The sequence below is a fragment of the Lycium ferocissimum genome, chromosome 9 (assembly GCF_029784015.1).
Source record: "Lycium ferocissimum isolate CSIRO_LF1 chromosome 9, AGI_CSIRO_Lferr_CH_V1, whole genome shotgun sequence".
NCBI lineage: Eukaryota > Viridiplantae > Streptophyta > Magnoliopsida > Solanales > Solanaceae > Lycium > Lycium ferocissimum.
This window is the reverse complement of record NC_081350.1, coordinates 38503675-38575763: the sequence shown is the minus strand read 5'-3', so window position 1 is coordinate 38575763 and position 72089 is coordinate 38503675. Positions and strand designations below refer to the sequence as shown.

The 72089-nt window shown below is 33.8% G+C and overlaps 5 protein-coding genes, 1 long non-coding RNA gene and 1 other non-coding gene across 11 annotated transcripts; 2 read left to right on the top strand and 5 right to left on the bottom strand.

Moving 5' to 3' along the window:
* Positions 1-1466: 1466 nt before the first annotated feature.
* On the bottom strand, positions 1467-6738 carry LOC132030647 (UDP-glucose 4-epimerase GEPI48-like). Of its 2 annotated transcripts, XM_059420360.1 has the most exons (9): positions 6349-6606; positions 4270-4319; positions 3917-4052; positions 3724-3825; positions 3094-3321; positions 2858-2936; positions 2577-2659; positions 2237-2328; positions 1467-1973 (listed from the first exon to the last, which is right to left on the bottom strand). In XM_059420360.1, exons 1-9 carry the CDS (start codon positions 6529-6531, stop codon positions 1871-1873), a joined length of 1056 nt encoding a protein of 351 aa, XP_059276343.1. In that variant the 5' UTR covers positions 6532-6606; the 3' UTR covers positions 1467-1870. The 2 variants fall into 2 exon arrangements, with proteins under 2 accessions (XP_059276343.1, XP_059276344.1); XM_059420361.1 differs by lacking the exon at positions 3724-3825 and having other exon boundaries at positions 6349-6738.
* Positions 6739-14637: 7899 nt separating this feature from the next.
* On the bottom strand, positions 14638-14710 carry TRNAA-CGC (transfer RNA alanine (anticodon CGC)). Its single transcript has one exon. It is a non-coding gene; the product is annotated as a tRNA-Ala (tRNA).
* An 8637-nt stretch (positions 14711-23347) lies between these two features.
* LOC132030646 (nucleoside diphosphate kinase III, chloroplastic/mitochondrial) lies at positions 23348-33293 on the bottom strand. The gene is made up of 14 exons (XM_059420359.1): positions 33201-33293; positions 32997-33079; positions 31763-31826; positions 31547-31667; positions 31053-31207; positions 29726-29793; positions 28833-28835; positions 26859-26917; positions 25130-25264; positions 24291-24328; positions 24135-24185; positions 23802-23969; positions 23606-23718; positions 23348-23489 (listed from the first exon to the last, which is right to left on the bottom strand). Exons 1-14 carry the CDS (start codon positions 33261-33263, stop codon positions 23366-23368), a joined length of 1245 nt encoding a protein of 414 aa, XP_059276342.1. The 5' UTR covers positions 33264-33293; the 3' UTR covers positions 23348-23365.
* Positions 33294-40314: 7021 nt separating this feature from the next.
* On the bottom strand, positions 40315-48485 carry LOC132030645 (uncharacterized). Of its 2 annotated transcripts, XM_059420356.1 has the most exons (6): positions 48154-48484; positions 47049-48050; positions 44823-45942; positions 41766-43152; positions 41600-41683; positions 40315-41046 (listed from the first exon to the last, which is right to left on the bottom strand). In XM_059420356.1, the coding sequence occupies exons 2-6, from the start codon at positions 47683-47685 to the stop codon at positions 40420-40422; spliced, it is 3855 nt and encodes a 1284-aa protein (XP_059276339.1). In that variant the 5' UTR covers positions 47686-48050; positions 48154-48484; the 3' UTR covers positions 40315-40419. The 2 variants fall into 2 exon arrangements, with proteins under 2 accessions (XP_059276339.1, XP_059276340.1); XM_059420357.1 differs by having other exon boundaries at positions 47064-48485.
* A 3247-nt stretch (positions 48486-51732) lies between these two features.
* LOC132030641 (NAD(P)H-quinone oxidoreductase subunit S, chloroplastic) lies at positions 51733-52734 on the top strand. Its single transcript, XM_059420352.1, has one exon. The coding sequence runs from the start codon at positions 51880-51882 to the stop codon at positions 52603-52605; it is 726 nt and encodes a 241-aa protein (XP_059276335.1). The 5' UTR covers positions 51733-51879; the 3' UTR covers positions 52606-52734.
* A 651-nt stretch (positions 52735-53385) lies between these two features.
* LOC132030642 (uncharacterized) lies at positions 53386-62402 on the bottom strand. Of its 3 annotated transcripts, none has more exons than XM_059420355.1 (4): positions 62384-62402; positions 57249-57291; positions 55018-55178; positions 53386-53615 (listed from the first exon to the last, which is right to left on the bottom strand). In XM_059420355.1, the coding sequence occupies exons 1-4, from the start codon at positions 62393-62395 to the stop codon at positions 53598-53600; spliced, it is 234 nt and encodes a 77-aa protein (XP_059276338.1). In that variant the 5' UTR covers positions 62396-62402; the 3' UTR covers positions 53386-53597. The 3 variants fall into 3 exon arrangements, with proteins under 3 accessions (XP_059276338.1, XP_059276336.1, XP_059276337.1); XM_059420353.1 differs by lacking the exon at positions 62384-62402 and adding an exon at positions 58498-58618 and having other exon boundaries at positions 57249-57386; XM_059420354.1 differs by lacking the exon at positions 62384-62402 and adding an exon at positions 58093-58247 and having other exon boundaries at positions 57249-57357.
* On the top strand, positions 53604-54054 carry LOC132030644 (uncharacterized). The gene is made up of 2 exons (XR_009408071.1): positions 53604-53738; positions 53900-54054. It is a non-coding gene; the product is annotated as an uncharacterized LOC132030644 (long non-coding RNA).
* Positions 62403-72089: the final 9687 nt, after the last annotated feature.

The window sequence follows — 72089 nt, the reverse complement described above, 5'->3', positions numbered from 1 at the left end:
TACCCAAGATTGGTTAGAAATTGACCCATATGGTCCCCAGAAAAAATAGAACTTTCATGTTATCCCTTTGGCCCAATATTAATGGACGGTCCAAAACTAGATAGTGACATTTAACTAACTGTTTTGCAGAAGAAAAAATTATCACTTGGCATCACACTATTTGATTTTGATATTTAATGATAGTGCAAATATCATTTCAACGATTAATGAAGTTGGTCAACTCATACAGATAATTTATTTGTCTTTTTCATTTGCAAATGCTAGCTACAAACAATTACATATAACTTTTAAAGAATCTTATCGTGCAAACAATGTTTAACACTATTAAAAAGAAGTAATCATAAATTTAGTGGGTAAACCATTTTTTTGAGTCAGTTTCGTCAACAGGTAGCTAGTGAAGAAAATCTCTCTACGAAACATCTATAAATAACTTGTCAATTCCAAAAATGTTTCGGTACAAAATAAATGTGTTAACTATGCAACCGTCTATATAGTGACGAAGAAAGTGTAGTCAGCAAATTGGCAGGATATATAGTTAACAACTGGAATTTATGGGACAGTTTTAGCTAAATTTAGACAAGTGTTGTAATTAGCCATGAAGAATTTAGTCATCCTAAATTGACTTATGTACCACTTTTTCTTTCTTTTTAGTCATCCTAAATTGACTTATGTACCACTTTTTCTTTCTTTTGTTTGTTTTAGTCTCTTTTTGGTTTTAACACCGTCCATCATTCTTGTGTAGTTAACGTGTGCCAAAAGATGATGCAAATATAATTATACGTTTTGAGCAATAGACGGCATTATCCTTTTAGTTCTGTCTTTATCTTAGCCATCTGATTTCGGAGATATACCGCCCCACAAATTTAGATTCACACTGAATTCGGAACTTACGTTAAAAATAAAATTCGGAACTTCTGGTTAAAAATAAAAAATCTCATCCCCTGATAAAACGCCAAACAAACCACACAGTCACAAACAGAGGCGGATCCAAAGTTTTACGTAACGATTCCCATACACTTGTTAGTTTATATATATTAAAAATCTATTAAATACGTTTTCATTGTGAATGTCATTATCATTATAAATTAATTTGAAATTCCTATACATAGATCAGTCTTCAGTCTGGTCACGGATAGAATCATTCTGGGAATATTCAAATGGCTTATGTCGATTGTACTGCCGACAGATAAAACAACATCCTACATGTGAGTTACAACATATTATTGTACTGGGAACAATTAAGAGATCTTTGAATCAATTAATTTTACTTGGCTGAACAATTAATAGAAAGTTGGCGAGTTAATGTTTCCAACAAAAATTGAAATGAGAAATCAAAAAAAAAAAAAAAAAATGAATCGACCTTCCCCTGATTTCTATTTAACAAACATTATTGTGAATATGACATATTTCATGCTCTCGGAGAGTGCTTTGCCGTGCAGGTTAATTGTTCAACCATAATAAAAGCATGTAATAAAGAATGATTCTATTATATCTATCAATCAACCATGTGTCAATCCCAAATTAATCAGGGTCAGCTATGGCGTGCTAAAACAAGAACCAAATGCTAATAGTTATTATACAAGAAAGAATAGGAATGAAAGAACAAATGAAATACTACTATATGCTTAAATTGAACAGGTTATTATTCATAAACTTTCTAAATTTCCTTTTTTTCTCACTACTGACTCATAGAAACTCCCAATTACACTCTGAAACTTATAAGTTAGACAATATAAACATTAGCATCCCCTCTATAACCCCTAGAACTATACGCTGAATCATCCCTTTAAAGACTGATGGCCACTGGTTGGTAAAATAACTGTATGGATACATAACGGCTATGACCATATTATGCAGTTGGAAGTATAATTCAGTGACAATTATTAGATTCCGGAGTTCCATCATAGCCATAGGGATTCTTCTTAGCCCAGTTCCACTGATCCCTACACATCTCTTCAATGCCATATTTCGCCCTGCAAGCAACATAAGCCAGAGTGTTTTTAGAGTTGAATTCAAGATTTGAAGGTAGTAATATGGTTCTATATTCTGAAACCGGAATACAGGGTACGCATATGTGTCTATATTCTGAAACCAGAATATAGGGTATGTGCGCGCTCCCTGCTTATATGTCGGAAAAGCCTATGCTATCGGTGTTTTAAAACCTCAAAAAGCAGTGTAAACAATTTACTTAGTTAACTAAATTTTGCATGAGCATATATTTCCAAATATTACTTACTTCCACTTCAATTCACGTTCTGCTTTCTCGGTAGCAGCATATACAATTTCAGCATCTCCAGGGCGTCGACCAGACATCACCAGTGGAATTTTCTGAAGAAAAGCGCAAAGAGAGGTAATTAGTGCACCATAAACACTCATAAGGGTCTTCTTTAAAACAACTAGGAAGTTCCAGAATTAGCATTAGTCTTTCTCTACAAGGAAGTATGAAACAGAAAACAAATGTCACTTGGCGAAGAGATGGGAGAGAGTTAGCACTTGTCTTAGCCTTGGTAGACAGATTTACCAAGTAACTATATTGGTAACGAGACACGAAGGAAGAATGCATTTAAAAGAACTACCTTTCCCGATGCCTTCTCAAATGCAGCTACCATTTCAAAGACTGAAGTTCCTTTTCCAGTTCCCAAGTTGTACACTTCACAGCCTAAAAACATCGATCAAAATCATCAGAAATAGCAAAACGATTCTAAAATGAACCAATGGAGAATAATGAATAATAGTATAAACAATCACGATAAAAAGGACACTGCTTTTTCCAAACTATTACTTCTATGGCCGCTTTGTGCACTCTGCCATGTTTATACCGTCGAGAACACAAAAGAAGAAAGAACCATTTACACACCTATGGAAGGATCAGATAGCTTCTGCAAGGCAGCTATGTGTCCATCTGCTAAATCCACAACATGAATGTAATCGCGAACCTGAAAAAAGTATCAACTACATAATCATTCTCCAAGGAAAAGCTCATAAAACGGACAGATTATGATAATTGTCATGTAAAACAAGACGCCGGAGTAAATTGGAAGTTAAAACGCTTCCAACACATCTAAGGATTTTCCATTGAAAATAGAGTCATACCCCTGTACCATCCTTCGTCTTATAATCAGTTCCATAAACTGTCAGCTCTTTTCTTCTGCCAACAGCAACTTGTTGAACAAATGGCATAAGGTTGTTGGGAATTCCTCGTGGATCTTCACCAATTTTGCCACTTGGATGAGCACCAACAGGATTAAAGTACCGCAACAATATGATTTTCCATTCAGAGTCGGCGTTTTGTACATCACGGCATATTTCTTCGATGAAGAGCTGATAATTGAGAGACGTGTTAGATTATGAACCGACAGAATAAACAGAAACAATTGTTATCCCCTGTCGAAATCATCACCCCCAAACAATAAGAACCAAAAAGTAAAGGGATTCACTGTTAACTTTTCATAGTCGTATGCATAGATTATACACGGTTATACACATATTATACACAAATTATACATCTGCTGGCTATTGTTAGTTTAAGCGGTTGGATGAACGGCTATTTGAGTTAATTCTTCAAAAGTAAAACTAAAAGAAGAAAGAAAAAGGGAAGGAATTTTCCAGATTTGGGTCATATGAGCAAGCTAGACAGAAAAGCAGCCAAATGAGGCTACATGTCAATTTTGGGACTTCAACAAGTTGAGCGCTAAAAATGCGAGATGAAACAATTGAAAGTACCTTTGTCCGTCCATAAGGATTTGCAGCACTCAGGGGGAATTCCTCAGTACAAGGAACCTCTTTTGGCCAACCATAAACAGTAGCCGATGACGAAAACACAAGCTGAAGAGGCGGAGAAGGAAACCAGTCAAAACGATGACTTATAAGAAAAAAAGATGCATCATAATACTTCACCAAGTACAAGGAATATTACCCTTTTGCATCCATGCGCTGCCATAACTTTCAAGAGGGTAATTGTTCCAATAAGGTTGTTGTCATAGTACATCAGAGGTTTCTCAACACTTTCACCAACAGCTTTTAGTCCAGCAAAATGGATAACAGCATCAAATCTGCATCAAATACGTAATTGGTGGCAAACCAATGTATCAAAAGGTAACAAAATTTGAGCAAAGGAGTCGATATGCTGATTCAGACGTTCAACAACTATTCTTCAAAGCTTAGTTTGATGTGAAATAGGACATAAGTCAAGAACAAGTGGTAAATAAACCATCAGAGTGTACAATATAACTAAGACAGATTCTTTTTGTGAGGGATGGTAGAACTTACTTGTTAGACCGGAAAATCTCCTCAATTGCAGGCTTATCACGAAGATCCACCTGTGGTATAAGACAAAACAATAGATTCAGCCACCAACTTAAAGAAATTAAAAAAAGGTAGTAGTAATCAGAAATCAGCTTAATCCTTGTAAAGGTACTGTTATACAGGAAAACTATTATTACATGATAAATAGAGCCATCAAAAGCAAAGTTGTCCATAGAAGAAAATTTGACAGAAAATTTGACAGTGGGCTACAAACTTATCACCTCCAAACAAAAATACCAAATTCAATGCACTTGTACTAATTTCCATCCAAATTTCTGGATTGTTAGCAGTTTGTCTACCATATGGAAAATGTCTGTTAAATGGGCGAAAGAAGCACATGATATACCAGAAATAATTATTCTACCTATTCTCATGGCATACAATTCAAAAACAAACCCCCCCCCCCTCCCTCCCCCCTCTCCTTTTAAAAAAAAAAAAAAAAGAAAGAGAGAGAGAGAGAGAGACCCATGAAAAGGAAACTGTTATATGAGAGAACTTTCAGTACATGATAAATAGAGCCATTAAAGCATTAAAAGCAACGGCGTCCATAGAAGAAAATTTGACTGTGGCCTACAAAATTATTACCACCAAACAAAAACCACCAATTTCTGGATTGCTAACTGTTTTCCATCCAAGTTTCTGGACTGTTAACAGTTTGTCTACATATATGGAACTGAGAAAAACAGTCTGCCAGTTTGTCTATACAACTAGTCAAGGGTATAAATCACCAAAATATTTGTTAAGATGGAGTAAGAAGCACATGATAGACCAGAAAGGGCATACAATTCAAAAAGAAACAAGAACACAAATATTGACCACATAGCAACAGTGTAATGATCCAGAAAATTGGGAAACTCCATAAAGATCCAATCTTTCCTTTAAAAAAGAACACCCAAAACTCAAATTCATACAGTTCCACCTTATCCACCAAAATTCTCAAAAATATGAAAGAAAAAAAAAAAGAAAGAGAAAGATCCCAGAAAAGTAAAAAGAGAAAAAAGGAATATACCCGAAATGACTATTCTACCTATGCTCATGGCATACAACTAAAAAAGAAACAAGAAATCCAATCTTTACCACATAGCAACAACAACCCAATAAAAATCCAATCTTTACATTAAAAAAAATAAAACCCAAAACTCAAATTCATACAATTCCAAACTTTCCCGCAAGACCCAAAACAATCCCCCCCCCCCCAAAACCCCACCTCCACCCCACAAAAAAAAAAAAAAAAAAAGAATACCCATGAAAAGGGAACTGTTATACAGGAGAACTATTATTACATGATAAATGGAGCCATTAAAAGCAAAAGTGTCCATAGAAGAAATTTGACTGTGGCCTATAAAATCATTACCACCAAATTCAATAGACCACCGATATTAATTTCCATCAAAATTTCTACATATGGAAACAAAAACAGTTTTGATGGGTTTGCCTATACAACTAGACAAGTTGTATGCTTCAACAATTTTTTTGTTAAATGCAGAAAGAAGCACATGATATACCAGGAAAAAACTCTTTACCTATGCTCATGGCATACAATTCAAAAAAGAAACAAGAACACAGAGACTGACCACATAGCAACACCAACACAAATAAAAATCCAATCTTTACAATAACAAAAAAAAAAAAACATAACTCAAAATCATACAATTCATTCTAAAAAGAAAGAAAAACACAGAGATTAACCACATAGCAACAGTATACTGATTTAAAAAACTGGTAAACTCCATAAAAATCCAATCTTTACATTAAAAAAAAAGAATACCCAAAACTCAGTTTCCTACAATTCCATTAACAATCATTCCCAAAAGAAACAAGAACACATAGATTGACCACATAGCAACAGTATACTAATTCAAAAAAACTCCATAAAAATCCAATCTTTACATTAAAAAAGAACACCCAAAGCTCAAATTCACACAATTCCACCTTTTCTCACAAACCCCACAACAATTCTCCCCACACACACACAAAAAAAAAAAAAAAAAACATGAAAAGTAAAAACAGAAAAAAAAAAAAAAAAAGAAAAAAAAAACATACCTTATGAAAGGAGAGATTATGGCCATATTCACCAGCAATTTCTTTAACCCTTTTAATAGCAATTTCAGAAGAATTATCCAAATTATCAATCACAACAGTTTTATATCCACCAAGCAACAATTGCAACACTGTATGACTCCCAATATACCCTGCACCCCCTGTCACAAGTATACTCTTCGACATACTACTAAATTAAATTAAATAAAATAAAATAAACTAACCCTCAATTATATAACAAGAACAAAAAACAAGATTTGGGTTTTGGTGAAAAGAATTCCAAAAACAAGAAAATCTAATCTTTTTTGGTTTATTGACAAGAGTATGACTTGAAAAATAAAAGACTCCTAAGTCCAACCTTTTATAGGGTGTATGAAGTGCAGAAAAAAACACGGTTATGGCAAAAAAGAAATTAAATAAAGATAAAATATATGAACTTAAAGAAATTTCAAGAATTTAAGGGAGACGCCAAAAAGAAGAAGAAGAAAAGAAGGGACACGTGTAGTGTAGGGTCTAATTGTGTCTAGATTTGCGAGGACTCTCTAGATTCCAGATTCTACAAATCTTCTTCTATTACCGTAAACTCATCATTAACCCCATATATCCGAAAAAAGTTTTAATTTAACTATTTTTTTGATGTATATTTTATTCACTTGTGTCAGTTTCCTAATGTAAAACTAATTCTGAATTTTTTAAAAAAATGTAAATAAATAAACATTTAATTTAAAATAATCTTAAACATAATAGAAGTTAGTAAGTTGTTTGGTTGGAAACAAGTTATTCCAGAATAACTTATCCGGGGATTAATTATTTCACCCTCCTACAGGAATAAAATAACACTACAATTTCGGAATTAGTTATGTCATCATTTTATCCCAATCAAATGTTAGATAAATTCATCTTAAATATAATTTCGGGATTATTTATCCTTATCCCTTGTATCAAATGAGCCCTAAAAGATTTATGTAATCCACTTCAACTTGTTTTTGTTTTTTCTATTAATTTAAAATAATCTTAAACATAATAGTTAGAAGTTAGGTATATAAAATATTTATGTAATCCACTTCAACTTGTTTTTGATTTTTCATTCGAGGTACGATATTTTTATTGGGTCCTGATTAATTTGAAGTCACGTCACGTAAGGCCCGATTAAATGAAAAAACTCTCCCAAACATTTTATATATATATATATATTTAGAGTTCGAACTCAAAATCTTTTATTAAAGGTATAGTTATTTTATCCATGCCATCAAAACCTTGGTGGTTACCTCAACTTATTGAAATTGGTAAGTACAGTTGATTGATTAAAAGTATTTTTTTAATATTTAAATCCACTTATGTTAATTCTTTAATGCATAATAAATTTTGAATCTGAATAAAAAGAAGGATCACATTAGATAAATATTTAGTTTAAAACTAACCTGATATTCTAAATGTTAGAAAATAACGTAATAATATAGATGTGATGGGATGGATAAGACTGCTTTATGCACAATCAGAAATTCTGGGTTTGAGGTTATGGCAACAGAGAAATTCTTATTGTGAGGTAAGTTTCATTAAATAATTTTACTTAACACGTATCTGAATTAATCTGATTAAATAATTCTAGATACTTAATTAATTACTAAGCTTAAAAAAAGAAGATTCATGCAATTGATCTGAGCTGGCCGAAATTGGTAAATAACTGTTTTTTAATGTCCAAAGTAGGTAATTAATTGATTAAAATATCATTTAATATTTGTTTTTCTTGTTCTTGGATTTCCACTTATGTTTTATTTCACCTCAGGATTCGAAATATTATAAATTTTATATATTCTTGCAGTCCCAGAATCTTTATTTTCTGTTAGCAGTTCTTTTGGACCATATTCTATTACGAAAAACCAACATTGGAAGTTGTGGGGAAGTAATAAATAAAATTTAATTCTATGTGGTAGATTTTCCAGGGGTATGTTCCCTTTTGTTCTTGCTTCTAGATTTATCTTTTTGACATTCTTGTTTCTTTTAATTATTTAATTCTAGATTTGACATTGTTTTTTTCTATTTGTTTTTGGTGGTGAATGGGATTAAAGTGAGTCATCCGGTCATTTTATGTTTTGCTTTTGCAAATCCTTATCCAATAAAACGCGTAATCTGTTGAAATTAATGTTTCTATTATGCAAATCTTATCAATAAAAATTATAATCTGCCGAAAGTAGCAACTATATGCATTTATTATTATTCTTTAACAAATTTTCCTTGCGTATGACATTAATTTGGCATAATAAAGTATGACTTTTTTTTTTTTTTGGTGTTTTCAAATTGATTATAACACATTGTATAACCTTAAATTCATAGTTATCCTTGATATTACTATGTCTCATATTATCGACAAAGGCAAAATTTTCACTAAAGAGTTTCATCATCTACTGTAATGTGTATATATATGTGTGTATATATATAGAGAGAGGATTGGATATAGATGAGCTCCCTTCCACCCCTCTAACTCCGTCTCAATTCCCAATTAATTGGAGTCAAGTATATTAATCATTCGTGTCCGTTTAGAGGATTGAATAATCAAATGAAAGTGTTATGCTCTATGTTACCCCTATTGAATCCTCCTCTTTTATCTGTTTCACAGTAGACTATAATTTGCATAGTTATAGCTAAATAGTAAAAAGTTATTCACACTCAATCTGATAAAATAGTACAATTTATAAGTATCGGGTGCAAGTAAGTTTTTATTTTTACAGACATAACATCCTTAATATTGAAATGATGCTAAATTTTCGCATGCAAGCTAACATGGAAAAATATCAAATAACCTTGTACAGCTTTTTGAATAAGAATTTAGGAATATTCGAAGAATTGTTTGTAAAAGTTGGAGCCAAATTTCATGTTAGCATATTTGTTCATGAAATGCGGTTAGTGTTACATCCTTTTTTTTTCCAGTTAACGCATGACTTACAAAAGTTTGACTCACACTTAGTGTGTGTCTAATGTTAACATGAGTTTTCCTAATAAACGCAAGTTATATGTGATATAAAGATATAATATGCACTCTCATCATCCTTGTCAATATTAAGGCTACGTTTAATCTCATTTGTGATTAAAACTTCTGTGTTACTATCTTCGATCACAAATATTAGTTGTTTTCGCAAATTGATTTTGTTTTGACGTTTTAAAAAGATCAAATCTAAGGGCCTGTTTGGAAAGCCATCCAGGTAATTGGAATTGGGTATAATCAAGTGTAATTACACAGTTTGGCCTGTTTGTTTGACCAAGTAATTATACAGTTAGGTGGGAATTGAGTGTGATTGAGAGAGTGTAATTACTAGGGGTGTCAATGGTACAGTTCGGGCGGTTATTTTATAAAATTTATACCGTACCAATTTTTCGATTATTTCATTTTGTAGAACTCTTCCTTTCTAGTATTTTTCTTTTTCTTTTCATTTTAGGTTTGGCAGGGTAGGGGTGTTATCTTGTTTAGCTGTACACATTGTGGTCCTATTTGTTAAACAATTTGAGGGTACCACACCTTTTACATGAATAACAAACAAAGATAAGGTTAAAAGAAGGAACTTTTATCTTTTTTTCTACAACTTCAAACATGACAATCCCACATTAGCTTTATTCTAAAATAAAGTACAAGAATTGCCTTGTTACAAACCAAAAGAGTTTACTAATTGCACAAGGCCAAAAGATTGTGTTGCTGCACTCTACACTAAAAGGGGCAGATTAAAGGGTTCCCCCTAGATTAAAGGAATGTTTGTTTAAGCCCTAAGTTTTTGTACTTTGATAAAACCCCAATTTTTAATTTTTCTAATGACATATTTAGTTTATGTCCCTTCGGCCAACCTTAATTACCGACAATAGTCCAAATATACAAAATTTATACACTGATATGTATAGTATACATATAGGATGTGTATATTATATGTATATTGAAATATACAAAACTAATGCTGATTTTTGTAAACTAGATCACCCAAAGGTTGGACTGTAATTTTTTCATCTTGTTATCAGCCTGTCCAGAAAAATATATATATCATTCTCTATCTGAAAATAATTTACCTTAAATAATTTATGTTACCATTAAAAACATGTTATATAATAACATAAATCTCATGCATGCCTAAGATTACAAACAACAACAAAAAAGAAAATTCTTAAACTTTGTAATCAATCAAATTCCACTGTATAAATTGAAAACGAAATGGTTAATTAACAATTCTTATGGAGAGATTTTAGTTGACCAACTAGGCTGAAAGTTCATGAATATTCATGATTCACCTTTGCTACATTTCCAAGTGTCAACTCATAAGTGGTCATATGACTTTAATTAGTCTGATTTAGTCTTAATCAGGAATGACTTATATGGAGTATTTTTTGGAAAGAAATTTTTACACTTTTGGTAGTTGTCAACTGTCATATAGTTGCCACCTTTGCATTAATTATGGCTAACGTGTTGTAACTGAAAAAAACAGTTGGATTTTCGTGAGAATAATGAGATAATCTTCACCCCTCCACTCTTTGACTGTTATATAATAGTTTAGTAATTATCAGCCACGTGAAATCCATCCAACCGCCCCTATGGAAAAGAATAAAGTAAATACTTGTTCAAGAAAAGGCAACTTTCTTTTGGTTTGAATTTAGAAAAGGACTTGGTCAGACATGTAAATGGCGCAACGATTTGCGTTGTGTTGGGTTTTTTGCATGAGTGATGTTAACAGGAAATAAGAGAAATGAAAATATTTAAAAGAAATTGTTTTCCACCTTAAGAACTAATTTTTAAAATTGAATTAGGTTCAAAGTTTTTTTTTAATCATAGTATCAAATTTTTATCCGTCCTAACCAGGCCCTAAACATGTACAACTTGGTTTTAGGAAGATATGGCACTAAAAGTTGTAGAGCTATCCTTTTTCTTTTCATTTTAGGTTTGGCAGGGTTTTATCTTGTTTACCTGTATTATGGTCCTATTTGTTAAACAATAAAACCATAACCAAACCAATTTAAAAGAAGGTTTTTAAATAAAAACCATAACCAAACCAAGTAAAATAATAACCAAAAGGTTTGGTTATTGCAAAAGGCCAAAAGATTTTTCAATTTATGACTAAAAGTGACAATTCAAATATTCTCTCTCTACATTCTTCAAATTTTTTAATTTTTCTTTTTTAGTTTATGTCCTCACTAACCCTAATTACCGGCAGTCCAAATATACAAAATATACAACGGAAAGACATATAGCCGATTATATGTATATTGTAAAATGAAAAGAGATAGTAGAATTTTTACTTTTTATCCTTTTTCATCTTGTTTACGAAAAATATATATATCATTCTCTAGATAATTTACTTAAATAATTTATGTTACATATTCTTTTATAATAACATAAATCTCATGCATGCTTAAAAATAAGTAGACCAAAATTAAATTAATAATTAAAAGGTATAAAATATCTTTAATTATTTATGAAAAGTTAATATTATACATATAAATAATTATAAATTTTATGTATATAATTATCATTGGTCATATTATTTATTAGTTATTTTTTACTATAACCATAACCAAACCAAATATTATCGGTTTTTCAAATTTAAAACCAAACCAAACCAAACCAAACCAAACCAAATGTCGGATTTTTTTTTATTCGGTTTGGTTAAATTTTTGACTTGGTTTTGGTTTTAACCAAAAGCCACGTGAAATCCATCCAGTCTTTCATATCGAAAAGAATAAAGTAAATACGTGTTCAAGTGCTATAATTTAGACACTTCCATCGTAAATGGCGCAACGATTTGCGAGCGGACAATTGATGTTAAGAAATGGTAAGATATGGGAAGAGTTTTCCACCTTAAGATATCCCTATTACTTGAAAGAATGGAATCTCAAAAAGGTCTGCCAGAATTTACTCGATATTGAATTTTCATATTATATTATTCACGCTTCAATTAGTAGTCTGATCGTGCATGGGTGTATTGAATTCCCACATAGGTTATTTAGGGATGAAAATATCTCTTTATATGGTCTATGAAATCCTCACATCGTGAGCTAACATTTCATGTCGAGTTAGCCCCAATGTCCTCCCCACCCCCCACCCCCTCTTTTTTTTTAATCAGTTCAAGATTTGTACTTTATGGCTTCGAATCGTAATTATACCAAAACTCATTTGAATTATTAAGTTTGAAATCTATCATTTGTACTTGTTTAAAAAGTATTTTGACATATACGCAGTGTTCGAACCAAAGCTATTGAGTTCAAATGTATCCATACCTTGTATTCTACATTTGTTCTTGAGCTTAAAATCGCTGTTTAAGAGTGAGAGAACCATATTCATCCCACCACACCTTTTGGTGTGTTTTATCCTTTCCGTCATCCAACAATTAATTTATATGGAATGATATCTTAGTAATAAATTATTTTCACCCGATCTTTGACGTATATTTTCACTTTAATTTGTAATTTTCGTAATTAAATTATTTGGTTTAGTGTCTTTCGAGAACTTTGCCTCTTATATCTCACTTTCGAAAAAGAGTTTAAATATAGAGATGTTCACCTAACTTCATAACTAGAATAACTACTAGAGGCAACCGACCTAACTTCCTAATTGGACCACGAATATTACATGTAAGAAGGAACAAAAGAAATTAGAGGATTAATGTGGACTGTGGAGTATGAGCTAACTTTAAGGATTCAATATAATTAATACAAAAATTAGTCTTACACCGACGATTGATTGAAAAAGAGCCATTTTGTTGATTCATTAATTACTTCTGAGAATGAAGACAAAAACAAATCTATTTTTTAATCAGAAAACTTGGTATATTACTACTATGTGACGATATAAAGAATTAATCCCCTATTTATGATGCATTTACAAATGTGTGTAACTACATAAGTTGTGATTTATAATATTTTTTATGTAATTCTAAATACATAAAGCTTATAAAAGAAAAGATCAAGATTTTTTTTTTTTACGTATATGTATTTCTTTTTAAGATTTACGTTATGCACACTGCGACAATGCAATGAACTTTTCATATCTTTGCTATCCAAAATTTAACCTGCTAAAATAAATCACTGTTGGTTATTTTAGTGATCAATCAATGTTATTAAATATTCCCTCCGTTGTAATTTATGTGAACCTTTTCGGCGTACGAGAGTCAAACTTTATAACTTTGATCGTAAGTTTTGGCAGACATTTTTCAAGTTTGTAAAAATAAAATTTATATATTTAGAAATTACATAAAAAGTACTTTAAGTCATGATAATTTATAATTCAAATAATTTAGTAAAAAGGTGAAAAAAAGGTGGTCAAAGAACCACTCTCGTAGACTCCACAAATAGTAATAGATTCACATAGATTGAAACAGAGGTGGTATATTTATTTGCATTTACCTTTTAAATAGTTTAATTGTATAAACATATTTTACCCCATTAATGCAATAACTTAAACTATAGTGAATGGCCAGAACTCCAAAACGCGGTCATATAAAAGAGTATAGTAAAAGAAAATTAAAAGAGAAGATTATTGATTATAGCCTAAGTTTTATTTGTTGGAACAGTCTGTTTTTTATTAAATTTATTCAATATGATCAAGTGAAGTAACTTTTGTCTCACTTTCTTCAGAATTCCTTTTTTTATTCATTACGTATAGTCAATGCTAAACATCACATTAAGACTTGAAGAGTCAGTATAATACGAGGAACTTTTTGAAGTCAACAAACTCATTTAACAGTTTTGTTGATGTGAGACGAATGGCAACAAAAGGATATAAATACGTACGTATATTGTAAAATTTCTTTTATACTATATAGTTTAACTTGTGACAACAGTTTAGATATCAGTTTACCAAATTACCAATTAATATTTCTCCTAAGAAGTTTTACCGGTAAATATCTCATAAAAGATTTGATTGTGCAAATATTTTTCTTTGTTAATTTATAGAGCCTAAACTCATGATTAAGCTAATTAACAAACTTAAGCTAAGATTCACTTCATGAAAGTCAATGGCATAGCTACAAAGAGTGTGAAGGTATTCAATTTGAAAATTATATTGACCATATAAAATTATATTATGTATACAAGTCAATGGTCAAAACCTCTCTTATTTTCCTTCAATTTTAGGACAATCCTTAATTGAATTCTAGCTAAAGTTGTAAAGGCCCTTTGCAAACACTAATGTTTGGACATTGTGATTTGAGTTTAACATAATAATTTTTTTTTCTTAGGTCAGTGAAATTTTATACTTATTTGCTATGGACCCACCAAAATAGGACCAAAATGATTCTAAAAAAAAGTGCAAAAAAGAAAGGATGGAGGTGCGGGGAATCGAACCCCGTGCCTCTCGCATGCGAAGCGAGCGCTCTACCATATGAGCTACACCCCCATTTCGTACATTGATTTTAGTCGATAGATTTATGTACACGTTATATCTAGTTATTTGCAATTCTTGGCACCTATCTATTGGTAAAATTTTACGTGCATTATTTACCTTATAAAAGTATTTGATTGAAAATTTTGTGGTAGTAGAAAGGTTACCTGCTAGCACAAAGTTATCCTTGTTCAAACAGAGTCATGTTAAAAAATTACACTATGTATATAGATCAATTTCTATAAAATGTATAATATACTACTACATAAATTAAAGGCAAAAGCGCTTGGGACCCCCCTGAACTTGCAACTTTTTATATAGACACCTAAACTATGCGGAGGATTAAAAACCCCCCCGAACTTGCAACTTTAAGTGCCCACACCCCGCTGTCCACACCCTTACCGTGTAAACACGCGCCGTATACGGTGTAAAAAATGCTACATACGTATATATCCACGTAGATAATTACAACCCGACCCAAGTTACCCATTTATTTTAACTTTAAACTAAACATTGATTTAAACCTCTTTTTTATCTCGTCAAAATTTCAACCCTCACCGATGGTTTGTCTCCTTCATGTTCTCTGAAAGCACGTTTCATTGTCCATTACATTTGTTCTTTATATAGGGGGAGTGAGTAGATTCATTTCTCCTCCACCAATGAGCTAATCTAATAAATAATTAACTTTCATAAGGAGCCCAAACAATAAGCATTTATGGCTAATCATTTTCTTTTGTTATTTCCTCTATCGTGATGCTTTCCTTTCCAAAATACTCAACCTTCAACCCGAAAATCACCACGCATCAATGTATTAAGTTTTCCTAATACTAATAACCAAACAATACGAATATAAGAAACATATGATCATAACTAAAAATATTTTAGTTACAACTAAAAGTTCAATAACTAAACATAACTAAAAGTCAGCCCTTAGTTTAGTAACTAAACATAACTAAAAGATCATGTCATATCCGGTAAATATTGTTCTAAGATATTGCTTCTAAGAAAGTATCCTCGTGTTTTAATCTTCTTAAATCCAACTCACATGCTTAATCTCGGTTTACAAATTAACAACAATTAACATAAAGATGAATTCTAATCACTTGAGACAAGAACCCAAGCGATATGTCCAACTTAACGGAATATAAGTACTAGATTTTTTTCGAATACGAGCTATTAAATTTAAAGTAACCATAAAACTTTGCGTCCATGACTTTTCAGTTATATCCCAAAGAAATTAACAAATCAATATTCCGATTCGTGTGGATCCTCGTATATATACTTCAAAACCTAACAATAAATTGTTCGATTAAGCGAATAGTAGTTAGTATCTCACGTTAATGACAATGGGTTCGTGCCTCCGTGGTGTTTAACAATTAACATTAACCCATAATTAGTCTAGTATTATAAATCATTGGTTCAAAGATTAATAAAGGAAGAAAATTGATGGCAAAGAAGGAAGAAATTTAATGGAGGTTGAAATTTCTAATATATGGGGAGGAGAAAGGGGTGGGTGTATAAATAGGAAGAGAATAGAGAGAGAGAGACGTTGGGAAGGAAAATATTAAAGGAAAATGGTTATTTTAAGCTTTTAACCGTTGGGGTCCGAGTGGACAAAAAATGACCCCTCACGCGCCAATGAACATTTGAAGTCACCTTAGCCATGTGGACAAAACGCATAAAGTTGCAGGATTCGGGGGGTTTTAATCCTCCGCATTAAATAAAAAGTTGCAAGTTCAGGGGGGTCCCAAGCGCTTTTGCCTAAATTAAATTTTATTGATTTCTTTCTGTGTATAATTCTTTATATTTTGAATTTTTTTAGTGTACAATTCCGTCACCTATAAGCAACTACATAACGCATGATAACAGTAATTGAGTTACCAATCATATTTCTTAGTTTAGTTATGATCATGTCATATGGTATTGTTCTAGTATTGCTTCAATATCCCGTGTTTTCAAATCCTACTGTTCCAAATATATTGACATAATAGTCGACCAAGTAACATACAAGATTTTCTAACAGAGACGTATACGGCACAAATTTTCAGTTTGTCTAAAACCGACTCTCCTTAGGAAAGTAAAAGAATTGTACATGCATGTTTTCCTTATCGTTTCCCACTACATTACTATATACTCCGTATAACTTAGGGTTGGGGGTGGGTTTGGGGGGGGGGGGTGCAGGGGAGTGGCAAAATATACAGATTATACTTAGTCAAAATGACGGTCATTAAATCGCTCGGATTTTATTTTAGCGGAGATAGATTGAGTCAAGATGAGCTAAATAATGGGTCAGTGAACCCGTTCAACTCTTACCAAGTTTTATAGCCTGTTTAGTCGAACTTTTAAAATCTGTTGTTTTTTGATAAGTGCTTTTGAAGGGTAGCAATTTGTAGCTGGCTAAACAATTCGAAAGTACTTTTACCAAGAATATTGGAGGTAATTTGTGCTTAGCCAACGTTCTAAAAGTACTTGTGGGGAAAAGTTATTCTTATCAGCTTCAGAAAAACAGTTTCTGCTACTATTCAAAAATATTTATTTATTTCCTTAATTTTTGGCCAAACACCTCAATTCTATAAAATAAGCACTTTTTTTTTATAAATAAATAAAAGGATTTGGCTCCAAAAACTTGGCTAAACGCACTATTAATTTCTTGGTTTGTTTCAGTTATCATTCAAAACTAACATAACCCTTTTTTTTTTTTTTTTGATTATATATAACATATCAAATAAATATTTTTTTAAAATATTTTGTCAAGATTCCTCACAAGTTAATTCGGATTAAATATTCAGTTCAAATCAGTCCAATTTTTAGATAGGCTGAATAAAAACAAAACGAGCTAAACCAATAAATAGATTAGTCATTAACGGATCAAACTTGAACGGATTGAGTGGATCATGCATTCTTATGCTGATTTTGCTTCCTCCAATATAACCTTCTAGTTCAATAAAGATAATCAGCGGCAAGGAGCATATTCACTCAACCTGTATTCAGCCCATGAGGTAAATCCAGCCCACATACAGCCAATCCAATATTCAGTCCACAAGGAAATCCAGCCCTCTAGAGATCGACTTGGCTAGGAGCAACCTTAACAAACATTACACGATCCAATGATGAAACTTCGAAACTCAAGACAGATAATGAGCCTTTTGCTAGAGAACAGTTAACAAGCAAAAGCATTTTTCTTCTTCCTTACGGATTTAATAAAATGAATCTGCATGGAAGTACAAAGAAAAATTCCAAAGCACCAAGCGTGTTTTGCTAGAAAAATATAAAATTTTCACTTAGATACCTCAACTAATGTCATAATTTATTGGATACTGTACATCTTTTCAAATATGTCTTTTAGACACATTTTACTGACATGGCAGATTAAGTGAGTCCTCTCCGCCCCCGACCTCCACCTAACAATAATTGAGTGCGTTTTGCCAGAAAATATGAAATTTTCATTGGGAAATATATAAATTTTGGTCATTTCCAGTAACTACTACTCCTCTCAAACCCATGCTGGATTTCAAACATCATAAATCTTCTTATTTATTCAAATGTCATAAGTGGCCATTTTTCAAAGTCATACTAGATGCAACACATGCAAATCTCCCTTAAGCCACAACATATATCATTTTTTTGCGCCGATTGGCCTTCAAAGGCACTCGTTTTTAATTTTTGCTCATCGCTTAAAAGTAGTTGATACCAGATTACGGGTTTGAACCCCAACAATTAAAAAAAAAAAAAAAATCGCAAGGCAATATGCTTTGCAAAAAGTCTGTCTTATGCGCCAGAGTTTTCCTTAAAGCATATCTAAAGTCTTCATTATGCGGCAGACATTGCCTTAAGGCATAACTAAATGTTTGCCTTATAAGGCAAAAATCCGTCGTTTCACAGAACTTTTAGTTATCTTTAAGGCAAAGTTTGCCGCATGCAGACTTTTCATGGCTCTTCTTACATTTTTATTTTATTTTTATGACTAAGCCAGAGTTCGAACCCAGAATCTCGAGTATTTTAGGTGAAGGAAAAAAATTAAAGACCAACAATTTGAGGGGAAAAAATTAAAGACCACCCCAAAGAAGGGTAATCGGGCAAAATTGCCCTACATATATTGAAAGCAATGAGTTAGGCGCCTTTCTCTTGGTATTCACGTACTAACATATTACCTATTGAATACTTTATGTTGTCAGATTCACGCACTAAATTAACAATAGTATCATAGTTTTATTGTGTCATGCATTTTTCACTTTGGTGAAAATACTCGGTGCGAGTAAATTTTTACACATAACTCTCCCCCTCCCCGCACTTCGCTTTAAGCCACTTGGGTTTGGACACCTATATGACCAAATTGGCCTCATAATATACCAAAAAAGTATTAGCAGATTGCTCAGTTATAAACTAGAGAATTAATTCTTTGATCCGAGTAGCTAATCCATGTCTAGTGCTATTTGAAAGCCCATTTAAATGGTAACTGTCCACCAACCACAACACAAGGTTTCTCAATTTAAACAACAGACAACACTCTACAAGTTGTACTATGCTTGTGGTATTTAGTTGAAGACCTCTTATATTGTTTTACCTTTTTTTAAAAGGTCAAATGACATAAAAAACATTATTTTAAAGATCACTAATCGCATGAAACTTATCATTGACACCATCTCATGTATATAAACGCAAATGAGTTGTATAAAATGCTATTAGTATGAGCTTAGGGAGAAGCAAAAGTAGAATTGACCAATTTAGTTGCAATTGATCTTCCCACTGGGAACAATAAAAAGTTCAAGAAAGTTGTAGCTCAGTATTTCAGTACAAATTATTGTGGTGATTCGAGTAACAGTAAACTAAATGTAAAGTTTCTACTTGCCTATGGAAAAAGTGGCATTCGATCTATTCTGATAATTATGAGTTTGCTACTCTTCATGCCTATTTAATGGCAATTAAAGTTAAGGCAAAATATTCCGTTAACAATATCAAGCAATCATGCCAGCAGAGTGACTTGTTTGATATTGATGCATAGTTATTATCCTCAGTGATGAACAAAACAGATGACGAGTTTGATAAAGAAAAAAAGAAAAAATGCATATATAGTTAATATATCTTGTATATCAAGGTGAGAAGTTATATATGTTACCTTCCAACCACAACAGCTTTCTTCCATGCTGAAATATTGTTCTCTTATTCTCTTTTGTTACCTTGCAATTTATTTTTCTTTCCTGGTGCCTGGTGATTTTTTTTTTATTGATTCCTTTGAGTGATTTTCTTTGCTCAACTATATTTTTTAATGGAAACCCAAAAACACATTTCAAATTTAATGTTTGGATAATGATTTGAGGATAAACTACAAAACAAAATGGCAAAGCTAAATATCATGCAGTTTAATTTAAAAATGTTGGTGCACCCACTCTTTGGAAAAAAAAAAATTACTTACTACTTTATAAGTTTGAATATCCTGAGCCATTATTCTGGCTACGCCACTGAAAAGGCCAACCACCCACAGTTATCTGGGGTACAGATTCAGAGGAAGAGGTAGAATAACTGTGAAGAGAAAACTTAGATGTGGGCAGATTTATACGTCTTTTTCTTTTTTCCGCAAATAGGTAGATGTTTAGATGCAGTGAGTTAACTTATTGGTCCTTGTTTTTTAATACCAGTAATATTTTCCCTATTCTTTTAGACTTTGGAGTACCTTATTAATCAAATTATTCTATTATTATTAAATTTTGCATTTAGTATTGCTTTGGTTTAGGAGTGTTATTACTGTCGAATTCTATTTGTTATACCTTTTTCCTCAGATTAGTTCAATTTATTTATAGCTAATAATCCTACATACAGTTGTTGCCCTATATTATCTCATATCAAGTTCAACTGATATACTATGCTCTTGGCCTAATTACAATTGAAAATCTTGAAAAGCCAATATAAATAGAGTAGTCAAAGGCTCAAATATTCAAATATAAATACCTTGTATACTAATATATCGCTGGCTTTTCAAGTTTTATAATTAGGCCAAGAGCATGGGATATCAGCTAAACTTGAATATGAGATAATATGGAATAGCAGCAAACGTATGTAGGATTAATAGCTGTAAATAAATTGAACTAATTAATCAAAGAAGAAAGGTATAACAAATAAAATTGAACAGAAATAACACTCCTAACCCAAAGCAATATTAAATGCAGAACTTAATGATAATAAAATAAGTTGATTAATAAGATACTCCAATGTCTAAAAGAATGGGGAAGATATTGCTAATATTTTAAAAAAAAAGGAGGACCGGTAACTCACTTCATCTAAATCTTTACCTATTTGCCAAAACCTGCTTCTAATTATGTGAAGTGAAGATGGATAGCCTCAGTGTTTTAGAAGGCAGGGCCGCGAGGTGAGGCGTTTTACGCATTACGGGGCGAGGCGTAAGCCCCGAGACATGGGGTGTAAGTCTCATGGATCTACAGGGCGTATGTCTTATGTATCTTCAATTTTATAATTTTATTAATAAAAAATAAGCAAATGTAAAATTTTCATTAAAATTCTGCAAATAAATCAAACAAATCACCAATAATATGAAAATAATTATTATTTGAGAAAGGTAACAACACGAAAATGATAATAGTCTAGATATCTTTAAAATGAAATCTTCATTCACTTCATCATCAATCTCCAGATCTGTTTGTCCTTCCAACATCAACTAATATTTCCACTGACTTTTATTATTTATATATTCAAAGAAGGAGAAGGGCGGAAAGTGTAAGAGCAATGACAAAAAATGCATGAAGTTGCTTCAGGAACATAGTGCTATGAAATCTATATCATATCAATTTCAAACATAATCATAAAAAAAAAAAAACTATTTATAACAATGTTATTTTCTATGAGAGTTGCTTTATTTATTTATATATTTTAAGAAAAATCATTACAACATGATAACATAAAGTATAAATATCATTACACCACTATAAAAAATTATAATCTATAGCACAAATACTTTTAAAACAATAAAAATTAAATTTAACGCCTGGGGCGTACGCCTTTAAGCTCGGGGCTTACACTTTTGCACCTGGACTTACACCTTATGGATCTACGCTTTTCATTTGCGTCCCGAAGCGTTTTTGGTACGCCTCGCCCCAGGGTTCGTCCCGAAACTCGCCCCTAAAACGCCTCTGAAAACACTGGATAGCCTTATAAAGGGTGAAGGGGAAGGGGAAGGGGTTGATTTTGGCTTTGCCATGAAAAAAAAGAGAAAGGAAGAAGGGCGTGTAATACAGTAATTTGGTTAATCATGCATATAAGCTAGTCTAACTAACACAATTGAGATAAGAGAAAGGAAGAAGGCATGTGTACTCCACATTTTTGGTCTTCATCACCAGTGTTTGCAATAAACACCACATAAACTTTAGTTTCAGAATGCCAGTTTCTTGATTATTTTCTTTTATCATTTTCTTTCTTAAATCAATTGTCATAAGTGGCTATTTTTCCAAACCCATACCAAATGCAACACATATTGAAAAGCAATCAGTTAGGCACCTTTCACTTGGTATTCTCACGTACAAACATATGACCTATTGAATATTTATATTGTCAGATTCATGCACTAAATTAGCATAAGTATCATAGTTCTATTGTGTCATGCATTTATTCCTTTTGTGTAAACACTCAATGCAGGTAAATTTTCACCTAGAAGCCTTCGCCCCGACCCACCCACACCCGTGCTGGGACTTTAAGCCAATCGGGTTTGGACACCTATATTGACCAAATTGGCCTTATAATATACCAAAGAAAGATTAGCGCGTCATTTGAACTTTTGTCCCAACTTTGTGTTGGTCTTTAATTTATACCGCTCATAACAAACAATATTTTTGTGGGACATAAATTTATATTTTTGCATTATAATATTTCACAAGTTATGCCCCTAAGACTTTTGTCCCACTAGGTATAAGTTTGATTGCTAAAGGACAAAAATTAAAGATTAATCCATTAAGAACAAAAATTAAAGACCGGCCCATTTGAGGGCAATTCGTAAATTAGCAGATTGCTTGGTTAGATGTAATCCATGTTTAGCGCTATTTGAAAGCCCATTTACATGTATCCACCAACCACAACATAAGGTTTCTAAATTGAAACCTCAGATAACTCTGCAAGTTGTTCTTGTTATTATTTATTCTAGTTGAACACCAATATTATTTTACTTTTTTTTAAAGGTCAAATGACACAGAACATTATATTAAAAATCACTGATTTCTCATGAAACCTATTATTTACACCATCTCATGTATATAAACGCAAATGAGTCGTGTAAAATGCCACCAGTATGCAATAGTATGAGCTTGGAGAGAAAAGAAATGATAATGTCCCCTATCCAATCTGCATTTTGCAGAGGAAATGTTAATGTGCCACAATTCAAAACGTTGTGTCCTGGTCACCTGGTGGAACGGAGCTATAGTTAAAAGCAAATGTAGAATTGACCAGTAGTTGCACTTGCAATTGATTTCCCATTGGGAACAGGAAAAGTGGGGTTCAATATCTCAGTACAAATGATTATTGCGGTGACTCAAGTAACAGTATAATACTAAATGTAAAGTCGCTATTCGCCTGAGGAAAAATGGCATCCGATTTATTCTGATAATTCATGAGTTTGCTACTCTTCATGCCTATTTAATGGCAATTTAGATAAAGGCAGAATACGTTCGCTTAGTTATCACCATATACCCACTTCTCTGAATTACTTGTGTACTTAACCAACTCTTCTGGTTTAAACCATAGGTTGATTTCATCCTTCGCGGTCTCAGGGCCATCGCTACCATGGATGATGTTCCTGTAAAGCAAATTGTATTAAGACATATTACGCAATCATACAAACAAAATGACTTGTTTGATATTGATGCACAACTATAATATGACTCCGGGATCAAAGGCGAGAAGTTATGTTACCTTCCAACTACAACAGCTAAGTCACCTCTGATGGTTCCAGGTTCAGATTTCTGTGGATCCGTAGCTCCAATAAGCTTTCTTCCGTATCTGATTACTCCTTCACCTTCCCAAACCTGAAGAGAAGTGTATGAAGTTACTCACGCTGAAACAGTTTTGGCAAAAGTAAGATGACACTTGATTTCGAAATTCATCTTACCATTGCTAAGACAGGGCCAGAGCTAAGGAAATCACACAGGCCGTTAAAGAATGGTCTCTCACTCAAGTCATGATAGTGCTTCTGTGCAAATTCCTTGGAAGGAATCACAACTTTGATTGCAACCAGCTTGAAGCCCTTGCGCTCGAAGCGTGATACGATTTCCGAAATCTAAAATGCAACAAAATTTATCAGCAAATTGAAAGAGAATACATTTGCCCATCAAAGTAGGAAAAAGCATCAATATTACTTCAACAGAGGGATGAGGACAGAGCACAATAAAGCACATTAAGTCGTAGAAATAAAGGTAGCAACAACAAAAACCAGTTAACCTACCAGGCCCCTCTGCACTCCATCTGGCTTGATGGCAATAAAGGTGCGCTCCATCTTGAAAAAAGAGCAAACAGATCATATGTTATTAGAAGGAGTGAAAATCATAATGAAATGGATGATATAACGCTTCAACCAAGAGGAAGGCTGAGAATAGGGTACCTCAGCAGCATGTGCTTCTTGCTCCTGAAGCATGTAAGCTAAACAATGAAGAGAAGGAAAAGATGAATTAGAATACAAACTACTATTTCCCCGAATAATGAAACAAAGCAAGTGCACCGGGCTGCCCTTTAAGGAAACAAAGCAAGTGGCGTGATCACTAATATGATTCACTCTTCTTCTTTTTTCCCTTTTAAAATAAATTTTAACATGATTCCACTCTTAAAAAGGCTCTGTATCTGCATGTGCTAAAGGATGGAGGAGAAGAGACTCCATGACAAAACAGAAGACAAGGGAGGAGGACAAGTTATAACATTTTTACGGGAGAAATAGAACGAAATGCTCAAATTATGAGCATAAGTACAGCACACCATTTCACCCCGCACCCATGCAAGAGCATTGACTACTTGTTACAGAAGAGGTTCCGGATGCCATAATGCCAATGTTAAGCAAGAGACAAGGCTCCTCTCCCTCTGATTTCCCACTTGCACCACATTAACTATGGGGGGAAAAGAACCTACTATGAGTCTCATAGCTATTAACCACAATTTTTTTTAAGTAGAGTCGGAGGTAGTTAACCTTCATACTTCAGGGAATTTTGCATTCATCACAACAAGCTGCCCTGCCCCATATTTCTGGCGCCTCATATTAGGAGCAGACAACGTTTAAATGCAACTCTTGTTGTAATTGTTCTAGTAAGGCCATAAACATAGGCACCTAAATGCCAAAATCTATTTCCTAGAAAGGTACAGAACAGAAGTTTCACCAAGAAGAGGCTTCCACAGTGGGCATGCGACAAGTCCATGAGAAATAAACTTGAGGAGCAACATTATAATACAAACCTGCTGCAGGAAGGGCAAGGACACCAGAAATCCAAGCTCTAGAAGTGTTTCCAGATTCAGTCCTGCCATATGAAGCTAGAGAAGGAACCACTCCTCTCAAAGAAACTGTGGCTGCTGCAGCAGCTGCTCGCCCCCCTGCGACAAAGATAATTCAAAATACATTTATTATTCAAACTCTTCTAATTATTATCTCCTTTAAAACGAAAAAATTAGCTTTTTTAATATAAGCACAGGTAGGTAATCTTTAAACATAAATGACAAATAAGGCATCCATTCCCAACAAGCAATCAAGCACATAGGAAAATGGATCATCTTCAATGAGAAAAGCTAGGTCACTCAAAGAAGTTGAAAAAAGAAGCACTTTATAAATCGTGTGAGGCAAATCCATGATTTGAAGACCAAGGGTAAATCACTTAATATATAAGGATATTTTAACTTTCTATATACAAATATATAGTCTGAGTTTTAGGCAGGTGCAGGTGCTGAATCCACAGTATACTGAAGATTAAAATTAATCCTTCTTATATAAAACGAATATAAAGGTTGAAACCTATGTTGCTCGGACTCTTCAAAAATGTCAAAGGGTGCGTGCCAGATTCTCCAAAAGTAGTGCATTTTTGGAGAATCTGACACGGGTGCGGCATTGAAAGTGAAGAATCCGTGCAACTTAGGTTGAAACCAGTAGTAACCAACAATCCATTAGTACAAGTATGGACTCCTTAATTGTTCTACGACGCCTCCAAATTCCAATGTAGCTATAACAGGAAGCACAAATCCAAACCCGTATATTAAAAGAACCAAATACCGCGACTGGAAAACTAGAATAAGGATGTTAATCATCCTCCTATTCTTCTAAAACAAAATCAGCACTTAGAGTTAAAAAATAAAGTAATTTACAAGGCAGACATTAAAACAAATCACTTTCTTTATCACAGAAAATAACCACATATTACTATTAACTATTCTAAAGTCAAATAGTTTATTCTTCCATTACTAGATTTCAAGCATTTCTAAAATATTACGGAGTATTTACCCAATTATGGTACTTTTGGGTAATTCCTGTGTATATATTAGTTTTACACCAAAGATCATATGCTTTCAGGTCTTTTTTTTTTTTTTTTTTTTTTTTTTTTATTTGAAAATGGAGTAGAAAACTATAGCAATTATAAATCATTATTCTTTTTGAAATGGAGTATATCAAGCTTAAAGATCAAAACTTTACAATTGCTTTTTGATAATCAGCCAAAACGACAGCAAATCATTATTCTTTTTTTGAAATAGAATATCAAGCTTAAAGCTCAAAACTTCATCAATAAAAACTAAGGACCCGTTTGGCCATAAGAATTATTCACTTTTTTCCGATTTTTTTTTTTTTCACTTTTTTCAAAAATTAGTGTTTGGCCATGAAAATTCCAAATACAACTTGAAGTTGTTTTTCAAGCTTTTCACTTTTTTCACAAGTACATTTCAACAAAAAATACTATTTGCAAAAACGATGCCCAAACACAACTCCACAACTCCAAAATTCCAAAAAAGGTGGAAAAAAATTTGGTTTCTATGGCGAAACGCCTACTAATACTCGTAGCAATTATAAATCTGTAAAAATCCTCAGATTATAATTCACATAAACAATGAACAATGTACATGAATTAAAAATGATAGAAACAACAAATCTGAATACATAGATTATAATTCAAATAAGCAATGAAAGAAATGAAAATTAATTTACCAGAGAAAGCACGAGAAGTGTGCTTAGAGATGAGTGATTTAGCTGCTCGTGATGCAGATCTGCATATCTGTGAATTCATTTCTTCTTTAGACAGAGAAACAGTTAAAAATGTGTGTCAAGTGAGAAATATGAGTGAGCTAATATGTGAGGTTCTCAATGTACATATATCTGCAAAAGACAAGTCACGTGGCCCATGTTGTTGGGCCTGAATTGTGAACGAATCTGATTCCTTAACTTTGCTGTCGGTTTAAGTACTTGTCGGGAACGAGCCTCAGATATTTATGTATTTCTTAAGTTAAATTATTTCTAAATATAAAAATTTATTATTTATTTTTTGACAGATTAAAAAGAAAAGTGTATTACTAAATTGGGATATAGGGAGTAACTACTAGAAAAAATGAGTAATTTGACTAAAATTTCCCTAATGATATATGTATTGAGATTTGGTTACTTAATACTTAATAAAAGCAAATCTGAAAAAGTAAGACTAATAGCCTGTTTGGCCAAGCTTATTTTTCCCTAACAATACTTATTTTAAAAAAAAAAAGTGAGGTGTTTAGCCAAGCTTTTGGGAGAAAATAAATCTTTTGGGGAAGTATACAGCTTTTTAGAAGCTAAAAAAATAGTTTTTGCTTGTGGACTTTTTTGAAAAGTACTTTTGAAAAAAATACACATAAAAGCACTTTTTAAAAGCTTAGCCAAATATGAATTGCTGCTCAAAAGTACTTTTTAAATTAATTGGTCAAACACAAACTACTTTTAGCCCAAAATACTTTTTTGAAAAGTACTTTTGAAAAAAATATTTTTTAAAATAAGCTGTTTTTAGAAGCTTAGCCAAACAAATGTATAATTCTTTTTTGTTTTGATAAGTGAACATTTTTTTCTGAACCAAAAAAATAAAGACTAAGTGGACATTTTTTTTTTAAGAGGAGAGTAGTTTCCAACTAGTTCACTAGTAAACCACAACCACTTTGACGTTGTTAACCGGGAATGGAAAGGTTAAATATGTAAGAAAGATTAAGAAGTTGCTCGAATTATAATTACTACTACAATATATATTATTTTAATCATGATCTCTTGAATATTGAAGTGTTTCTCAGAGAAAGTAGATGCATATGTAGCGTAACTGCATTATGAGTTTATGACTATTGAATAGTTCTCTACGACAGTAAAACTAAATCATCTCTCATGAAAAGTTTATGATTTCTTAAGCTAAATTTTTAAGGACTAAAGTTGATCCAATTTTGGCTTTTATTTTGATTTGGTTTATGATTGTCTTTGATTGATGCTAAAAGTTAACACTCTTTAACAAATGATTCTATCACAATGAGTGGTAACACGAGTTTAACACTTGTTTCTAGTATAATTAGGTTGTCGTTACTTGAATGTAGGTCTTCCAATGTTTCCCAAAGAAGTGAAAGGAGCAATCATTTTTGAATGATTGTTGTTTTAAAAGTTAAAGGGCATATATGGTGATTCTTGACAACATTATCTTGTCACTTTGCCTACTTGTTACTAATAATCCATGCTTAATAATTATACAAGCCACCCCATTATAATTGAAAAACAAAAGAAACCATTGTGCTCTAGCTTTATGAGCACACATCCTAGGGGCCATTGAGGAACTTAACATAAACAATATCGATAAAAAGGCATTTCTTTTACAACCTTATTATTGAGCAACTATATTCTTTTCTGTTATAATTTTTGGGTTGCTTTACACATCTAGTATCTGAAACACACTAACACAACTAATTCAAATTCACGTCAGATAGGCTCACTAGGGAATAAAACACCCTCTTGCCAAGAGATTCTCCATTCTCAGAGCTCAAACTTAAAATTTCTGATTAAAGGTGGAGGAGTCCCAGTCATTCCACTGCACTTCTTGTTAGGGTTTTTGCCCTAATTTTCTTTCAATATTTGGCTATTCCTTGCCTTGGAAGAAAAGTTACTGGACATCTATAAATTGTGTACCTCCTTCCCACAATTACAATACAATAATATCCACAATGAAACCGTTACAAAGTCTTCTTTAAGGGAGATTATTCAGGCCAGTTGGCTAAACCATATCAATATATTATGACTCTTTTAGTGTGATTTTCTTTGTTGTCCGATTTATTGTGTTCAATGTTTGCAATTATTAGCTTCCGCATGACGCCCCGTTATTTCGATCCCATCACTTCTTGGTTGTGCTGGAGGTACTATCTAGCAAATTGCATTGAAACAATGGCAGATTTCTTTCAGAATGAATTAAAACGAACCATCATGGAGGAATATTCTCATCTAACCACCACTCAAAATTTTGAAGAAAAAAAAGCCATGAAGGGCCTTTTTGTTCACAATAGAATTCCAGGCATCAAAGGGAAATAATAATAACGCAAGGACACCTTGAGAGCCAATTTTCTAGATACAAAGGTTGAAGTGTTAAATGAAGATTTAGTCTATAACTTCAGAAGCCTTAGGCTGAGCACGTTGAAGAAGGTTGGAAAATTTAGAGCTTCTGTGTTTTTCTATTATTTTCCAAAAGACTAAAAGAATCTACGGCATCAGAGACACAGAAAATCTTGCATGAAAAGGGTGTTCCATCGCTACGAGATGGAATGCCTGATTCACTTTGACATTCCATTAACAATCTGAACAAGGATGTCATGTAATAGAAATCCTTAAAACTGTGAACAAATTTTATTTATATAATAGTAACTTGACCATGGCAGTTAGATAATCTATGCACAGAATAATGGATATGCTAACAACTGGCAGTCAAACTTCCAAGTGAATGATAATGCCGCCTTTGCTTCAGTTTCTGGCCTATTTACAGGTTTTTGCTACCGAATACTGACAGCAGAACATGTCAAGTCTGGGTTAACTCATCAGGCGCGGTGCCATTAGATTGCAGATCACAATTATTCTGTAATGACGCTAACCAGGAATCAACCTGCAAAACAAAAACAATAAGGATTCTATAGCATGCAAGTGGATAATGAACGAGTGTAGCTATGATGCGGATTAGGAGTGGCAATTGTGCGAGTCGGATCGGATATGGACAGGTTGAAAACGGGTTAAACAAAAGTGGATAAAATATCCAACCAGCCCATATCTAGCAACAATAACAACAACATACCCGGTATAATCTCACAAGTGGGGTCTGGGGAGGGTGGGGTGTAGGCAGACCTCACCCCTACCTTTGTGGGGTAGAGAGGTTGTTTCTAATAGACCCGCTCATATTTAATATGGATAAAAAATGGTTTAACCGACGGAATATGAATATGGATATGGTCTCAGGAATAGGGTGAAAACACAAGCTAAAAGCCAAAATAAGCTTAACTCCCAGAAAGCAAGACCTCATGAAAAATAACAAGTAGACAAATGAGATGGATAATATGGATATCAATATTATCCCTCTGGATATCCATTTTTTAGAGGATAATATGGATAATATCCATATTTGATCCATTTTTAAAAGTCAGTCATCTAATCTATGTCTAATGCGGATTATTGTTACTCACTTTAGTCCCACAAATGAATGGAGAATAAGCATGTAGTAATATATTACTTTTGCTAACCACATTCTAGTTTTCAATACATTAGCTGAAATCATGGCAAGACAATATTCTCAACAGCAAAGCACTAACACGGTAACCCACGGTCTACAAACATGCTGCCCTTGACATCTGCATTACTACTTTCCTGCAGTGGCGGAGTCAGGATTTCCACCGAGGGGGTTCAAAATATAAAAAAGTAAACATACGAAGAAGTCTAAGGGGGTTCAACATCTACTATATATACATAAAAAATAATTTTAACCTTATAAAAACAGTATTTTTTTCCGCCGAGGGGGTTCGGATGAACACCCTCGGCTCTATGTGGCTCCGCCACTGCTTTCCTGATAAATACTCGTTCCATTTGTTTATAATGATCTGGACTTTTATGTATCTGATCGTTCAGGGGAAACTAATGCAAAAGGACAGGATAACAATAAATCATTTCATGTCCAGAAAACAAGGCAACACTTTTAGTTCTACTAACAGGCAGTTTGTACTCCATCAAATCATGCATAGAAATGATGAAGAAGATCACATATGCATTTGAATTCGCATTTACTCGATGGTCCGTTTATTAACTTCAAACATCAATACATGGAAAAAGGTACCAAGACTAAGTACTAGTAGTAGATGATCCAGATACATCCATTACCTTTATTTTAGAAGCACTAGAGCATTCATATCTCAGCCCATTACGAGTTGAGATAAAAAAACAATATCGAGTATCACCGTCGTCTCGTGTCAGACAAGGCATGGCTCCAACTTCAACAACATCAGATAGGAGAGTTGAGTCTTGAGGGCTCATATCTGCATCATGTTTAGTACTTTATTCAGTTTTTTTCATGACAAAGCCACTTTGGAGTGTTAAAGAGATGCGAGCAAATTTGAGGTGGGTCCATCAGACTACAATGAATTCCATTAATCAGCATAAGCTTATAAGATATCATTTAACATTTCCGGTCTTTCCCAATAAGTAGTTGAGATTCTACCTCTCATGGAAAACTCAAAATTGGCCAATAAAAGAGAGAGGCAAAACATATAGCGCAACGGTCCACCATTAAAAGTTTGGAATAATGTACTTACACCAAAATAGGGCAATACCAAAAAATACTTGCCACTTGAAATTGAAAGTTTCAGTCAAATTACCAGTGGATGATTTATACAAGAAAATACACGATCCGTGAAGGACAAGAAATCTAGGAAGCCAATCATCAACTTCAGTGTCATCATCGATTGGAAGAGGTTCTCCTGGTAAAGCCGCCCATCTCTGTCGAACAAAAGCAAGAATAAGATTGTCATAAATTTAAGTCAGAAAAAATCCAAGAGATATCAAGAAAAGGACAGATGCTGGTATTTCAGTACCGTTCTCACGTATAAATAACCCGACATGCAAGCAGACTGCAGTATTTCATCAATATGTTCTAATCTGTGAAAAGAAAGATACACATTGATATATCAGAACTCAAATATGAGTATTGCTTAGACAAATCCATGACTCCAAAGGATGCCATCATATTGATAATTTAAGTCTTTTTGATTATGTAGAGAGCCAGTTATGCCATGTAACAGTGACATCTCAAATTTCCTCTACCTAGCAATACGATAATATTCACTTTCCCAATATGTTCTTTCTTGTTTTAAAAGCATGGACCGGAAGTGCCTTTATTTCATTGAAAAGAACTCTCACAGCAATATCTTGCAGGGTGTTCACATTTCATGCTCCAAATTTTCCTTTTATTTATTAATGGAAGCGTCCAGTCCAACTTGCGTGCACCTCGACTAGTCCATCGCCAGGCAGGTACTACGTAGCTCCGCCATCAAGGCTTAGGCAGGTGGAAATAATTCATCTACTATGCCTCTGCCGGGCTTCGACCCTTAGTTCCCTAGGTGGCAATTGAGAAGAATTTCCTGCTTTCTGTTTTCATCTTTTATTTATCCACTAAACTATACCCAACGGTTCTATTTACCCAGATGTGGAGAAGCATTCAGGATGTCTTACTGAAGGATTTTCATAATCAAAGACTGACACAAGTTCACATGTAGAGAGTTCGGGTGCATATTATGCGTACATGTCATAGTTCCACCTTAGCATATTCGTAGAATGTGCAGAAAGACTCCATGTTTAAGGGCCAACTCAACTAAGCAAAATAAATAAATAAAACTTGGCAAAGCTTCTATGCTTTTGATCGTAAACCTTGAGTTTAACAATGCAACTAATGTTAGATAGATATGTATATGCGGATGTGTTCATACTTAACAATGCAATCAATGTTAGATAGATATGTATCTACGGGTGTGTTCATACTTCATATTACACAGATAATCTACCTCCAAAGAGATGAAGAAATAAGTCCTTCAATTTCATTATGCAAGAGGTATGACAATAACATGCTTCATGTTTAAAACTTCCCAACATTACAAAAGTATATGAATTAACAAAACTATATGACCTAGAAATAATGCCTTGGACCCTTTCTCCATGTCACGGGTAATAAATCGAAGTACAATAATATCAATGAAGCAACCACATCAAACACAAATGTGTTTAAACAAAAACAAAAGAGGTGCGCAGGAATAGTGAAAGCTCAAAACGTACTGAGCTTTTAAATGAGCTTCTCTTTCTTCTAAAGCAGCAATTTCTGACCGAAGAGATTCTACTTCTACAGCAGTTAAAACTACCTGCAAGTCATGATACACTCAATATTCCTCACTTCACCGAGAGTAATGAATGAACTTGAGAACAACTAACTATGAAATACCAAGTTAGCTGGTTCAATGATAAGCAAGAAAAAGTTAGTACCTTTTTCTGACCATCTGTACCAGATATCCAAGGTAGCCTCCTCGGGCTAAACAAGTTCAACATTGATGCAGACTTTTTAATTTTCTTCAAGTCCACAATCTATTATTGGATCTATCACAGGGGAGAAGTAAAGAGCAAAAAGGTGAGATTAATTTTGCAAGGATGACACTTTTTTCACCTTAAGAATGTTTAAGTTTAACCTCAGAGATAAAGAAGACCTCACAATCTGTAGACAACCCAGGGTTCTGAATAGAGTTGTCACCAACTATTGAATCTTGAAAATGATCTCTAAGAAATTCTATTGCTCAAAGTTTATATTTGCCAGCAAACGCACAAGTCGTGACTGGATAAAGTGCAACCAGAATTATGTCAAATCAGCGGTTCCAACTTATAAACTACAAACTACATAATGGAAAACAACATATTCATGGAGGTCAATAATTTTTAAAAGCTTTACAAGTCTGTCATTGTTTCAATGAGAATATATTAATAGAGACTCAACTAATACTTAGAAGGCAAGGCAGGGTTTCCCTTTCTTGGGAAATATGGTTTTGCTTCTTGATTCTGCTAATTGATTCAGAGGTTTTTTTAACAGTCAATATAAAAGTGTCTTTCAAACAATGTAGCAGCCCCCAGGGCTTAGTAGTTAGTTCAAGTGGCTAAGGTTGAGGACCTTTGACTTAGGTCAAAGGCTCGAGCCCTGCGCCATGCAAAACTAAGCTTGGTATTTAAGTAGAGAAGGATAGAGAGGCGGGCCCATTATCCTGGAGTTTCAAAGGTTGTGCTTGGTCCTAGAAATGGCTTCAGATAGATTTCCCGGTCATCAAAAAAAAATGTAGCGTGCCCTGCCATGTCCGAAATCCATAGTAGCTCTCAAGAATCAGTAAATAGCAGACATGCCTCAGATTTGGAGAACAGAACAGTAACTTGTACGCATACGATAGAAAATTTGGGACAGTTTTTGGACTATATAGAAGTTTTGAGATTGTCATTGATACAGATATGCAGGACAAACTATAAACCCCTTCGATGCCATGGAAGCAAATTATTATGGATTAACTTCTTAAACTGTACCTTGATGAGTTGATGGAGGTGGAAGAAATTAATAAATAGAGATCACATCCAAATGCAAAAGGAAATAAAGTGACAATTAAAAGGAAAAAATTGCCACTTTGAAACTCCACATATAAAAGCAAAAGCAAGACCAATAGGTGGATCCACACAAGGAAAAGCATTTGCCAAAGAAGTTGATTGACTTGCTTTCACACTCCATATTGCTCTAAAATTAATGTAATTTTATCCATGTCAGCTATATATTCTACCCCTCCCACTGCAAATGACCAAATTCTACATCAAGAGTTCTATTCCATTTCAATAAGAAGGCCACCTTTGAGCTTAACGTCAACCTCTATCTTTCATAACTAAAGCTTCTAGAGTACAATCATTGAGCCATAAAATTACTCCAAAAGTAACCAAAACACTATTACTAGTACCCAACTACTAATAAAACATGATAGATCATAATGCCCTATGCAATCAATCAATTAACTACCTCTCGATCCCCAATTAGTTGGGGTCGGCTGTACAACTCATCAGACGATTAAACCATTTTTACGCTAGTCATTATATCCTACTGCAGTACTTCTCCTTACCATGTTTGGACCCAGGGGCGGAGCCAGGTAGAGCTCAGGCTATTCATCCGAACCCCCTTCGGCAAAAAATTACACTGTTTGTACATGGTTAAAATTATTTTTTATGTATACATAGTAGATGTTGAACCCCCTTTCACTTGTTCGTGTGTTTACTTCATTAAATTTTGAACCCCCTTTCACTTGTTCGTGTGTTTACTTCATTAAATTTTGAACCCCCTAAGTGAAAATTCTGGCTCCGCCACTGTTTGGACCAGCTACGCTTTGCAGGCGAAGTCAAAACCCCAGGTACTATCCAGGTAAAAGAAACATTACACACAAAATTCAGCTAAAAAGATGGAAGAACAAGTCTATTTAAGCAAAGATTAAAATACCAAAAGAAAAAAAAAGAAACTAAAATTGGTTCTAAGAATCTAACAAAGAGAGCTAATAATCTATGGGATTAAGGGAACTTGTAGTAAAGCTCAAGTCTTTACATAGATTAACCTAAATTACTCTGTGAAACCAAAGGATTACAAAGGGAAATTAATATAGTAAAACCACTGATAAATCTTAATTTTAATTCAACAAACATTAATATTTATCGAAGAATAAGGAAGAAATTGGAACCTGTAATTTTGGGGAGATAATTGATTAGATGGTCTTGAGAAGTCGTTTTGACATATACAATATAGGACTCGGATGTCTTTCTTAAGGTTGTCATGACATGGTTGGTAAGTTATCATCATGAAGTTTGATTGAACACGGATAATTTATAAAATTTATGATTTAAAATTAAATTAATAATTAAATAAAAAAGAGAAAAGGACACTGTGTGGAAAACACGTTATACACGTATGATCCAAGTAAACGTCCAAACATCCTTTCTAGCATACCCGTCCGAAGAGTCAAAGACCATCTATCAGTGGCCGACTTTAAATCAATCATACGAGTATGCTATCTCACTACCCGTCAATCTGAGTTCTCGAAAGCAATTGAACCAACCACCCAGATGAGACTCCCACTGAAAAACGGAATACCCTCTGCGGCTATCATGGCTAGGGTAATAATTCGTATATGGAAACGCCCGCTCCGTGGGGTGGGGTTCAATGCCTAACAAAAAGGGCCAAAAGCAAAAAAGGGATATATGCTTGAGGGGAGGAGAGAAGGAACGCATGCATGGAGATTCTGTCTGTGTCCACTCAGTCAAACTAATCCCACATTTAACCACTGTTTTCCACATTTAACCATTGTTTGAAGCGAATTCCCACTAGGTGTCCGTTCGGCCCAAAATAATGTCAAATACCGCCAATGACCAGTGCTTAAAAAAAAAAAAAAAAAAATTGTGGCGACTAATAAAGTCCGGTCCACTGGAACTGCTACGATATATGTTGGAACTATATATACCCTTTATATACAAGAATTATACATTTTATATACATATGCTGGAATTAATCATACATTTATTATACATAAATTATACGTTAATTATACCTTTATTATACGCATATTATGCAATAATGATGTTTTTTTTTTTTTTACATATACAATAGCGATACATATTATATACCACAATGATACGGTTTCTACAATACATTTTTTATACATATTATACACTTTTTATACAAGAATGATACAGTTTATATGCACATGTTGGAATTATATATACACTTTCTATACAAGAATGATACAGTTTATATATGTATGATACATTTTATATACATATACAATAGGGGTACATATTATATACACATATGATACAGTTTCTACACATATGATATATTTTATATACATATATAGCAGGGACACATATTATATACATATATGATACAGTTTCTAGACATAAAAGTTTTTTCAGTCCTGCAATGGTGTCTTCATATAAATCCTCTACCATTTTTGTAACCTGCAACTCACAAATAAAATTGGAGAAGAAGGTGGAGAAGGTGGAAGAGGAAAGAGGAGGAGAAGATGGAGAAGAAGGTGGAAGAGGAAGAAGAAAAATGGAGAAGGCAGAAAAATAAGGGAAGTGGAATTAATTTAGTGGTTATAATTTGGGTTTAAGAGAATTGTGGCCATCGGGTGGGATAATTTTTGGCCGAGCGGCCATTTATGTCCTTTCCCCAATAAAAAAGTATCATTCTTTTTGACATTACTAGATGATGAAAGCCCGTGCTAGCACGGGCTCAACATAAAAAATAGTACCATGCTTTTTTTTTTAGTCTGTCTAAAAAAGAATAATATATTTTTATGTTTAGAAATCATTTAACTTGACACTTCCCCTTTTACCTTTAATGAAATGATTTAAATCCACACAAATATCTGTAACTTATTTTAGACTACAAGTTTCAAAGATCTTTCTTTTCTTTTTAAACTTCCTGCCTAGTCAAACTATGTCACATAAGTTAGGACAGAGAAAGTACTTTTTAGTAACATAATTATGGAATTTTTATTATAGAAAGTATTATAATTCAATTAATTAAAAATATCAATAAATTATTTTACTCAGTCCGCTTTTCCTATTTATGGACTTTCCTAGTTTGGTTCTCCAATGATAGATTTGAAATACAGCTTCTCCTACCGAGTTTCATGCCATCATCTCTTTCTATTCAACAACACTAAAAAACGCTTTCATGTGTTAGCATCGCTTTGTAGTCTTAAATTTTTAAGTATAGACCAACATCATCATTTTAATAAAATATGTGTATACATTTCTTGACCGTTTATATTTTGTCTTCTTGATGTTATTCCCCATTATTTGTGTGAGACATATGTGTCTAAACTTATACCTTTGGGTATAAGTTTTAAATCTTTTGGTTTTATGACTTCTTTAACGGTTTTTGTGTTCAATTTAAATCGTTATTTCTTTTTTCATGAATTTCTCTTCTTTAAATTTCTCTAAGCGTACCTTACCATTTTCTGAACTTATTATCATTATTTAAATTATTTTTTTTTGCAATGTCTCCTACTTCTTCACGTGGACCCCGCCTTATTTTTTATTATTTTTTATTACTATTATAGAAGTGGGTTGGCGACCAAACCCACTCTTCTATAATAATTAATTAAATACGAATATAAATTGGGACGGCAAGAGTAGTTATTTTTTAATATAAAGAATTTAACTTGATTAATTTTTGAACTAGAGAAATCACATAATTTTTTAAATTTAAGTTTAATTTTAACATTTGAAACTTATAGGGAACTTATCGTAATGTAGTTTCTTTCTACCTCTTTTTTCTTTTTTCAATTTTTTTTTTATTTTTTTTTAGCATTGCAAAAGACAAATTTTAGGATGTTACTTCGGTATAATTTTGTTGTACTATTAATTTTTTAAATGAAAAGAAAAAGTTGAATAATGATGTTAAATACCAAGCTATAAGTTGTGATAAAATAGAAACACATGGCATACGTTACTCAATACATCACGCATTTACATTACGCATTTACATTCTTGCTTCTATTCACACATCACGTGTTATGCACTTATCGCACGTTTACGTTCTTGCGCCTATTCACACTTATCACTAGGCCAAAACGCTAAAGTGTCAAATTGTGAATATTAACTTATTATAAGCTGTTCTGCGTTGTGAAAACAAAAAACGACGGCCATTTGGAAAAGAAAGTTAGAATGGTTTGCGGATTGACTTTTGTATTAATCTGCGTGGAATTTGTCCAATACAATGATCAAGTGTTTCAAATTAGAGTATGGTCTCTTAGTACTTAAGCAAAATCAATAAACACGTCACATGTCTTACTAAACCACCTTTTAATTTAACAACTAACAATGCTTAACTGATACTACTCATTATAAACTCAATTTACCACTTAACTAGTGAAAAACTAACAAGACTTGTTTCAAACATCAGGTGCAACAACGTGTCTATGCAGAAGCAATACTATCATGTTGTGAATTGCATGGCTTCTCATTCTAAGGGTACAATCATCCATAGTCTGAACTCCATTTGTGTCTTAAGTTCGTTGATTTTCGGACTAAACTGAAGTTGTAAGCGTATTTTGAAGTGTCTTCAACTATGATTTTAAGTCTGCAACTGAGAGCTGGAAACAAACTTATAATAAAAATGCCAACAGACTTGTTTTCGAAATCTTTTGCATCGTATATTTTGTTTTCGAAATCTTGGATCAAAGACGGATCATGATTTAAGTTAATCGAATTGAGTTTTTAGCCAATTAACAAAAGGAGAAACCAAATCAGATGGAAGAAAATCATGAAATTTCATGAATAATACCCTTTTAAGATCGTAATAATCAAATAGAAGATTACCGCACAAATAATTTAGAACTCAGAAATGACCATGACAAGGACGTATTTTCGACACAACTTAAAGAGGAATACAAGTGGAGCTATTACGCCTACACGCACGGTTTCCAGAACCAATTTTTTTTTTAACTGATAACTGTAAAAAAAAAAAAAAAAAAAAGTTTTATTAAGCAAGTTACCGAGAGTACCCAGAAAACAAGCACATTCGATCACAAATGAAGAACCAAATATAAAATAATAGGATCAATCGATCTTGTAGTCATTTACAAATTTATTTTTAGTTTTATTGTCTTTTTAACAAGAGATCTGAGAATATAACCTACAAAAAACTCTTCGCGGATAGACTTTTTTTCTCATTCAAATTGTAAAATGTAACACTCACCCACTTTCCTCAAAATAATGTTGGTTGAAAAAACAAGTTTTATACACACTATTTTAGCTTTCTGATTTTGTTCGCAGTTAGAAACCATTGTAATGAAAAGTGCTCCCAATGTCCCAATTTATGTCACCTTTCTATATTTAGAAATAATTTAACTTTATGAGATGATTTACAGTCACACATTTATATAAGGCTTGTTTTGAAACACACATTTCAAAAATCTTCCTTTCTTAAATTCCGTGTCAAGTCAAATGGTGTCACATAAATTGGAACGGAGGGAGTATATAAAATAGCGAATGGTGGTAAAACCCAAGACATTCATTCTACAGTATCATTGGATTTTTTTTTAAAGAAGGGCATGGATGACAACATCTAAAAGCATGAGTGGAGCAAAAAGAAAGTTGAATAGCAAATGCAAGTACCACGATATGCAACAAGGAGAATACAGTAAGGCAGAGACGCATGCAAATTAGAAAAAAGATTGGAAAAAGAAAGGAAAAGGACTGCAAGGAAAAAGAACGAAAAAAAAGGGGACAAAATACACCACAGACAAAACAGAAGAGAGCCAGAAACATCATATGAGATTAAAAAGACGGACGTTCATACCAGAAATCAGCCCAGGGCGTGCTGAGATAGACGTCCAAATCCTTGCTCGACCTAAAAGCACTACAGAGAGAATCGCATGCACCAACATTCCAAATTCCAAATAGAATACGAAAACTAAATTAGAAAAATAGATAAGAAACTGAAATCCCACAACCCATTTGTAGGAGAGTAAGGGATTGGCATTGCTTTCTGGGAACAGAAAAACAAGAACGAAAAGCAAGAGCATAAAGAAAACTCAAAAGTTTTATTGATTAGCTAAGGAGCAGCAAGCAGACAAAACAGATGATGGATTATAAGCGGCATTTCAAAAACGCAGAAAAATAAATTGTCTCAATGTGTACTTTCAGGAGAATGATGTATCCGACTTAAATTTACTGACCCAGACTCAATTGACTCTGGCATCACAGCCTCAAATACCTCAGAAGACACATCAAGGTGTGGCACAGTACCACATTTAGCATCAACAAACTTCTCTTCCTCTTTGACATCATCAAGAATGGAAACGTCGGACATCATCAAATCTTTAGACGCCAAAGGTGCAAGAGCATCAGATTGGCCCCCCTCCTCTTCCAGAGACAAGGAGTTTTCCGCAACTTTACTTTCCTGAACCACATCCAGAACTGTATCACCTTCCATGCCAGCTCCTTCATACATGGAGGTAGGGAGATCTGATTTCTCAGTCGGGTCCAAACCCATTGGCTCACACAGCTCGTCAAGTGTGGTTTGTGGAAGCCCTACAACTTCCTCAGAACTAACAGGGAGATCAACCCCCTTATCACCATCTTCTTCCATCACATCATCCACCTGAGCGGACTCCTCAACTTTAGCATATTCTGAACTTGAATCCTCTAATTTAGGTGCTGGATAGGACTCGCCTAGCTGACCAGAAAATGAAAAATTCCCGCCGTTTATGAGTTTAATTTCTTCTCTCCTCTTCTTGTAAAGGGAAATGGCTTTCTGCAATAGGGTCCCATGGGGTAAGAGAAATTAGAACGCACAGATTTATGCGTACAAGGATAAACTGGTTCACTTTAAAATTGAGCAACTAGATTGGGTAAGTAACCCATGAAAAAAAAAAAAATCCTGTCTCATCTCACAAGATGAAAATCAAACACAACTCCTATCCCCCATTTTCCCTTTTTTTTTTTTTTTTGGAGAAGGTAACATGTGCCCATTTTCCCCTTTTTTGAAAAAGAAAAAACTCCTTCTAGGGCAGATATCTTCTGCACATCAATGAAACAGAGACCAAGACCAAAGTATGATTGCTCTTCTCATTGCTTTTCTCCTAAAACAAAGGTGAAACAAGATATGTGCAGCCAATAATAGAAACAAGACATTACTGTAAGTAACCCCAACAAACATGCATTTCATGAGTCAAAGACACTAATCCTAGTTAACAGAAGCATAAGCAGCATAGCAACAGCAGACAAAATTGTTACAAACAAGTATGGTTGATCACGATATTTTACTTTCCAACTCGAAATGCTTGCATCTTGCACAAAGCACACACCTGAAAAACAGAATCAGCCACGGTACCCATGAGTGAAGCACTTGAAAATTTGCTGGGCAGCGTCACATTAGATTCTACAGCACCCTGCTAGAGGAAGAATGGATGTTATACTTCCAGTGATTAAAGTAATAAATAAGCAAAGAAACAATTTAGTTACCCGCTTTACCTCCAAGAACAAGATCTTAGAACCATCTACATCGGACGTCATGATCTGCTCAACACCCATTAAGCTAGTACATTGATCAAACAACTCGGGCTCTGTAAGATCTGCCGATATATCAAGCTTTTTGAGGTAAACATTGCAAAGACGAGCTTCTTCTTTCTTGGATGGCTTCACTTCAATTGGTTGCTCCTCAGGATTAATTTTCGACTCTTCTAGAGCGCTCCTTGGAGGAACACTGCTAGACTGACTGATATCATTGCTTTCAGCGTCTTGATCTGTCAGCTTTTGCTCACTCTGAGCTTGCTGAGCCAACTGAGCAGCAAAGGAACTATCTGGACCCTGAACCTCCTTCTGTGAACCAGATGGCAAATCCACACTGGTGCCCCTTATTGGCCCTTTCCATACATCAGCACTTGTCTCCCAACTTCGACTATTGTTGGACAAAGTCCTAGTCTGGTCCCAGTCTGGCCTACCATAAAGGTGAGCTTCTTCACCAAAATTGTTAGCATCCCACCCATGCAATGGAGGACCGCATGAATCATCTAGTGGAGTTCGCCAACCCATCGGGCGTCCATGGCCAGAAAAGCGGTCTGCATCAGGCATATGATAAGGAACCCCAGGGTGATTCAAGTCCATTGAAGGTCTGACACCAAACATTGGCGGTCCAGGAAACTGCTGCATTGCGGGATGAAAACCAACAGGAGGTGGACCATGCTGGAAAGGCATAAAACCGTTTGCCAGAGGTGATGGCCAACTTGGAACCCCCTTCCAAGCATTTCCTTGCATTCTTCCAATAGTAGGATCATTAATTCTTCTGTGACGGTTGGTCGACTTCCCCCTGCTGTCATCCTCCAAAGAGCCAAACATTAATGGGCTGTCAACCCCAGACCTAAATGGGGGAGGGGGAGGTAAAGCAGACTTTGAACTGCCTGACAAGTGACTCCCTCTAATAAAAGGAGAAGACACAGAGACATTATCTCCATCCATTTGAGATAGTTCATCACCTGCAAATGCATCACCAGCAAATTCACGGTTTCCCCTACCTTCCTTTACTTCCCTGGAGCCACCACTTCTCTGTGTTGACTCCTCAACATCAATACTCCGGCGAACCTCTGATCTTGTCATGTGCCTTCGCTCATTGCTCGCTGAAGAAGGAGATCTATCCACCAACTGCAGGGGAGAACCGCGAACATCTGATTTAAGCCGTCGTTCAGCTGAGAACTCTCCAAGAAAGATGTCCTCCTTCTGAATCATTTTCTCTGTTGATCGAGATGAAGAAATTCTCTCAATTGCTCCACCAGAACCAGCATAATCTCGAGAGGTTCCACCATGTCGAATCCTTTCTTCATAAGGATAATCCCTGTACTTAGACTCTTCTTGTTTTGACAGCCTGGTTAGCAAAGGAGGGAAGCACAAACATATAACTGTCAGATTTTGTTAAAACTGATCAAGCGTATAGACAGACTGTTGGTAACAGGAAATTTATCAACATTAGGCATCACCAATTAAGCAGAACAACACCAGGTCCAGTAAGACAAAACTAGATCTCTCGCTTGGGATCAACAAGGTTTTATCAAGCAAAATTGTTAAATCCTCTGGTGTCACACACAAATCACCTATTAGATACTCATCAAGATCAAGGTTCCATAAGCAAAACAAAGCACCTCTAGAGCTGTTAGTGAAACATAGCAAAGAGAGTCAAGACATTGACTTAGCATCAAAATTGCACTAAAGCAAACAGTAACTATGTTCATGAGAAAGGTATGAACAATATCACCCCTGATAAAGAAACTATACAGAAGATCACCAATTCCAAGATTTTTTTTTTGGAAGGAATAATTCCAAGAAACTTTATTACAAGCCAAAAGAGCAGAATCCAAATAGAGTAATCTTTATTCTAACTAACTAATAAATTACTCGAATACAAAACGGTTTGAAGCCAAAAGTTGGAACAAAGACTACCAATACTAAAACCAAAAGTAGCAATCATAAGTAGTTGCACCATCTTCCTTCACCTATTTCACACCGATATACCTTTGAACAGTAGAAGGAAAAAGTTTCTGCAATGCACAGAAGGGAAAGGTTGGGTGCAAATTCACTAATCACTAAGGCATCATTTTCCAGTCAGCAACAAGAGTATCTCTGAACTACATCACAGGCCCATCAATCACAATAACCAGAGGAAATAATTCTAAAGTGATAGGAAAGCCAGCATACATCATCTATAAATGTAATTTATTAATTATTATACAAATCACAAAATCCACTGTTGAAAGAACCCAGAAAGACGCTATATCATAATCAAATTAACCTATACGGGAATAGCACTTATCATAACCCAGAAAATGTAGCTAGCTTCCCCAATCCACTGAAACTGTACAGATAATATATAAAGACATAGATTCATATCTGCTCAAAGAATAAACACGTAGCAGCACATTAAGTTATCACATGCCAAATTGAGATTTAGCATATCGTTCGCTGTGCTTACCACGTCACTGTGTTCAGTTTTAGCATATGTTCAGAAAATAACTTTCTACTTCTAATATTTGAGACTGGTGCAGTCTAAAGAGGCAATTAAGCATCCTCATCATTCCATCAACCAGTTAAAATTACCCTTAATGAAAACCTTTCCTGCCCAGTTTTTTCAGTAAAAGTGGTCTCTGGGACAGCTCACACACGTTGACCAATCTACAATGCAGCCTGCTACAACCCAGAAGAGCAGGTGCTGGATAACAAGGAACTCAAAATGAAAGTTGTCGCTGCAATCAGAACCTGGGATCTATGGGTTTTTCTCCTACACCTCATCATCTTAGCTAACCTGTGGGGGACGATACAAATCGTAGTAGCTACTACTAAAAAGTCAGACAAGCACACAAACATTGGCATAAAAGCGGTTCAAGCCCTATAAGGTTAAAACAAGTATGGAATACTAAGAAGTTGGAGCATGATTATTTAAGAAATCAAGATCATTCAAGTAATCAAATAGATGATTTTAGTTCTTGCTGTTGAATTACATCCACATTTTTGAGAGTAGAAAGAAAACTGGTAACTACTTGCCTGTAACTATCCCTTGTAGTATGAGGTCCAGCACTAGGTGAAGTCTTCCACCTGCTTTTTTTGGGAGTATGTTCTACATCAACATTCCTCGAGGTAGACCTTCCACGATCACTGACAGACTCTACTCTAGAACTGCTTATGGATCTCTTCTCTGCTTCAGATCGCTGCTCTTTAGTACTCCTTGATCTTATATCCCCAAGGTCCTCTTTATCATGAGTTCTCCTTCTCCCTGTCTCATCTTTATACCTTGCACGATCATAACCAGGGTTCCCATCGTGCATACTTGACTTCCTCAAATGCAAATCAGAAGCATGACCCTCATCCCTAGAACGCTTCACATCAGACCGGTCACCTGAATGGTCTCTCGGAGCACGTTCATCCCCATACTTGGCATCATTGAGTCTCCTCTTTTTATCACTTTCATCTGCTTCACTGCCATCTTTGCATCTTCCATGTCTTTCGAAATCTTCCCGGTGCTTCTCATCCTTGCGCCTTTTATCTCTTTCACTGTCTTCTCTATATTTGATGTCCCTCTGCCTATCATCCCTTTCACCATCTTCATGATATCTCTCTTCATCATGACGACCATCTTTCTCCCCAAACTCTCGATACTTATCATCCCCATGCCTGTTATCACTGTCACCATCTTCACGATATTTGTCATCCCTACGACGACTATCTCTTTCATCATCTTCTCGATACCTATCATCCCTTCGCCTATTATCCCTCTCACCATCATCACGGTATTTGTCATCCCGGCGTCTGCTATCTCTGTCGACATCTTCCAGGTACTTGTCATCTCTACGTCTACTATCTCTATCACTATCTTCCCGATATTTATCATCACGTCGTTTTCTGTCCTTGTCAACATCCTCACGGTACCTATCATCCTTGTGCCTGTCATCTTTATCACCATCTTCCTTGTACTCTTTATGCTTTTCATGTCGCTGTTTTTCATCTTTAGTACGTTCAGACCTCGAAGATAACCGTCTGTCATCGCTCTCATTTATATCATCTTCATATTTATCTCGATCACCAGGGACTTCTCTTCTTTTCCGTGCCCTTTTCTCAGCTTCCTTGTCCAAGTCAAGGTTCGGAACCTCATTTGGGATAGACCACTCTGTAAAGGTCAAATAAAAATTAAAAGATAAAGAAGGTTAAACACCTAGTAATTTCTCCATTATGGAAAAGGAAAAAAAAACTAACCAACATAGTACAATTAGAGCAATGCACAATAGAAACAATAACACCAAAAAAGTAATCTGACAGCATAAAACTTAAATACTGGACAACCTCTGACACCAATCTTTACAGGTCTCCGACGTTACATGCAAACTTACACACTTAAGAAAAAAGGAATTTTGATGCAATAAACAGTTCATGCAAAGCAATTTCATTGGCTTGCAAAATTCAAAATTCAACGCCAAGTCAAAACCCACCATTCAGAGGAGAGAATAAAACAATCCATCTTCACCCTCTTTTCCACATCAAGTTACAAAAATACAATCTTCAATCATGGATGCATAGGAGAAATGCCACTAATATACACCTTTTCTTACATAAGAGAGACCAAATGAATGCAATAGGAACGTAACTACAGCCAGTTTCTCTCATAATTCACCCTCAGCAAAAAGATCACTCATGTCAGAAAATGATAGGGACCAATCTCCGTTTCTTTTGACCATGTCCTCCACATATACTAAACCAACGAGAGTGAAGGAAGGATCCTTTTTTTTTTCCTTATCGACATGAAGTACTCCTAGTTTAGAATTCAGAAAAGTCTCCCACTTGTGTCCCCTGCCCAATTAATGCAGAGAAGACTAATCTAAATTTGAACAAATTCACAAGGATCCTACTGTTCTTATACCAAATATCGAGCACCCCAAGAAAAAGCAAATTCAATGTGTGCATCTCACTGCACATTCCCTATGCAACAAAAACTAGATGGCTTGAACAAAAGAAGGTTACAGAACTCACTTTCCTGGAGTCTCATCGAACCATATATTGTCCCCATTCTTAATTTCAGCTATGTTAGTGCTTGAACATTTTATGATACCATTTATATTTTTCCATTAAATTATATATTGGGATATAACTATTAAAAAACAACTCGCTAAAAGCTACGACAATTTTTGCCAATCAACACTTCCTATAACCACATAATCCAAAGAAGAAGTCAAAGGGAACATTCCAATAACAAATACCCACTCAAATAAGTTACCTTACCAGCAGTTTCTCTACCTTTTTTATTCTGCTTTTCTTCACTAACATCACCTGATTGAGACCCTTGTTTCTTCACATTGTCCACATCATCGCGTTTACTCTCGTGACCCTTTCGCTCCTTTTCCTTCACCTCCTTGGAATCCTTCCCCCCTTCTTTTCGGGCAGAATCTTTTTCAGATTTCCTCTTTGAATCAACTCTTCCACTCTTACTACTCTCCTCTTTTTCCACCAATGAAGCAACACTACTACCTTCTTTCTTACTGCTTTTACTCTTGGAATCACTCGAACTCTTCATTTCCTTCCCTTTAGAACCCTTATCTCCATCAATTTTCAAACTTTCAGCCCCATTCCACCTATCACCACCACCACTACTCGCCTCCGCCTTCTCTTTCCGCCTTTTGGATGAAACATACTCCTCCGAGGCATCACCATTTCCATAGCCAGTTAGATCTTTACCGTCCTTACTATGTTTTCGCTTCTCACCACTAGAAGAATGAATTGAATCCTTAGAAACCCTAGCCAAACCATCCTCCTTACTACTCCTCTCCTTATCCTTCATTCTCACTTCCGAATCCGTATCCGAGTAATCCGGACTATGTTTACTCTGCTTATGCGATTTATGCTTTGAACTTCGAGGCATAACTGTAAAAATTATTCCAAAAACTAAACCTTTTTTTTTTTTAAAATGAAACCCTACAACTCTTACTTCTCCACCACAACAAAGCAGCAAATCATACAAATTCGACCAAAATCACTCGTTTCCACTGCAAAACCAATTCGAATCTCCCAGAAACTTCTAGAAACCCTAACTCTCTAATGTTTCCACCACAACAGAGCAGGAAAATCACTCGTTGGCACTGCAAAGCCAATTCGAATCTTCTAGAAACCCTAACTCCTTTGCAGTTCCAAAAATAGCAAAAAATTTACACATTCATTTCATTCACGCGCCGCTTCTATTTAACCAATTCAAATCTATCAAGCAAGCGCCGGTATACTCGCCGGAAACTTAAGAAACCCTAACTCCTTTGCAGTTTCAAAAATAACAACAAAAATTACGCAAATTCCATTATATAACCGATTCGAATCTGACAAGTTCACGCCGGTATACTCGCCGGAAACTTCTAGAAACCCTAACTTCCTTTGCAGTTCCAGAAAAAACCACACAAAATCACACAGATTTCATTAAAACCGATTCGAATCTGACCGTTAAACTCGCCGGAAATCTGAGAAACTTGGAGAAACTTTTTGACCTTATTCTTCTTCAAATCGGTTCGATACAATACAACATATAGTGTAACAAATAGTGTACAGTAACACGTATATATATAGATATATATACGTATAGAAAATACAGAATCTAGAGAGAGAAATTATATTGAGAGAGAAGATCGGAGGCGATGTGGGTTTGTTGTTGGCTGCTAAAATTGAAATGTGGGATTCGAATTGGGGTATTGCAGATAATACCATGTTATGACGGAAATACCCTTGATGATTGTTTATATTTACCATTGAGTTAGGGCTGACACGTACTGCCGTACTTGTCTATGACTATGAGTAGTAAAAGGGGCATTTTATACTAAAATTCCAAGTATATTTTTACTACTAAAATGAGATATTTTTATTTTTGCCTAAATAAAATAACATATAACTTTTGCCTAATTTATGTGTATACAATGCAAAGTTTAATACTATTAATTAAACCTTATACATTACTTATGCTTAAAAAATTAATTTTTATATGATTAATCAAATGGATACTTTTATAAACGAATTACTATAATAACATAACCAGTGTAATCTTACATATAAACGAATTATTATATCGAAATTATTTTTGTATATGCGACCAACCAAACAATACCTTAAGAAAATTTAATTATTATCTGGATTATAATTCATGATTAAAATAACGTAATGTAAACAAGTTGAATAAGATAGGGTTCTAAATAGCGGTATGGTAGATACCGATTACCATATCAAAACTGATATTTTTTATACCGCGGTTTCGGTATTATGGTATTTGGTACGGTACTTAGAATGCATTTTAAAAAAGTTTGGCATTCGTTACGGTATTCGATATTCATAAAGAAAATACCGAAATATCGAATACCATACCGAATTGTAGTTACATATGCAATCCATATATCTTAGTGTTATAATACTAACAAATATATAAACTAGTATTATTAGAAAACTAATGGTTTAAACTTTGGAACTTTGTCAATTCTATCTTGATTTAAATGTCTTTTTTGTGTAATTGATTTACGAAGGGGATTGCTTGTACTTTCTTTTGAATATTTTTGCATGTGTAAGGTGTTAGTACAATATAATTGAGACGTGTTTTTGAGTAGCCGAAGTCATAATTCTCTACGATATAAGTATATGTTGAAGTTGAACAAACTATGATACCGATTTACCGTACCGTAAAATACCGAAACCGAACTTAAAAATACCGAACCATACCGAATTAATTTGGTATGGTAATGGTATAGTATTTTTAGAAACCAAAAACCGAAATTACCATACCGAACTTTCAAATACCGTACCATGCCCACCCCTGGTTCTAAAGTAGCGAGCTCAAGTTCAACTGAGTTTTTAGGAGTATAGTCAGTTGTATTTGTAAATTTAGTCGATATCAAACTAGTTAGACTAGATTTTTTCTAGTTTTCTCCGTTAGTGACTTAAGTAATGGTCGGCCTTATAAAGCTTAGCTTGTAAGCCACACTTCCGTCTCTCCTTCACCTATTAAGTGGAAAATAGTAATCGACATTAAGCGCCTTGCGTCAAGTTTGGAAGATCAAATGTTGCTTTAAGAGTCATTAACGATTGAATTTAACATCATAAGAAGTTAGTAAAACTAACTATAAAGACAAACTTATCACCAACGGTCGTTAACCACATTAAAATTAAAATATCATATATAAGGTCACAGTACTGTTCAATTTATGACATAGGTTATTCACACGAGCAAACTAAGATTTGAAGTGTATGGATTTCCACAACGATTTCAAATTAATATATAATTAAAAAAAATTGATGGAGAGAGAGAGAAAGTCTGGACAAAAATAATAAAATCATGTGAACCCGTAACTGAAATGGTAGATTCGCCCCTGATTATCCATGTATTACTTTTTCAAACGAATTAACGTATAAGTAAATATTTAGCAAATATGATTTATTGCTTTCTGGTTTTTATTTTATTGTATGAGGACTTTGGTATATCCGATGCTAAAAGTACCATCTACTATATGATTAATAAGAGCTAATTATGTTCATTTACCAAGATTAATAGAGCCAAAAATCAAAATGTAAAAAAATTATGGTATAACAACAAATAGTACTTGTTTTGAATAGGTTGGAATCCGATAAACTAGTAAATTTTTACGAGTTACATACCTGGATTATTCATTGATGTTTCTCGACGATGTCGGCGGCCCCACATCTACAAACAAACATTCAATTTCATTATCAAGAAGGTTTTGGGTTTACTAAGAAGATACAATGATTTGGTTCAATGCTATCTTTTAACAATCAACAACAACAACAACATATATACTGAGTATATTCTCACAAGTGATTTGAGGATGATGGGATGTACACAAACCTTACCTCTACTCTAGTGGAGAGATGAGTAAGAAATTGAAGAAGAATAAATAAGAAAGGAAACTCTAAAAAATTTCAAACGGAGAAATAACGAAGAAATGAAGAAGAAAGGTAAGAAAATAAAGAACAAGTCAAGAATATAAAGGAAATGAAATAAAGGTTTTTGTTAAAAAAATGGTAAGCTCATGTAGCAGGTAGATTTTTTTTTTTTTTTTTAAAAAAAATTTTGCACGCTCCTTTTGTTGATTTATTTCAAATATTTGACTAGCTAAGCAACCGGGCAACTGAAAAGGGAGGGGGAGGGGAGGAGAATTTTTTTAATACATAGGGGGTTATTGAGCCCGTTTGGATTGGCTTATAAGTTGCTTTATAGTTTGTTTTTTTTTTTAGTGTTTGGTGGCCACAAAGTCATTTTGTCTTAAAATAAGGCTCAAAAAATAATTAGTCGATTTGACTTAGTTTATCTAAAGCGAACATAAGTGAAAACGAACTTATAAGCCAAAAAAAATAAGTTAGACTACCCCAACTTATTTTTTTTAGCTTATAGTACTATGACAATATATAGGCATAAGCCCATCCAAACAGCCTCATTGTTTAGGGAAGTAATGCGAACACCCGAAAATTTAGGTAGATAACTTGCAAAGTGTGATAATTTAGGGATGTCACCTTATTCGTCGCAATTCTTGCTATTGATAAGATTTTGAGTTTTAAATTTCAAATAAAGAAAGTTATTGATAAATTATTTATACATATTAATTGGTTCTTGTAACACAAATACATGGCCTGCGTAAAGTTATTGAGTTCTATCAAACCAGTAATAGACATGCTAATTCCATCCCTGTTTGGTACCCCACAAATCTGACTAATTCAGATTTGCATCCCATAAGATTCATTAAATTGAAAACGCTTCCTATTAGAATTAGTAAATTTTGTGTTTGATCATGATACATATACAACTAAGTGAAGACCACTAGATGTCCAAAGAAAGAAAAACAAAAGAAATTGAGTAAAGGATAAAAAGATAATGTACTACTAATCCAAACAGCTCTTACATATGTACACAGTAACACTGAACCCGTGTCTGTCATTTGTCAATTGAAGATATCAAAACACAACTAGATTCGTGGACAGAATTAAAAAGGACAAATTGCACTCTCCCATTTCTACAAAACACTTCTCATCTGATCTCCTCCTTCTTCCCAAATCCAAATTCTTGAGAAGAAAAAGAGACATGGCTGCTTCTTCTTCCTTTCAACTCTCAAGCCTTCAAATTCAAACCCCACCTCTTAAAAAATCAAACTTTCTTGGACAGTCTCACAACCTTAACCTCAATAATATTCATGCCAAATCAACTTTGAAACAAACTTCAACCTCAGTTACAGCCAAATTCAATCTTTATGAGATTCTTGGAGGTAGAGGTCTATGTAATGGAGAAGAAGGTATAGAAAAAGAGCTAAACAAGTCGGTTTCGGAAGAACCATCATCAGCAGCAGCACCACCACCAGCTAGTGATGATAATCAAGAAAACAGCGAAACCGGGGAGTTCCCAGTAGATGGATTTGAGAAAGAAATGATGGGGTTTACAGGCGGATTTCCGGGAGGTGAAAAGGGTTTACAGAAATTCATAGAGAAAAATCCACCACCTCCCAAGAAAACAGAATCATCAAGTATGGTTTTTTCTGGTTTTAATCAGAGACCAAAGCCACCTGAATTGCCACTTTTGTTACCTGGGATGATTGCTATTGTCAAGAATACTAATAATCCATATTATATGTATTGTGGGATTGTGCAGAGGATCACTGATGGCAAAGCTGCTGTTCTATTTGAAGGTGGGAATTGGGATAGGTTGATTTCTTTCAGGCTTGAAGAACTCGAACGAAGAGAGAAAGGCCCACCAATGGTGAGTCCTAGGTCTGTCATACTTGAAAACATGGTAGAAAAGAACTCTGAAGCTTGAATTTGCTTCACTCTTATTGAGTAGATTGTTTGTTCTTTTGTGTCTTTTGGGTTGTTGTACATACAAGATGTGTAAGTTTTGTAATGGCAATGGCATAATAAGGAAAGGCAGAATGCTTTTGTGCAGGAAGAGCCTGTTTCCAAATGAGAAGTTCAAAACTCTTAGCAATGATAATTCGATAGAACTCTTAACTGAAACAACGAAAAAAATAACATTCAGGTAAAAAGATTTCCACGTGCTTGGCCCATTTAAAAAAAGATTCAGGTCAGCACGTGAAGGGAGTGTTGAGAATATAATTAAGCACTTTCTCTAACAGCTTAAGGTTTTAGATGAGATGGTCATCACACACTTCAACCAGATTCTGGGCAGAGGGGCGGGCTCAGTTTTGAACCATGTAGAAAATGTACAGTAAAATATATTTTCAATAGGATGTCACAAGATCTAGTTTCCTTCAAGTAATGGATCCAAGCCAACTGAAAAAATCTTCTGATCATTCCGATTCCATTAGTAATGAGGATTCGAAATATCACGCATTGATCAAACAAAGAGAGACCCAACAACGAAAAGGAAGCCCAGCAGAAGTAACAACATACACTACCTAAATAACACAGGACTTAACAGTATGATCAAACAATTCTTACTTTCACATATGGTGGATTTTTAGACTCCAATTTGACAACAGATCAATGTCGATGTAGACAAGTCCAATAATGCTATATAGCCTGAGAGAGAGTATATAATTGGTGCAAACTGCAAGATCTTGACAAATTCTCAAACAGATGACCAGAATTTTATCTTGCATAGTCTGCAAATGTTTACATTGTGTATCAAAGGGTTCAATAATGCTTTACAATAGAATGAGGTAGTAAGCCAATTGCATTAACCTCCCAGGTCTAACAATCATTAATCAAAAACATCATTTGCAAAAGAAATCGCCCAAATGTAAGCCAGGCGTCAAAACTATGTCCTCTGTCTACAAATCTTCGCCTCAATTAGTTGCAGCCGCCCAACTGTCAAAATGGAAAAATAGTATAAGAGCAGTTGTTGGGAGATCAGCATAGAACTATCTCTTGAACAAAATCGTTTGGCTTGAACTTATCAAACATGGCATGGTGAATCTTCAATATACCCAGGTAAAGATCTATATGCCTCTGTTTACATCTTACATGCAGCATGTTAAGTGATTGAAATGAATCTCACATAATTAACACAGTAAGGCACAGACATACTGATTGAGGTCCTCTACATTTATTTCACTGCTCTTACAATCACGGATTTTCTTTTGTTTTGACAGTAACCCAAATAAAGGGCAGCCAGGTGCACAAAGCACCTAGCGTTAGCAGGGTCCGGGGAAGGGCCGCACCCTAAGGGTTGTGATGTAGAAAGAGAAAATAGATAGCAAAAGCGAAAGATTGCGTTACTTCACCCAAAAAAAAAAAAAACACGAAAGATTGTGTTGCCAAACATGCATGGTCTTTCAAGCAAACCAAAGAACAGGTATGTGAAAATCTCAAATCTCAGAAACTCTTACCTATATCTACACTAATAACAACAACAACAACCCAGTGAAATCCCACAACCCAAGTGCAGGAAGAGTAGAGTGTCTGTCAGACCTTACTCCTACCAAGGTAGGACGGCTGTTTCCGAAAGACCCTCAGCTCAATAGAAAGCATAAAAATCTAAACTAATAAAAGTCTAAAAATGTTTTACTGTAGGTTTCCATTCACGCATAAAACAGCACCTGAACAGTAAGACAGCTAAAGCAAGAAATATAAGTAAGAAATGCAATGTTAACTAATGTAAAAAAAGAGGTTTCACTGAAAAGAAACTGTAAAAAGAATATGTTAGGATGATTAATATCTTTTCTAAACTCTTTAGAACTACTTCTAAATGGCTAGTACTATTTAAAGAAATATATCGGGCATTCCTTATAAAAAATAAAAGAATTATATTGGGGATTATCCATTTTCTCACAACATGTAACAAAATTAAAGAACAGAACTTGTAAAATTTGAGTTCACTTAGTATAAAACTGAAGAACACGACAACCTTAATGATTTATAATACTTTTAAAAAATTATTTATGATTTATAGGCGCTAGATTATCTTATCAAAAGATTCTTATATTCACTAAGCATTTCCCGAGTAAATGATGAGCTTTTTCAATTTCTATTACTACCATGTGAAGTGCAGATGCATGCAAACTAGCTAATACTGCCTCAATTTCAGTTTATGTGGTGTAGTTTGACTTGGCACAAATTTTATAAAAGAAAGAAAGACTTTTGGAACTTGTGGTGTTAAGCCACGCATGAGATTTTTGTGGCTATAAAAGCATGTCATTAAGGATAAAACTGAAGTTCAAAGTGTCACATAGAAATGGAACAAATAACAAAAGGAGTAGTTTATACACACCAAAATGGCCTCAATTTCCTCCTGAGACACCGGTGTTCTTTTAGGTTGGTCAGAAGCCTTCCCTGCAACAGGCATGCTAGATTGGGATCTTGAAAAGAATGTTCGAGGAACATCATCAGTTGTTGAAGTTTTCATTTGTTGTGAGTCCTGTTGCGTGGAACCTGCACAACAAGAAAATTCTGACTAAAGAATATGGAAAATCTACAAGCAGTCAATCACATTAAAAGCTAAGCGCAAGTAGTAAAGCATAGACTTTTTAATCCCTACCTTTTTTTCTGTTTAATGACTTGAAACATTCGGAAAGAAGATGTCCGAGCAAACACTCAGAAGTCAGAATTGGAAGGTCAAAGATTAGAAGCTATTGTTTTGCAGCTAGCTTTTCCATAGACTGAATCGGTGAATTCTGATAATCACATGTAAACTGTAAACTGGTAAATAGGGTAATTTAAGGTAGGAGACAAATTGTGAAATAAGAGTGCCCGACAATCTGAGATATTGTGGGAGTTTGAGACTCAGAGTTAACAATATTTAGTAGTACCTATCAACTAACTAAAATCAATCTCAAGTACCATATTTCGTCCACTGAAATTTAATATCTCAACTGGTCGTATGAACTATGAAGTGAAGAAAACTTACTAAAGTAGAAATGGATGATGAATAACTATTTAAATGAGATTTTCGAAAAGCAGCATAATATTAAATTGATTAAGCAAGAAAGAGCTTAACATGTTCTCATCATAGTTCAGCTAAGCAAACATAACAACTCAAAACTGCCACCATTTTGAATCGGACAATTTCAAGCTTTTCTAAATGCAGGCATTTAGCAAACCAAGAAAAGTAACAGGAAGATTTGGACCATGCCCCTCTCCCTATATAGAACCTTCGCATCAATATCTTCTTCACATAAACAGAGATTGATGTTGCACATAACACTTTAGTAAGATAAAACAACAACAAAAACTATTACTACTATCCCTCAAATAGGGGCCGACCCACCTATTGGGAAGGGGATTATACCACGCAAATAGGGTAAAGATTAGATTTTTTATATAGAGAGAATTGAATCACCTTGACATAAGAGAAACTTCTAATTAGTGGTAAATGGGGTTTAAAAAAAAAAAAAAACTTTTCACGAGATAGGGGGTAAGGTCTGCGTACACTCTACCGACTACTCTACCCAGACCTCGCTTGTGGGAATACACTGGGTATGTTGTTGTTGTTGTTGGGGTTAAAAACATACTTGAAATCATAGGTTCAAAACTCAATTTGTTTTTCTTATATTTTTTCTTAATCCTCTTGCCAGAGTTTCTGGCTCCTCCACTAGCCTCAAACCAGTGGCAGATCCAAAGCTTTATCTACGGATTCACAAGAACCCAGTAGCATTTCGCTCAACAACAACATACCCAGTGTAATCCCACAAGTGGGGTCTGGAGAGGGTAAGATGTACGTAGACCTTACCTCTACCTTTATGGGGTAGAGAGGCTGTTTCCGATAGACCCTCGGCTCAAAAGAAACGTAGTCAAATGCAGGAATGTAAGAGACAAAAAGACAGCAAAATATCAAGATACCAAACAAATGGAGCAACACATAGTAATACACACATAGGGATAATGATCTACGTGAACCAAAATAATACTACTAAGAAAAAAGAAGAAGAAGAAGAAGAAATGGAAAGGCTGGCGCCCCATCTCTCTCACACACAACGCGACAAAACTCAACTACCTACTAACCGTCTATCCTAATCCTCGACCTCCAAATCTTCTTATCCAAGGTCATGTCCTCGATCATCTGAACATTTTGCTCATGTTGTATATATGTATTACAAATATCTACTAATTATTTATAAATATTTGATTATGAACCCAGTTATCGTTGTAAATTAATTTGAGATTAATGTAGCAACCCATAAACTTCAAATCCCTATGCCTCGAACGCAAACTAATCGAAGTCGGCTATGTGAAGCCTCTATATCTATCCTGTTACATTTGGACCCATTTCATTCCAGTACTTTGTCTTTACAACAAACAATAAATTAGTGGTTCCATTTAGCTCAATCAATTTGGACCCGCTTCATTCCAAGACTCTATCTTTACAACAAATTAGTTATTTCTAACAGTCTATTTCAGCATAATAAACAAAAGAAGAATTAAAAAACAGCAGATTCAGAGAACCAGATCAAACAAGTCATGAAATACATCAATATTTCATACATAAAAGAAAATTAGGAATACCAGAAGAAGGTTTTGGGTGTCTCTGAGGAAATTTGATACGTGGAATTCTCTTCATCATATGTGCTGCCCCACCCATCGTTTCGTCTCCAAGAATTGTTTCTTACGGCAACTGCCAAAAAAAAGGTCTAAAAATTGGGTCTTAGTAAACAAACAAAACTTGAAGATCAATATGAGCAAATATTAACTTACGTAAACAAAATAAAGAAAATACATAGGGCAATTTGCAGGATTGTCCTTCGCGGGGGTGGTCTTTAATTTTTATCCCTCAAAGTAGTGGTCTTTAATTTTTGCCCTTGAAAGTAAATTATCTTGAGCGAATTTACGTACGCGGACGAGAATTTGCGTAAAAAAATTCTAATTGTCCGCCTAAGGCATTTTGCTAGATAGATTTGCAAAATTTTAAGGCAGAATTTTTTTTTTTACTGAGCTGGGGTTCAAACGCGAAACCTCGGGGTGTTAGACGAGGGGTAAAACTTAAAAACCACTAATTTGAAGGACAAAAATTAAAGACCACCCCAAATGAAGGGCAATCCGCACAAAAAAAAAAAGAAGAAATACATAGGTTGTCCTATACATGTCAAATGAGCGGTTTGGGTTGAATTTGAGCGGGTTTATTAATCCGCCTAAAATTTATTTGGGCTAAAATGCGGGTCATAACTCAACCAGCTCAATTAGTACTAAGTTTTAATTGCTTTATTTGTAAAAAGAGCACGTAATAAAATAGTAAAATGAGAAAATTTTAGGATTAATTTATAGGTGAGATAATATTTTAACTAGAATTTTGAGATGCCAAATATTTTGAGTAAATAAAGAAAATATTTGTTATTCTAATCATGGTTAGGACCTTGATTTGGGTAATTAGATCTCAACTTTTAATTCTTAACTTTGACATGTGTCTCTCGTCTAAGCAGGAACTTGGGGAAAATGGAGAGAAGAGAAATGGAAAGGAGCCGGATCCGACAATTTTGACTAAAAACACTAAATTCTGCCCGTCTATTTTAGTCTGAGTTTATAAAATAAGTCCAGCAGTCACAGTTATACTGCTGCTTAGTAAATTCCTCCAAAATAATATGTAAATCCATAAGGTTCTAAAAGCAACAGTTTTTACTACTATTAATTAGTAATCCTTTAAAACACCAATAGGAAAAGAACATTGGAAGCTATAAATAAAAGAGGAGTCAGAAAATTGTTCGAGAACATGAATCTGCAATAAATAGAAAATAGCAAAGAAAATTTACCTAAAACAAACTGAATAGGGCTGGAAAGTTTTCAACAAGTTTTTGGAAGAAGGTTTAATTGAAGTAGCCGCTCACCCAATCGTTTAAGTTAAAAATAGCCGTCAAATATATAATATATAATATATGTGTATTTCATGTATAATACATATGTATAACTGTGTATAAATATATAATCAGTATATAATCTATGTATACCAATTAGGAAAAACAACCGGCGAATCCTCCTGCTATATGTGTAAAATCACTTTTCGGAACCACAGTCCACAAATAGAGAGAACAGGGATTTGGGTCAGGCCCAAGAAGGTGGAAGGGTGATGGGCCGAGAGGATTATGTAAGGCTCATCTTTTAATAGGCTGATTTATGCAAATGTCCTTTTTTGAAGTCACTATTTAGATTTTGTCCAATAAAAATTGTGAAAACGTAGCACTTCCAGCTGACAAAATATTAGATTGTCGTCTAATGAATATATAATTTTAGATCAAATCTAACATTTTCTCATAAGGTTTTCAGCTTGGTCAAAAGAGATTTTTAATCTGTGATCTAAAAGGTCCATAAGTTGCAAGATAAATAAAAAGAAGGTCATTTATTAAACAGCTAGCCTGTTAGTTGTGTACAAGAAGCATATCAATAATAGATAACGGATTCTGTGTGTGCCCAACTGCCCATGATTAAATCGACGAAATTGCATGGTTTTCCCTTCAAATGGGCTGATCTTTAAATTTAATTTTTGTCCTTTAAAATTAAACTTATGCTTAATGGGGATAAGTTTTTTAAGGACGCACGCTATAACTTGTGAGATATCAGAATTTATGTCCCATGAAAAAATTATTTGTTATGAGGGATAAAAATTAAGGACCAACGCAAAATAGGGACGGAAGTGCAAATGACCCAAATAAATCTCTTATTTTAATTTTAATCTACATTTGAAAGTAGTCTAATTAATAATATTCTTGTATGCCGGTATACATTGATTTGGTGTAAACATCTGGTGCGGGTAAATTTTTATCCTTTATAATATTATGAGCGACAGCCCAAAAAAAAAAAAAAAAAAAGAAAGACAGAAAGAGAGACAACCCCCCTTCAAAAAAAAAAAAAAAAGGAAAAAAGAGAGAGAGGCAAAGAAAGAGAGAAACCCCCCTTCAAAAAAAAAAACAGAAAAGGAAAAAAGAGAGAGAGGCAGAAGAAGTTACGTTCTTATCGTTCTTTGTCGTGTTTCAAATATATTCCATGATTAATCAATTAAGTGTGACAAAATTGAAGAAATTTGTTTACTTGGTCGTAGAGAAAAGACCCTTCAATAAAAAAAGACCCTTGACAAGTTTTGAAGATTGAAATGATGTGATTGAAGCAAAATAATTAACCACAAATATTATTTTAATTACGGAAAAGGGCCAAATATACCCCTGTACTATCGGAAAAGGATCAAACATACCCTACGTTATACTTTGGATCCAAATATACTCCTAGCGTTATATTTTGAGCACAAATATACCTCTCCACCGTTAAAGTTGACCAAACCCAATTTTACCCACCCATCACCCCCCCCCCCCCCCGGCAATATCACCGGTGGAGTTCCTTCCGGTGACTGCTCCAGCGAAGATGCCGGAGCTAAAAGAGATACCTTAATTGCTAGTTTTTGGCCTTGTAAACATGATGTGTTTGACAGATGGTTGAATGAGAAGAAAAATGTACCTGGTCTTGATGAGTGCCACTGCATTTTTACATAATTAGATTTATCAAAAAAATTAGAAAGATTGAATCTTTTTGCAGATTTTCGAACACCCTTTTAAATTTTAGCCGTGAATCTTTAGAATTTTGAAGAAATTGAAGTCATATACAAGAAAGTTGAGACTTTGACATGTAAACTACCACCCAGTAAATTCAAGCTTGATTCTTGAAAAATTAAATTCATTAGAAAAGTTTGAAAGATCAAATCATTTTGCAGATTTTTGCATACCCTTTTGACTTGCGCATGCATATAAGAATTTAGAGAGCCCCCGTAGTCTTTAACGACTCTCATTTCCGACCAACCACCTTTTAACGCCATTCTCGTTTTTACTTTTTTTCACATAGTTAATCTTCAAAAGGTGTCTAATTTGGAATAGTAAACAAAATTAATTATTAATCACTGAACTATAATTAAACGTGTCAACTGACGAAACATTTTATGGTGCTATAATTTTTTATGAAACTAAAAGTGCAGCAGCTGGGATATCAAAATCCTTTTATGTTTTTCAGAGGTGCCATTGTGAAAGATGATATGGAAGGAGGTGGGTAAAATTGAGTTTGGTTAGTGAGGTGGCATGCCACATGGTATTTAATTCATTAAAATATTAATGTTAATGTGGGATTGAACTCCACCTTAGTCAACTTTAACGGTGAAGGGGTACATTTGTGTTCAAAGTATAACTGTAGGGATATATTTGAACCCATAGTATAATGAAGGGTATATTTGACCCTTTTCCGATAGTATAAGGGTATATTTGGCCCTTTTCCGTTTTAATTAAGACCCTTTTCAAGGATTACATATATCAAATATAAACACTTTTTGCTCAATTAATATAAAACACACTCCAGGGATGCGATTAGCCGAAGCATAATAACAGAGAGCAGAGAGAGAAGCCGTAAATAATTCAAGCTAGGAAGATCTATTTGTTTGTCCAGCTTATTCAGGACATGATCTTAGATAGGAGGTTATGGAAGAGACGAATTAGGGTAGAAGATTAGCAGGTAGTTGAGTGTTGTTCTACTTATCCTTTCATACTAATAGTCGTAACATTACTCTTGTAGTTGCTTAGTTTGTCCTTCAATTTCTGCTACTATCGTTGTTTCTTGTATTTCGATTATTGTATCAATTTGTTGTAGTTACGACTCCTTTTTTCCAGACAGCTTTTTCATGCTATTTATAGTATTTTGCCATGACTATTTATACTACTTTGAATTGCTTGTCCTTGTGCCGAGGGTCTAACGAAAACAATCTCTATACCTCTCAAGATTGGGATAATTAAGGTATGCGTACACTCTATCCTCCCTAGACCTTACTTTGTGGCATTTCATTGCATATGTTGTTGTTGTTGTTACATATCAATATAAAGCTTTAAGATAACGGTAATCTAAAACTTGATGTAATTAAACAAGAATAGCATTAATTAATATAAGGCCTAATATTTCAATATTTCTGAAGTTTATAAGTTATGAACTTGTCAATGAATTTATAGTTCATTTTAGTTATTGAGTTCACAATTAAATATTTTTACATAAGTAATGTTCTGTTTATCATAAAGAGATTCGTCGTTCCTGACCCTGCTCACCCTAATTGTTATTTGAACAAGTAAAAGTTATGTCTTGATCTGTGTGGGGATAACATTTTTCTTCTACATGTCCATTGAGTTTTGAAAAGTCCAAACATCTCAGAGATAGATACAGAGGTAGGATTTCTCGAACGAACCGTACTCCTTCATATACGTCAGAAGTCCATTGATGAGAAGGGGCTGGGGAAAGCTTGAAGCCAATTCCTACGGTAACGAATATGAACGTAATTGAAATTCATGGGGAATTATGCATTTGCGTATATTGATAAGACCGTATACTATTTCTTTGAAGCTCAATCTATCCCCGGGATGAACCATATAGCCAAGAGAAACCACGAATCAGAATAGAAGAGCTTGCCCCACCCATGAGTAAATATTTCATAGTAGCCTCATTAGACCGTACATCTTTCTTGAAATATCCAAATAATAAGCACGAGCATAAACTGAAGCATTTTGGGGTACAAAAATAGTTATTATATACAAATAATAAGGTAGTTACGTTCTTCCATTAACATGTTCATACATAAGAGAAAACTACCAATCAGAAGAAGGTTTTGGGTGTCATTGAAGAAATTTGATGCGTGGGATTCTCTTCATGATATGTGCTCCACATTGTTTCGTCTCGAATGACAGTTCCTTATCGCAACTGCAAAAGAAAGTCTAAAAATTGTGTCTTTGTGAACAAACAAATCCTGAAGAACAAAATAAGGAAAATGATGATAATGGTCCTTCATGTATGAGCTTTGGTTTCATTTGGTCTTAATGTACAAATATGATGGAAATGATCCTTAATATATTTTAAAAAATGATCAATTTAATCATAACCCACATTGTGGGATTTCACTAGGTATGTTATTGTTGTTATCGTTGATCAATTTAATCATAAGTCATAAAGTCATATAAGTAAAGACTGTCACTACTTTTATTGCCAAAATAAACGGAGAGAGTGATAAGTTGGCATTTTTGCCAACTTATGCTACTTTTTAATGATGAATTCATGCCCACTTTGTGAGATTAATGGACTAATAATAGTTTGAATGATGTAGTTTTAGGTCTGGAGAGCTTCTAAAGAGCAGAAGGAGTGAATAGCTTCAAATACTTGAGACAATTGGACATGAAGGCCAAAATTTGAAGGAAAAAATGACTAAAAGAGCAAAAGGGAGAATCTGTGTGGGTCACGTGGCTCACCCACATAGCTGGCCTCACCCACGTAGCCACCCACGTAGCCGAGGAGAAGAAAAAGTTGCTTCTGGAAGTACCCACGTAAGCTATGTGGGTGGGAAGCTTTCCCACGTAGCTCACCCACGTAGCTGAACGTGAGGGGTGTTTTTGTCACATTTTTGGAGGACTTTAAATAGATTTTTAGGGCATTTTCTTATATCATCTTGACTACTTTGAGCTTAGTAGAGCCTCCATAGCTGCTTTTGGCATGTTTTGAGAGATTTCATCATAGAGTTTGAATTTTCTTACTTAATTACTCTTTAATTATGTCTTTAGTTTCCTTTTATCTTGTATTTTCTATTTCTAGTATGAGGAGCTAAACTCCATAGCTGGGGTTGTGACTCTTATGACATTAATGTGAATGAGTATTTAATTATGAGATAATTACACTCAGTATTAATTGGGGTACCAATGCTATTAAATTTAGCCCATATTTGAGTTTCTTGCCCACAGTAGCCTATCTTCAGTTTAAACAAAAATTACTTGTCAAAAAATGACCCATTCCCTTCTTCCTCCCTCTCTCTCCACTGCCTCCTTATTTTTCATTTTTTTTTTAATTTTTTTTTTGGAGTTCGCCACTGCCTCCTTTTTTTATTTTTTATTTTTATTATTATTTTTTAATATTTTTTTTGGAGTTCGCCATTGCCTCCTTTTCTTTTTTAAAATTTTTATTTTAGTTTTTTTTTTTTAAAATTTCCCATCTCCCTCTGTCACGCCGGATCTTTGATGTTTGAATAGTTGGTTCTGGTGGTGGTGTTGGAGTTCGCCGGAGAATGAAACTTCGGCGATGATTGTATATGGGTGTATATGAGTGTGTATATGGGTGTATACGCCAAAGAACGGAACTCCGACTATGACTATATATGGGTGTATATGAGTGTATATGGGTGTATAATATTGTATATGGGTGTATATGGATATATGGGTTATAATATTGTATATGGGTGTATTATATTGTATAATATTGTATATGAGTGTATATGGATGTATATGGATATATGAGTTATAATATTGTATAATATTGTATATGGGTATATAATATTGTATATGAATGTATATGGGTGTATAATATTGCATAAGGGTGTATGTGGGTGTATGTGGTTATAAGGGTTATAATATTGTATATGGGTGTATAATATTTGTATATAGGTGTATATGAATGTACTAGCCATCGCACGGGCCGAACATGTTTATTCACTTTAATTAGCTTGTCTTTAAGGTTTGTATTTTGTAAATAATTTTTGAAAATTTGTTATAGTCATGACAATGAAAGTTGTTCATCAATGTGAAAAAGAAAATTAGTAAGAAGGTGAGGGAAAATTAATATTTTGATTTTAGATTTTTTCTTTTAAATTGTTTAATATCTTATATGTATACCGACAAGTTGATATCCATCTCAATCAATTAACTGTTCAGATCCAAACATAAGAACCATTGTTGTATATATTGGATTTTTTAAAAGCAAAACTAATAAAATATTTTTATTAAATTAATTAAAAAATATGAGGAAATAAATGTGTCGAATAATTAAAATTGAAGTGCATACGTCTATGGAATAAATATTAAGTATTATGACATATTAGAAATGTGATATGTTATATCGTAAATCACCAAATTTTAATTCCGAAATGAAAATATAAAGTAATATATTTTATAAATGTAAAGAAACAATAATTAGAGGATGCAAAGGATAGTATGGTAAGTAAAGTATTGACAAAGAAGGAAAACGGGTTTTTCTTTTTTCTTAATACTTTAAACGTGAAAAGAGGATGAACAATAGCAATGCAAATTTTACCAAAAGTTATATAAATTGCACACTTTAACCAACTATTTTTTTTATCCCACTTAGACATTTGTCATAGTCTCTCTCCAATAGACTATTTTCAAGAATATTTATTAGAAAGGGTTAATTTTATTTTGGTTTTATAAATGAACAAGTAATTTGAACACACACATATTATATTTTTCAAGAACGCGAAAAGTCAAGAGTGAACAAGTAAAAGTGCACGGATGAAATAAATGTGTCGGAGAATTAAAATTAAAGTGCATACGTCTATGGAATAAATATTAAGTATTATGACATATTAGAAATGTCCACGTGGGATTAAAAAATAGTTGAGTAAAGTGTACAAGTTATATAGCTTATGGTGCAAGTATTCATTGCGTGTACAATTTGTTAAGCTTTTGGTACAAGTTTGGGCAACTGTGTTCGTACCCCCAAGCCACTTATAGATATTAGAAATAGAAATATGGGAAGAAAATAAATATTCAGTAAAAACGTGAAAAGTCAAAAGTAAACAAGTAAAAGTGCACAGAAAAAATAAATATGTGTCGGAGAATTAAAATAGAAGTGCACACGTGTATACATGAGAAGAGAATAAATATTCAGTACTATGACATATATCCACGTGGGATTTATTAATTCTTAAAGAATGTGAAAATTCAAAAGTGAACATATTAAAGTGCACAGACGAAATAAATTTGTGTAGGAGAATTAAAATTTGAAGTGCATACGTCTATACATGAGAAGGGAATAAATATTAAATACTATGACATATGTCTGCGTGGGATATAAAAATAGTTGGATAAAGTGTACAAGTTATATAGCTCATGGTACAAGCATTCATTGCGTGTACAATTTGTGAAGCTCATGGGAAGAAAATAAATATTCAAAAGAAAAACGTGAAAAGTCAAAAGTGAATAAGTAAAAGTGTACGGAGAAAATAAATATGTGTCGAAAAATTAAAATAGAAGTGCACACGTGTATACATGAGAAGAGAATAAATATTCAGTACTATGGCATATATCCACGTGGGATTTATTAATTCTTAAAGAATGTGCAAAGTTAAAAGTGAACATATTAAAGTTCACAGACGAAATAAATTTGTGTAGGAGAATTAAAATTGAACTGCATATGTCTATACATGAGAAGAGAATAAATATTCAGCTAGAATACGAAAAGTCAAAAGTGCACGGAAGAAATAAATATGTGGGAGAATTAAATTTGAAGTGCATACATTTTTGCATGAGAAGGAAATAAATATTAAGTATTATGACATATGTCTATGTGGGTTATAAAAACAATTGGATAAAGTGTACAAGTTATATAGCTCATGGTACAAGCATTCAATGCGTGTACAATTTGTGAAGCTCATTGTGCAAGTGGGGGCAGCTGTGTTCGTACCCCCACCGCACTTATATATAATGAAAATATCGGTATATAGATTATAATTTTTGTATAATATTGTAAATGAGTGCATAATATTGTATATGAGTATATGGATTATAATGTTGTATAATATTGTATATGGGTGTATGAATTATAATACTCTATTAAAAAAATTAAAAATAAATAAATAAAAACATTAAAAAAAAATTAAAAAAATTAATTTTTTTTTTTAAAAAAAAAAAAGAGAAAAAGAAGGAGGCAGTGGAGAGAGAGGGGAGAAGAGGGGAGTTTTGGGTTAGAGCTTTGCAATGTAAGTGACCCAATTGTATATTTATGAAATTTCCCCTTTAATAATCTTGCTTATTAATACTTGAATTGTGATTATCTACTAGTCTTTAAGCTTTATTGTTAATTTGGTAGTTGCATACACTAAATTAGGCCCTTGTATGTCCATTTCTTACTTGGAAAGGCAGAAATGATTTGGATATTAAACAAGTAGCAAGGAATTGAGCTTATTAAGGAATTAATGAAGCTTGATTAATGAAATCAAACTAGGAATAGGGAGATTTCTACTTGGGTCATATGCAATTGGGTTTTGATATATTTGTTTGGCTTTGAAAAGATTCTTGGGAAAAAGCTTGCTAAGAGTTGGGAAATTCTAGTGAGTAGTAATTAATTGGATCATAATCGCTAAATCAAAGTAGTTAAGCAAGATACTTATGTCCATAAACTAACTATGTCGTATTGAGGTCACAACCCCAGTCCTTCTCAATATTCGAAAACAACCAATATATTTTGCATTCTAAGTGTTTGATAAAATTCCTAACTTAGTTTAATAGTCTAGTTTTAGAAGTAAGTGATCAATCCTTCTCTTATTTGAAGAATAATTTAGGAATTACAAATTCTCACATATTTTGACATCTTAGTACACTTTAGCTAATTACATTTCGTAACTACAGTAGATTGTATTCACGCGTTACAGTAGATTGTATTCAAAATTCGGATTATATTCAACATTCGGTTGAGTCAGATTTCACTGTATTCAAGTTCAGATTTTGTTGTATTCAAGTTAGATGTATTCAACTAAGTTGTATTCAAGTCAAATGTATTCAACTCAACTGTATTCATTTATAGTTATTTTACATTGTATTCACTTTATTATATTTAAAATCGGTTGTATACAAAAAAAATATCCTTCAAAATACACCCCCAAACACTGAATTTTGCACTAAAAAAATTAACGAATACACTCAGATACTGAATACAAGAAATATAATTCATTGTATTCATTTGTATACATTTCAAATTCACTGTATTCATTTGTACATAAAAAGATCTTCGGAATACAGGCGAAAAACACTGTATACACTGTATGTATACAACGAATACAATGTATTTTTTGGTCAGATCTAGAAAATATAGTGTATTTTTCGGCTAGATCTAAAAAATACACTTTGGGTCAGATTAGTGTATTTTCCGGTCAGATATGGAAAATACACTTTTGGTCAGATCTGGAAAAGTCTGATGGCCGAGAAAGCAAATAACAAAAGGACGAGCACCATAGTGTCAACGATGAATAGCAAAACGGAGAAGACACCGGAGAAGATGACAAATACTCAGATCTGAGAAGAAGACGCCGGAGAAGAAAGGGAAAAGGGGAAGGGGCTGGTAGTGGCGGTGGTGTGGAGTTCGTGTGGGTTGTACAGTGGTGGTGTCCGTGGTTTGGGTCGTCGTGGGCACGCCGTTTCCCGCCACCGGAGCGACCTCCTAAATTTGCAGTGGGGGAAAAAGGGGAGAGAGAGAGAGAGATGGGAGGGCAGTGGCTTAGTGGTTGGGTTGGCAGTGATGATGGCAGTAATAATAAAGTATTCTACTTTAAATATATATGTAGCTATTAATTGTATTTAACATATTACTCTTAGCTATAAGATATAATTAATCTAAACTATAGCTACTAAATCTAAATATGTACTAGAGTTAGTTATGCCATGTAGATTTCCCTAAATTTTATCCTTTTTTTTGCACGGATTGTCCTTTTTTTGGGTGGTCTTTAATTTTTGCCCTTTGCTTAAAAAAGTGGCCGAAAATACCCAGAGGTTCTGGGTTCGAACCCCCGCTCAATCAAAAAATATAAAATTTCGCAAGGCAAGGCTTTGGGAAAAAAAAAAAAGCTCAGCTTATGCGGATAGGTTGCCTTAAGGCATTTAGTTATGCTTGCGCATTTATTTGCGCTGCACCTATGCCATCTCCGACAGAGGTTGCCTTGGCATAACTAAAAGTTTGCCTTATAAAGCAACCTCTGACAGATCCGGCAGAACTTTAGTTATGTCTTAAGGCAACCTATGCCGCATAAGGTAGACTTTTTTAAAAGCCTTGCCTTGCGAATTTATTTTTATTTTTATGCCTGAGCCGGCATTCGAACACAGAACCTCAGGGTATTCTAGGCGAAGGACAAAAATTAAAGACCAACAATTTGAGAGGCAATTATAGACCACCCCGAATAAGGGGCATTCCTGCGAATCAATAGAATTTATGTAAAATAGCCCGACGACAAAATATTAGACTATCGTTTGACGTCTACGAAATTTAATTAGATCGAGTCTAACGCTTTCTCATAGGATTTTCAGTTCGTCCAAAAGAGATCTTAAATCCGTGATCCAAAATGTCCATAAGTTGCAAAGAAATAAAAAAAGATCATTTATTAAACAACTACCCACTATTAGTTGGGTACATGAACCATATCAATAGTAGATTAACAGGTCATGTGTGTGCCCATGAATAAATCTCTTATAATTGTTCGAGATTTTATTTTTCATCTATATTTGAAAGTAGTCTAAACAATATTGTTGTAAGTGTTAATTAAATTTTCCGATTTTTTCTTTTAACTCTATCATCGCACTATATAGCCTTAAACTACTAAAATAATCGTCGAGAAGAGAGAAGTAAGAGAGAGAGTTTTCTTATCGTTCTATGTCGCGTTTCCAATAAATTCCATGAATACTAATCAAATAAGTGTGGACAAAATTGAAGAAATTCGTTTACTTGGTCATAGAGAAAGACCCTTTTGTTTTTGTTCGATAGAAACAGAAGACCTTTGAAAAGTTTTGAAGACTAAAAGTGATGTGATTGAAGCACAATAAAATAACCACAAATATTATTTCGATTAAGACCCTTCTCAAGGATTACCTATCAATATAAAGCTTTAAGATAGTGGTAATCTAAAACTTGATGTAATTAAACAAAAATAACGTTAATTAATCTATCTATGTATACTATTATAAGAGCATGAATATAAATGTTGGTTAACCAAAATATTCGTTAAATATTAAACGATTTTTATACACTTAATAAGCTCTAATCCTATTTCTTTTCTATAATATTAATGTACGAAAATGTCAAAATACTTCATTAGTTGTATAATCCAAATCAAAATATATAAACGTGTATTCTTATCTTTTAAAAAAACTAATTCGTAACATAACAATTTCAATCCCAATAATAATCAAATTCTTGGACTTATTTCATTCTTGAAAAGATCCAGATTTTTTTTAAAAATAAAAATAAAAATTCTAATCCTATTCATAATCAAACTCTCCCGTGGGACATATATTTTATATATCTTAGTTCTTTTTTCTCGTGCAATGCTAAAAAGTATATTTTAATTTTTAATCTCTACGTAGAGTACACAAGTTATTATGTATAAAAAGAGCTACAAACGTACGTACACTAAATATATTTATTTATCTTATACATTTCTAAGACACAATGGTTCAATTATGCTAGGATCCTTGAAGGTGCATCTAAAGATAAGAGGCGTGATACCTTGATAGGTTATCGAATTTGTGTTATTTCTATTTTAATAGTTTGTAAAAATTGAATATTTGTCACTATGTATTGTAAAATTGAAAAGTTAGTGTTATTATAAAATTGGGAATGTTAAATTGTCTAATAAAATCTTTTACCTCACTATTAAAGTTAATGTCTAATAATATTTTTTGTAATATAATGTAATTACAAGTAATATTACCTAACATTTTTTATGTGATAAATTGATAGGGAATAATGTGCAATGCACATTCGTTGAGACTAGTATACTATGTTAAAAGCAGAAAGAGCCTTAGAAATGTCGATTGATCTTTTTACCCTTCATTAAAAGACTCTGCAAGAGACAAAATTGTAATTTACTAATTTCTTAATATTTAAGATTTAAAAATTAACTAAATTTTATATATTATATATTTATGTAGTCACCTAAGGAAACTTTCCCACTTTGAATTCCTTATTGGTTTAGGAGTCTTTATGTTATTAAAACCTTTCAAAATTCATTCCCGTTAATAAAATTAGAAAACCAACACACAAGAACACGTTGCATCATTGGTAGCAAGCATGAAATGTCATTGATCTCCTACAGGTAATTCTTTAAAAGTATGCCAATTATCCATCCATCTTAATGAATGTAGTAGTATTTCTTAGTTGTATTTTTCCTTCGTATTGTTTTTTTAAAAAAAAAATTAAGCTAATGATCAATGGTGGTTGTGCTTTGGGGTGGCGTGCGCTAGGATTTTGTTGGGATTCTAATTTTGAGTATTGTCGTCATAAATATAAGTTCATACAATAACAATCACGTTGTGCTTTTTCTGTTTTTATGTAATAAGGGTTAGTTTATTGGGATATTGTCTTCGTGTTGCATGTTTGATTCGACTGTAATGTCTTTGGACTAATTGTCGTAATGAAATATTGTACATTTTTTTAATCAACTATGTTACATACACGGAATTCAGTCCCGCTTGAGGTAATTTTTCCTTAATCACATAAATTCTCTATTAAATTCAAGGATTAATTTTATATATACATCTCAATTCTCAAATTTTGTTGCTTCTTCTCTTCCTTTTTTATTCCTGCGGGCGTGAATTAGTGAACGTCTAAGCCAAAAAGTAAAACAAAACATTGTAAACAACCAATCAAAGATAAATCTCAACTCTCTACTGCAGCCATATTAAATTTCAAAGACAAATCAATTGATATCTTCTTGTAATTGATAACCATGAGACGTTTTTATGTTCACAAACTGCTCTTTTTAATATCTATTTTTTATCCCTTACATAGATGTCACAATATCATTTATTAGAGCTTCGGGAAATTTACATATACCGATTTAAATTGGTGATTTTATATTCAACCTAGAATGTTTGTCACAAATTCTTTCTCGTCAAATAATTTTATACATAATATTATGACATTAATATTTAGTCATATTTTAATGACATGGGTCGTTCAGATTTTTTACCTTTTAAAAATAGAGTTCATACTAGATAAAAAAAAGTCATTTAACTATTTTCCTAATATGTATGAATAGCTATTTAATTATTTTCCTAATATTTGGGACTTCAAAATCAACTATATTTTGTGTATTAAATTCTTACTTATTTGAACTGGGAGTTATATTAATTCTAGCACTTTCAATTCTTTTTAAGTATATTGTACCTAATATATATAGTGGGAGTTGTAAAAGACAGAGAAAATTCATTAAAATTAAGGAATCTTTGGGCATTATATTCCTATCAAATTTTTTGGAGTCTTTAGCGACAATTATGGAGCTAATCCTTAATACAATTTTTTTTATTTTTAAAAAAACTTCTAAAATGTAAAAGGGTTGAATTAAAAAGATAACATTGGAATAAATCTCAAGTTGAATTAAAATAGTAACTGAGATAATTGAGAATTTTTAGGGGTAGAGTTATAATTAGATTAGTTAAACGGGATCAACAATCATCATTCTAAAAAAAATTATCATTTAATTATTTTTCTAATATTTACGAGTTTGAAACTAACTACGTAATTATTTGATATTAAATCTTTCCTTATATTTGAACTATGTCGATTATCCTTTTGTCCCAATTT

Excerpts from the sequence above, each read along its gene's own strand:
- LOC132030647 (XM_059420360.1), bottom strand. The coding sequence starts at position 6,531 with ATGTCGAAGAGTATACTTGTGACAGGGGGTGCAGGGTATATTGGGAGT. Across the intron at positions 3,322-3,723 it reads ATCCTTATGGACGGACAAAG|CTCTTCATCGAAGAAATATG; the intron begins GTACTTTCAATT and ends CTCAATTATCAG. Across the intron at positions 2,660-2,857 it reads GCTATCTGATCCTTCCATAG|GCTGTGAAGTGTACAACTTG; the intron begins GTGTGTAAATGG and ends CGATGTTTTTAG.
- LOC132030646 (XM_059420359.1), bottom strand. The coding sequence starts at position 33,263 with ATGTTGAACTTGTTTAGCCCGAGGAGGCTACCTTGGATATCTGGTACA. Across the intron at positions 31,827-32,996 it reads GAAGCTCATTTAAAAGCTCA|ATTAGAACATATTGATGAAA; the intron begins GTACGTTTTGAG and ends TTCTTTTCACAG. Across the intron at positions 25,265-26,858 it reads CACTTCTCGTGCTTTCTCTG|GGGGGCGAGCAGCTGCTGCA; the intron begins GTAAATTAATTT and ends TCTTTGTCGCAG.
- LOC132030645 (XM_059420356.1), bottom strand. The coding sequence starts at position 47,685 with ATGCCTCGAAGTTCAAAGCATAAATCGCATAAGCAGAGTAAACATAGT. Across the intron at positions 45,943-47,048 it reads AAAAGGTAGAGAAACTGCTG|AGTGGTCTATCCCAAATGAG; the intron begins GTAAGGTAACTT and ends TGACCTTTACAG. Across the intron at positions 41,047-41,599 it reads TGGCTGATTCTGTTTTTCAG|AAAGCCATTTCCCTTTACAA; the intron begins GTGTGTGCTTTG and ends ACCCTATTGCAG.
- LOC132030641 (XM_059420352.1), top strand. The coding sequence starts at position 51,880 with ATGGCTGCTTCTTCTTCCTTTCAACTCTCAAGCCTTCAAATTCAAACC.
- LOC132030642 (XM_059420353.1), bottom strand. The coding sequence starts at position 57,324 with ATGGGTGGGGCAGCACATATGATGAAGAGAATTCCACGTATCAAATTT. Across the intron at positions 55,179-57,248 it reads ACACCCAAAACCTTCTTCTG|GTTCCACGCAACAGGACTCA; the intron begins GTATTCCTAATT and ends CTTGTTGTGCAG.